Source organism: Echiichthys vipera (genome assembly GCF_963691815.1).
Source record: "Echiichthys vipera genome assembly, chromosome: 20".
NCBI classification, from domain to species: Eukaryota; Metazoa; Chordata; class Actinopteri; order Perciformes; family Trachinidae; genus Echiichthys; species Echiichthys vipera.
This window is the reverse complement of record NC_139845.1, coordinates 26,811,466-26,883,554: the sequence shown is the minus strand read 5'-3', so window position 1 is coordinate 26,883,554 and position 72,089 is coordinate 26,811,466. Positions and strand designations below refer to the sequence as shown.

The 72,089-nt window shown below is 42.2% G+C and overlaps 1 protein-coding gene across 2 annotated transcripts; it reads right to left on the bottom strand.

Moving 5' to 3' along the window:
* Positions 1-34,829: 34,829 nt before the first annotated feature.
* On the bottom strand, positions 34,830-68,443 carry recql (RecQ helicase-like). 2 transcript variants are annotated; one of them, XR_014593680.1, is made up of 17 exons: positions 68,336-68,443; positions 49,636-49,721; positions 47,870-48,103; positions 46,517-46,696; positions 44,451-44,557; positions 43,058-43,256; positions 42,788-42,954; positions 42,465-42,546; positions 41,759-41,907; positions 38,650-38,767; positions 38,410-38,548; positions 38,026-38,117; positions 37,695-37,911; positions 36,160-36,289; positions 35,523-35,652; positions 35,156-35,199; positions 34,830-34,995 (listed from the first exon to the last, which is right to left on the bottom strand). XR_014593680.1 is itself a non-coding variant. In XM_083935609.1 (15 exons), the coding sequence occupies exons 2-15, from the start codon at positions 49,658-49,660 to the stop codon at positions 35,557-35,559; spliced, it is 1,935 nt and encodes a 644-aa protein (XP_083791735.1). In that variant the 5' UTR covers positions 49,661-49,721; positions 68,336-68,443; the 3' UTR covers positions 35,421-35,556. The 2 variants fall into 2 exon arrangements, 1 of the variants encoding a protein (XP_083791735.1); XM_083935609.1 differs by lacking the exons at positions 34,830-34,995; positions 35,156-35,199 and having other exon boundaries at positions 35,421-35,652.
* Between the last annotated feature and the right edge of the window lie 3,646 nt (positions 68,444-72,089).

Here is a 72,089-nt window from a genome sequence, read left to right as displayed (position 1 = left end):
GAGCATTTGGCATACCACTTCCTTCTCACACTTAGTAAGGTGGTCTAAGGCTACTGGGGGATGCTATTTTTCTTGAAGAAGGGGTACTATGTGGGCGTCTTTGCTCCCATTTTCATGGTCAGCAGCAGCGAAACTTACTTGAGTTGAGCATAGGAGGGTAGCAACCGGCCTGGTTAGTTGGTTAGCAGTTGTTTTCTAGTGCTACACTCGCAACTGGTGTGAGAGCTTTCTCTAGACTTCTGGCTAAAGATGAGACTTGTACTGTCAGCTCAGGTATGGCAGCACGATTAGCTTTGACTTCCGCCTGCATCTGGACAGCATTCTGTTTGTCCCTGTCCTGCTGTGCCCCGTTTACACTGACTGCTTTTTGTTTGTGTGTCTGTCCTAAGCGGTTTTGTCTTTCTGTGTCCTCACTGACTCACCGTGTTATCATCTTTAGAATGAAGTCATCAGTGATACTCATATTTGAAAGGTGGGATTTGATACCTCATCTGATGTGCGAGCATTTCTCGTTCATCCCCTGGTAAAGTGAATGGAGGAACACTCCCTGCACTAGTTTACTGTCATACTGAAATCCCGCACTGTGTTTAGAAGCAAACAGTACACGTTGTTTTAAACCCATTAGCCTGTACATAAACTGTTGTGGGCTTTCTCTGTCATATTGTTTTGTGTTGCTCAGCTACTGAAACAATTCTGTACTGCTTTTGTCTCTGAGGTGTGCCCTGAGAAAACACTCAAGTTCGCTTACAGTTAGGCCATCTTTGGTAATGAGCATGTCTTTGAAGGTACCAGGCTTAATTATCTTGAGCACTGTTCTAATTATCTCAGCCTCTGTGAACCTTTCAGCTAGCCCTTCATCAATTTGTTTACACATATTGTTAAAACTCAAATCAGAATCTGAATCAGAAATTTGACCACCATGAATCTTGTATTCCCTACACGGCAATAATGCAGCAACATCTGTCAATTTTACCAAACCAGTTTCCTGATCAGCACCTACAGGTATAGGTTCTGTCATACTCATCACTGGTGCCACTACTACCGGTTCAGACTCTGGTGTCAGATCAGTGTCCTCCTCATCAGGGGCTTGATCATGTCCATCAGATGTCTGAGTTGCTTGCAGCTCATCAATGAGGTCACAAAAGGCAAGCAGGCGATCCATCCCTTGGTCCTCAAGACTCAGTTTTTCACTTCAACAATAAAGTCAAAGAGTTCCACATTGGTCGATTCCACGCCTGGCACCTTTTCTTCCCTCACCTTGGCATGCTATTGCGAGCATGTAGAGCATGTAGAGTAGGCCTGTGTTGGCAGAGCTGGTCAGCTGATGTAGTTGTTGCTAAATTTCCCATCGCAGTTCTCGTAGAGCGGCCATCTCTGGATACCTGAAGTCCGTCACTTAGTCTGCTGGCTCAGGAACAGGAGCTCAGGATCCTGCAGTTCTTCAATGATTAGGAAACCAGGAAAGACTGGATGGCAGCAGGGAACGACCGCACTGGGAGTGGGCGGCTAGTTACCCAACCCACTAGTCTCTCCTGAGAGACACCCAAACCTAACTACGAAGAAACACATGAGAAAACAACCCATGGGCCCTCCGAGATGCGGGATGAAAGATGGGCCCAATAGGACAGACGACACGGTGACGATGGTAATGGACACGGACAACAAGAATACCAGAACTCCAGTAAATGTTAAGAAGATCCTCCGAAGGTGTGCATGTGGATGGGAGAAATTCACCACGTTCAGAGGGTTACGGATCCACCAGGGGAAAAAAAGGTGTGGACAGAAGGGCCAAAAGCATCCTTGCACTGCGACAGCAGGTGAGACAAGAGGGATCAAAAGCCAGGGCAAAAATCACAGAGCCGAAGGACCCAATGTTGCTGAAGGCACGAGAGTCACAGAGGAAGGTCCCCTGGTGGAGAATGAGCCCCCACGTGAGCATGAGGACCCAGTGCCCACCACCTTAGACAGAAAAGAGCCAAACGCAGAGACCAAGGAACCAGCCAGAAGGAGCAAGATCAAGTGGCCGAAGGCAAATGAAGCAGAAGCATGGCGCACGCTGGACTCGGACCTGATCAAGACCCTGGAGGGATCACTGCGCGGAGGTGTTTGGACGAAGCTGAACCTGATTGGAGACATCATATACCAGACCTGCAAGGACCAGTTTGGTGAGATTGTCCCAAAACAGAGGACTGCCGGGAGAGCGAAGGGAAGGAGGGAAAGGGAAATCTGAAAGTCTGTGGGAGGAGGTCAGGAAAAGGCTAGCTGGGCTTCGCAGAGCCGAACGCATCCGCAAGCGCAACCAGCGAAAGCAAAAAGAGCGAGCCAGTTTCTTCAAGGATCCCCTCAAGCACGCCAGACAGCTGCTGGAGGAGAAGAAGAGCGGGAAGCTTGAGACCACCAGGGAGCAGCTAGAACTTCATGCCAAGGAGCAGTACAGTGATCCCCAAAGGAGCGTCCCCTTAGGAAGTCCAGGACACGTACCTCAGCCAGCAAAGCTGACAGCTCAGTTCAACACCATGCCCCCCAAGCTCAGCGAAGTCAGGCAAGACGTGGAGAAAGCAAGGTCTTCATCTGCACCAGGCCCCAACGGTGTCCCCTACAAGCTCTATGAGAAATGCCCCAAGGTACTAGAGCTGCTATGGTATCTGATGAGAACTGCCTAGAAAAAGCAACTCATTCCATCTGAGTGGCAAAGAGCGGTTGCAGTTTTCATACCCAAGGAAACAGACTCCAGAGACATTAGCCAATTCCGAAACATTGCCCTGCTGAACGTAGAAGGAAAGATCTTCTTCTCAGTGCTAGCAAGAAGGATAGCCACCTACCTGCTTGAGAACAGCTATCTTGACACCAACTGCCAGAAAGCAGGAGTCCCAGGCTTCCCAGGGTGTGTAGAGCACTCCACCATGATCTAAGACCAAATCCAGAAGGCCAAGCAGGAGAAGCTTGACCTGCATGTCATCTGTCTTGACCTCCCCAACGCGTATGGATCAGTCCCACATCAGCTGATCAACTATGCCATTGAATTCTTTTCCATGCCCAACTGCGTCAAGAGCTTGATAGCACAGTATTTTCATAACCTACAGATGTGCTTTTCCCTACATAACTTCACCACTGGCTGGCAGCGTCTTGAAGCAGGAATCGCGATGGGGTGTGCCATTTCTCCAATACTGTTTGTAGCAGCCTTTGAGATAATCCTCATTGGGGCAAGGCAAATGGTTGGGGGAATCAAACTGCCAACTGGTCAGAGGCTTCCCCCACTGAGGAGCTACATGGATGATGTCACCAGCCTCCTTCAGACAGCATCATGCACATCAAGACTGCTGAAGAGGATGGACGAATTGATGTCATGGGCTAGAATGAAGATCAAGCCCTCCAAGTCTCGGAGCTTATCACTCAGAAGAGGAGTCAGGAACGACAACAACATCTTCGTCGTTGGAGGGGAGAAAAAATCCCACTCCTATCAGAGCAACCTATCAAAAGCCTGGGGAGGCAGTATGCTGCAGATCTATCTGACAAACAGATCGGAACATCAGTCATGAAGCAGCTCTCTGATGGCCTGGCAAAGATTGATCAAAGCCAACTCCCTTGGAAGTAAAAGGTTTGGTGCTACCAGTTTACACTCTACAGGAGGGTAATGTGGCCCCTGAAAATGAGCGAGATCCCCTCATCAACTGCAAGTAAGATGGACGGAAAAGCCAACTCGTTCATCCGAAAGTTGTTGGGACTGCCACGGTGCCTATCTGAAACCCGTCTCTTTGGAAAGAACATGCTACAGCTGCCACTGCAATCTATACGATTGGGCTACATGCAAGAGAAGACCAGGTTGGTACTCGAGCTGAGGGAGTCCACAGACAAGTACGTATGGAATGCAAATGCCAAGGTTCCAACTGGCCGCAAGTGGAATGCCCAAACCGCCCAAACCGGTCGGCTTCAGCACCGGGAGATCATGGGCAGAGTACAGGCAGAAAGAGCCGGGCTAGGATGGGGAGAGGCACCATGCTTTTGGTCCAAGGCCAACCGCAAAGAGAGGAAGGAGATGGTGGTGGCAGAGGTGATAAGGACAGAGGAAGACCGCTACAAGATCAAGGCTGTGTCACAGGGTCGACAAGGAAGTTGGACAACCTGGGAGGGAATCGCGAACCGGAACATCAGATGGTCAGAAGTTTGGATGATCCCACAGGCAAGACTCAGCTTCCTCATTTGCTCAACCTACGACACGCTTCCCTGCCCTCCAAATCTTCACCAGTGGTTTGGTAGAGAAGAATCCTGTGCACTCTGCAATGCCCCCAATGCAAGCCTCCAGCACATCTTGTCAGGCTGCAAGATCGCTCTCTCACAGGGGCGCTACAGATGGCGCCACGACCAGGTCCTCAGAAAGCTAGCTGAAGTGCTAGAGGAGTGTCCACAGAGTAGCAAGCAACCACCATCAGCAGAGGACCCTACCATCTTTGTCTCGGAAGGAGGAGTAAGGAGAAGCCCCAGGCCAAGACAAACAGCAAGGCCCTTCTCCCTCGGCCAGGAGTAGAACATGAGGGTTGATCTACACAGGCAGCTCAAATTCCCCAAAGAGATAACCACCACATCCCTCAGGCCAGACATAGTTGTGTGGTCAACCAAGGCAAGATCTGTGCACTTCATCGAGCTGACAGTACCACTGGAGGAGGGGATTGAGGCCACGTTCGAACGGAAGAAGGCCAAGTACACAGAGCTTGCTGATGAGTGTCGGGAAGCTGGCTGGAAGACTGCCATCTACCCAGTGGAGGTTGGATGTCGAGGCCTCTTGGGCTTGTCAACCATGCACCTCTTGAGGGAAGCAGGAGTAACTGGAAGGAAGTTAAGGAGGGCAACAAAGGATCTGGCAGAGGAGGCTGAGAAAGGGAGCTTTTGGCTCTGGCTAAGGAGGAAGGATCTGTGTTGGGGGAAGAACATCTAACCCCAGATAACAGCCACAGGGGAGAACAGCCATCAGCTGCAGGGGGTGACAGGGAGACGTCCCTGTCACTGCTCCGCCACCAGGAGACGTTCTAGGATCAAAGGGGCGAAACACTGAAGAATTGTGGTTCCTGGCTGATGACCCTGCAGCTGATGACCCTGTGGCTAAACCCATGGACACTGGAGGAGGTGCGACAGGCAGCGATGCCCAGCAGGTGGTAACATCTTCCTGTGCAATTACAGCACTGTCCACCAGTAGGCGCTAATCCCGGACAAGCCCCCAAAATTGCTACCTCCCTTACATGGCGGTCAGGGAAAGCAGCAAGTTATTTTTCCTGTAGTGAAAATAACATACAACACAAGCTGGTGTTAGCTTCACAGCAGGGGGATTTATTCTTCCCCTGTGCGTGCCAGCAATGCTATTCTCTGCCCAAGCGCAATTTGGTTCTTTGGCTGACCAAGGTGTCAAGGATGGCATTCTTTAATTGGACTGCCCTTGCCAGGTCAAGTACCAACGACAGTTGTTGGTGGAAAGTTGGTTTCGACTTTGTTAGTGCTCTACTGGGTTATAACGACAGTCGTTGGAGTCACAGGAGGCTTTTGTGACCAGTTGTTCTTTGAGGTTAGATTGTTGAATCTTCTGGGCAGGGATGAAAGGGCAGCATTGTAAATTGGAGATAGGTGGTGTCTCAGACCTCCTCCTCTGTTTAGGGGATTGGTTTCTCTACTTCTACATAGACAGCTTCTTTTATTCCTCTTTCAAACCATATGTCCTCTCTGTCCAAGATGTGGACATTATCAGCTCTGTGCTGCAGGGTTCTGATAACTCCAAGCTTGTGTTCCAGGGGGTGGTCAGAGTTAAACTGGAGATCTTGATCTGTGTGAGTGGGTTTTCTGTATACCCCAATGTGGAGGGTCCTGTCATTCTCCATATGGACATCACAGTATAAGACAGGCAAACTATTGTCCATGACATCTTCTCTGGTGAACGTGATGTTTCTGTCTAATGAGTTTATATGTTCGGTAAACGTTTACACCTCTTTGGATTTGATTTATATCCATGTGCCGTCCACATATCTGGTTATTAAAGGCTCTATCCCCAGGACTCAATCCCCTGCTTATATGGACTCCCAAAAATCTATAAAGAAGGGGCAACGCTCAGGCCCATTGTCAGCAGCATAAACTTGGTAACTTACCACATTGCCAAGCATATAGCCAATATCCTGGCACCACTGTCGGGCAACAACCCACACCACATCCAAAACTCCATAGACTTTGTGAACAAAGTCAGAGACTTAAAAATGAATCAACAGGGCATTTGGACATTGGGGGATATCTCGGACCAAAACGCAATCTTGGATTTTCCCGATCTAATGTCCCATTTCGGCATCTCAAGAAAATCTTTTAGAGTAAGGTCAGCGCTTAATTCGCTCAAGGTTCCTCAGGGGGTTGATTTGGGGATTAACCCTTTAATACCTCGTTGTAATGTTGACTATTTAATGCAAGGTGTTTTCCCATTCCAAATGAACTTTTTAAGCTTAGAGTTAAGCTTCTGCCAAAAGCCCACTGCCGTTGATAAAGGGAGCATAGAACTTACAAAGTTTATGCGTGGGAGCACATTCATTTTGATTGTAGCTGGCACTGATGAAGGGAGTGCTGCCCATCTCTCAAGGTGATCCTCGATTTTTTTCAAAATGAAAGAATAATTATTTTTCGCTATGGACTGGATACAGGGACTGATTTCTATACCTAAATATACTATTTTTTATGCCACCGGTTGTCAGGATTGGATTTTTGATTTCCTCAAATCTGTGTTCAACAATAGTAGGGTAGATTTTGAGTAGTTAATCTCATAACCAGACAGTGTACCATCTATGATTGACATCACCTTCTATGATTTTCAGCACACTTCGGAGAGATTGTTGGAGAGTGATGTGGAGCCAATTTCAATTGGAGCGACTAATGTGCTTTGTAGCCCTGTCTAGAACCGCAACCCTAGGAGACCCACGGAGCCTCGGAGAGATGATGTGTTCTCTGAGCTCCCCCATATTAACCTTTATTTATGTCAAGGAGCCCAATCCACGCATATATATATATATGATGGATTGAGTGTCGTATAAGAGTGTAGATCGAAAGACGGTGAAAACGTGAGTTTTTATTCAATTTTGTTATGACTTTAAGACAAAACAAGATGCCGGATCTGAAAATAAAAAAAATAGACGTGAAAGCGTAGACTCAGAACGCTGAGATGTGTAAGCAAATAAGCATTTTTAAAGACAAAATGAAAACAGCCATTGAGTGTGCTAACGCTAGGGCTAACGCTCTGGAGCACCGCACCACTAGCTTGGAAGCTGCGGCAGTCAGTCACTCTGACACCATTACTGAACTGGAGCAACAGGTGTCCCAGCTGAGGAAAGAAGTGGTGAGTCTCACGGTAAAAACCAACCAAACCAAGATCACGGGGATGCAATTACGCATTTCCGGCATCAAAGAAAGACGTGAAGAGGGCACCCGCCCAACTATGTTTGTTGCTGGAATACTACAGAAAGCATTGAAACTGGATAAACCACTTGTCCTAAACAGAGCACACCGCACCCTCCAACAAGCTCCGGATGAAGGCCAGCAACCAAGAGCCTTCGTGATCAAGTGTCACTATAACCAGGGAAAAAAAGCGATCCTGCGTAATTCACTTGCGGCACAAAATCTCATCTCCGAACACGGCGACAGGATTCAGATTTTTTCTGATTACACACAGTCAGTGGCACGGCAATGAGCTGCATTCAAGCAGGTGGGACAACTTCTGCATCGTTGTGAGGGCGTAAAATACGGGATGTGGTACCCAGCCAAGCTGAGGATTATAACACAGGATGGAATACAGAGAAGCTTCATGGCTCCAGTCAAAGCTGAAGGGTTTGCAAATAACTGTCAACGGGCACATCATTTCTCCATAAATCAGACACTTCCGCCAATCTATGCTGAGAGGTAAAACGCAGGTATGGAAAGACATTGAAATTGTTTAGGAAATATTGTTGTTTTTGATTCCTCTTCTGCCGTCGAACTATTCAATAAGAAAATTTCCTTTACAGTGTTGTTCTAACCTGACAGTGAGTGAAGGTCTGGTTGTTAAGTAAAGCCTACTTTATTTGTGAAGTTGTGGATGGTAATGCACAAGCATTCACATATAAGCCCCTTATGCTGATAATTTTTTAATTTTTTCAGCAAACAGGGTTGCTGTTGGCTATATATATTTTTTGTTTGTTTGTTTGTTTGCTTAAATTCCACATAATTGACCCCAACTGGTATCTATGTCATACAGTGCAGTTCGCTTTATCCCTTGTACATGCCAAGGCATCAGTGACACTGAATTGTTTCATAAATACTGTTGCTGATATTGTTTTCTTGATTAATGATTGTTTGGGATCACTAGGGATGGATAACATTCTTTACAATATTGTTTTATGGAGTACTATGACATGGGGTCAACTTGCTAATAAGTGGCTAGTTTGTCAGCTTTGATACTGTAATATCTACGCACATTTTTATTTTATCTCAGTTGCAGACTCGGGCACATTTATACATCATCAACTTCGCTGGGCGCACACACACACACACACACACACACACACACACATATATTCATTGATACGAATACAGACATTAATGCACACACACTGACCAGGTCTCCTTGACTTGAAATGTTACAGCTGTAAAGCTAAATTGTTGGTACATGTGGCTCTTGTGGGGCCTCAGCCCCGATAGGTAAGATGTTGAATAGGTTCCTTTTTAATGGCTTAGGAGGGAGGAGCCTCTCAGTTGGGGAGAGGCCAGCAATTGGGGTTATGTATTATATTAGGGGTTCTTTATGTGTTTTGTATTATTGTTTTTTCTTTCTCTCGCTGTGCTCTTTGTCTTTCTCACTCTCTCCCACCCCAACTTCTTCCCAGGGCTAGAGATGTGGATATATTGTCGGGTGAATCTTACGGACATCAGTCAGTCCCCTTTTCCCATGGCCTCCCTAGATGGGTTGAGTAGAACATCAACAAAATTTGTAAGCTAGAATGTGAGGGGTCTCAATCACCCCGTAAAGCAAAGCAAAGCAAAGTTTTTTCCCACCTGAAAAACTAAAGGCAGAGGTAATATATTATATTATAATACAGGAAACACATCTACGCACGTCAGATATTCCCAGATTACAAAGAGGTTGTGTATCACAAGTCTTTCATTCCAAATTTAACTCCAACTGTCGAGGAACAGCTATCTTGATAGGGAAAAATGTGCAGTTTGTATCTTCAAAAGTATAGTGGCTGATATAAATGGGCGCTTTGTTATTGTTCAAGGCAGGTTGTTAATTTCCCAGTGGTTTTAGTCAATATCTATGCCCCTAATTGGGACAGCCCTGATTTCTATAAGCAACTGTTTAGCTGCATCCCAGAGTCAGGCACACACCACTTGATATTAGGAGGAGATTTCAAGACTTTCCTGCAACCCTCTCTTGACCGCTCTAAAATCCCAGCAGGCCCTCTCTCCAAATCTGCTCAAACTATGACGTTTTTCTAGTCCAGTGGTGTGGTAGATCATTGGAAATTTAAAGATCCAACACTGAAGGACTTTTCCTTTTTTTTTTCTACTGCACATCAGACGTATCTGTAAAAAAAAAGAAGAATTGAGCCAGATCCAGTTATCTCAGTATTCGGGGTTACCCTTAGCAACAGTGGGCTATCAAAACATCATTCAGACTTCATAGCATTCTCAACATAACTAGCCCGCTGACTTATCCTTTTTGGTTAGAAATCAACCACACCTCCATCCCATTCACGTTGGGTCCGTGAGGTGATGGTGTCACTTAAACTAGAAAAAATCAGATGCTCAATTCAGGGCTCTGGAAAAAAGGTTCAACAAAACTTTGTGCGATTTTTTAGAATACTTTACAAGTGAATTTGATGAAACCACCTTAGATCAGTAGCTCTCTAAAAGCCGGCGAACATTAACAGATGCTAACCGTCCTTTAAGGAAACCAGTTTGATCCGGGTTAACTAAAATTCTCTACAACTTTGTCCAGTCGCATATCAATAACTTTGGAGTAAATTTTGATATCTGTGTTAATTAGCGATATAGGGCGGTAACCTGCACAGTTCTGGGGATCCTTGCCAGGGTTATGAAGCACTGAGACAAGTGCTGTTTTAAGATATTTGTTGAAATAGCCCTTTCTTATAGTGGAGTTAATAGTGTCTCACCAAATCGGACGAATAATAATCCATAGTTCTAAATATAACTCAGCAGGGATCCCATCAATTCCTGGGGAGCGCCCTCTATTGGTTAATTTAACTGTTGTGTTTAGTTTATCTAAAGTTATTGTTTCATCCAGTCCCTTAGATTCATTGTCAGATAGCGTTGGTAAGTTCAGCTTGTAAGTCTGTCATCTGAGGAGTAAAGATTCTTGAAAAATGACTTAAACGTATTATTAATATCGGCTGTTTTGGTCATCCATGTCTTCACCGGGCACTTTATAGATGGGATGTTGAATTGGTTTTCTTGCCGTTTCAATGTTAAAGAAAGGAGACAACTAGGTTTACTACTATCAGTATAATATCTATCTTCGGTGGTGAGCATCATAAATTCAACCTGCTGGCTAAGTATATCATCTAGCTCTGCCCGCACTGACTTAAGCTTTGTTTCCATTTCATCCCTATAATTGTCCTTAAGCTCTCTCTCTAGATTACTGCAAGCCTCTTCTAATTGGGAAATCTTTTGCAATCTGCATTTTTTTAAGATAAAATGAGGAAACTGGACAGTCAGTGCAGTGTGGGTGGTATTGCAGTTGCTCTACGCACCGAAAAGAGAGCTGAACTGGAAGGTAAACCTCTCGACCTACCGTTCAATCTTCTTTCCTAACCTCACCTATGGTCATGAAAGCTGGGTCATGACAGAAAGAACGAGGTCGCGGGTACAAGCGGCCGAAATTAGTTTGCTAAGGAGGGTGGCTGGAGTCTCCCTTAGAGATAGGGTGAGAAGTTCAGCCATCCGTGAGGAACTCGGAGTAGAGCTGCTGCTCCTTTGTGTTGAAAGGAGCCAGTTGAGGTGGTTCGGGCATCAGTTAAGGATGCTCTCTGGGCACCTCCCTAGGGAAGTGTTCCAGGTACGTCCAGCTGGGAGGAGGCCTCGGGAAGACCCAGGACCAGGTAGAGAGATTATATCTCCACACTGGCCTGGGAATGCCTCAGGATCCCCCAGTTATAGCTGGTTAATGTGGCCCAGGAAAGGGAAGTTTGGGGTCCCCTGCTAGAGCTGCTGTCCCTGCGACCCGACCCCGGATAAGAGGTTGAAGAGGAGTGAGTGACGAGATGAAAGTGGGTGTTGATGGGTGGATGAGAAACCAATCACATTGTGGCGCAGAAAGCCCTTGATCGCTGACCATACAATTGCGTTATCCAAGACTGAATCTTTGTTATATTAATAAATTCTACCAATTTGGTTTTAACTTGTGAGAGATATTTTTCCTTTTTAAGAAGGGTCGTATGAAACCTCCGTTTGGAAGGGGTACCTTGTAGAAAAAACAGATTAAATTAAGTTATTATTGCATTATGATCAGAGGTATTACGAGGTAGCATCAGGTAAGATCAGGTTTGGTGTGGCCAGGATATACTCTATTCTTGAGAACATTTTATGATATGGGGATAAGTATGTGTACTCTCTAGCTGTAGGATTCTGAACCCTCCAGATATCCACCAAATGTATGTCATTAGCAAAGTTCTTTAGAGCGTTGGAGGATAAGGCTTGTGAATGTGTAATGGATGGATTAGATCTATCTAGACTACAATCAAAAAATGTATTCATGTCTGATCCTACAATAAGTGAGTAATTAGAGAGACACAGTAGCAGTAGTAAACCTAGGAAAATATGGTGGTTTACAGGTTGTTGGTGAGTATATACTCACGAAGGCTATTTTTTTCCCTTGGATAGAAACCCCCAAATAAGCCAATCTCCCTGAATATATTACAACTAATTTTTACCAATTGCCAGATTTAGTTTATGTTTCATTAGAATCATAACCCCTTTGGTCTTAGATCCATCCCCCAAGGATGCTACTACTCTGTAGTGCTTGTTTTGCATACAACATCAGACGGTTCTAGATGACTCTCAGATAGGAGAGCCACATCAACATTTTTCTTTCTCAATAGTTCTCGGACTTTTGAGCGCTGAGATGAATGAAATTAAATTTAATCCTGAAATGTGATAGTATAACATCCCTGTGTCCCCTCACCCCCCTAGCCATCTGCAATTTTCAAATAACTTTCTTGTAACCCTCAATGGGCTATCTACTTTACCTAGTAGAGCTAGAGTTTAAACTCTTAACATAGAACGCCAAAAACAATATACACTGAATGAGAAAGACAGAGACAAAAGTAAAATTGTATAATAATAACAGAATGAAACAATGTTGGAAATGGTATTTAAGAGTATCTTTTTTTTCATCTCAAATAGATTTTTTCCCTGTCACCTCTTATCTCAGTTATTTGGTCAAATATTATAGAGACATAGCGAAGCGGTAATGACCACTGACCCGTAGACAACAACTGTCTGTCTGAAGTTTTTATAAATTATAACTGGTCATCGTAAAAACGAAAGAAAAAGTAGCAATTCAGCCCGTTAGGGACAAGAGATTGAAGATGGATGGATGGATGAATGGATGGATGAAAAGCTGAGTTGCCAATAACATTTTAAACCGGAGTAATACTGTGTATTAAGTGCCTTTCCAAAATGGAGAAAAAAGGTGACAGAAGCAAACAAAAAACAAAAAATAATGTTATATGTTATATTGTTGTATAAAAAGTCTCCCCCCATTTTAATCAGTTCTGAGAATAAGGCACTTATTGTATTATCCATGTAAATAAAAAACTGGCAATAGAAAAATAAACATGAATTAAGTGTAATAAACTAAGAGCTGCCAATATTGTACAAAACCTGAATGGTCCTGCGCATTAACAGTGCCATACCGTAGGGAGGTCAGATCAAAGAGTAGGGCTCTTACAGTGTTCTGCTGCCATGGTAATCATACATTATGGAAGCGAGAAGAGGAGGCTGCTGACAAATTAAAGATTGCTGGGTGAAAGTCAATCCAAGATTGACTCCCTATGGATGAAAAGTTAGTCCATACCTTCAACGGTCAGAGCTAAATCGGGCTCCAACATCTGAGCCGAGGGGTTGGTTAAAAAAGGCCATTTTGTAAAGCTTTCTTCGTTCAACACTTTCACCAGAAGCTCGGACATAGATTTCAGGGGGCACTGGCCCTGCTCGCTGTCCTCGGCGACACAGAGGACCCTGAAGTTCATACGTCTCTGCCTGTTTTCATATCCATCCAATGTATCTTTTAGTCATTAATTTTCCTTAGCAAGGTCCTGCACAGGGGATTGCAGGTCCTATATGGATGTTTCCAGCGTGGTGATCACTGTCACTGTGGTCTGAAAGTGCATCCTCCGCCTTGGTAAAGTGAGCCTCAAATGATTCAACCTGGCGTTTTATGGCTTCCAGTGCTGTTTGAATCGTCAAGAGCGCTGTTGTTATTGCTTCCGTGATGTTGCTCCGGACTTTCTCAAGCTCAGTTTCCAACTTGGCTAACATTAGCTGCTGCTCCACAATCGCAGCTGCCTCTGCACTTTTCGTAGCCGGCTTCTCTTTTCTGTTTCCTTCAGACATCTCAAATTTAAACCTAACCTGACAAGGTCATTGCCGTAAAGTTATGGTCACTTTATAGGCTGATTGTTAAGCTAAAACGAAATATACTCAGGAGCTCCCGAACCACACGCCTCTCATATTTACTTTATTTTGACTTAGAAGAACCACTGATGAAAACTGATCACTGACAACAGGGCAGGAACTAAAGAAAATGTTGTGATTAAATGTTCAGTAATGTAGCGATTATAGTTGAAACAATAAAAAGTAAAAGAAAATTAAAACAATTTAGCTTCTGTGCTTTTGTTTTATACTATATATGATCCAGACTAACAGAGGGAAATACTTGCTGCAGGTATACATCTACACCATTGAAATACATTGGTTTTAAAGCCGAGGTCAGACCAATGATTCGCAACGCAACAAACAGGCTTTACAATGTTGCAGGTGAAAGTTGCAGCAAGTGAACTGACCCGTCTCGTCTGGACTCCAACTGTCTGATGTTGTCGCCTGAGACTCAGCTGGTCAAGTCTCCAGCATCTGGATTTAGAACGTAAGACACGTCTCCTGGTTAAACAGCCAATTAAGTCCACTGCAAGTCACTAACTGTCAGCTGGTAGAAAAGGCCTTTATGGACCGAGGCTCAACGAGTGTGTGTTAGAGAGATAGAGAGAGCGAGGTCGAGTGATCACTAACGAACAAGGAGAGTGAGCGCTGTAGTCAGTTCAGTTCAGTTTATTTTCAGACATTTCAGACAAAGACATTTCATGACAAACACAAAACTACAAAGCAGTGAATCAGGGAAATAAAACAGTATTTTCGCCATTTTATCACAACTAGTAATGCAGCTGTAGCAAGTATCTCACTATCTCTGTCCTCATTTATATTTTATAATGCAGCTATGAAAAAGAAGAAGAGAAGTTAGAATGGAAGTACATAGAGCGTTGCTATGGAGATTATACACCGTCTCCCCTTGTCTCACTGGTGTGAACTGGCAGGTTCCAGAATGTTTCAGACCTGCACGTTGCAAGTAGCTGGAAGTTTCAACTCCTCTCGATGCGAAACTTTGGTCTGAACTGTACGGTGGCCCTGAGGGGCAAATCACTACAGCAAATAGAAAACCACAACGACAAATCCGAAACGACAACAACAAATCCAAAACCACAACGACAAATCACACCAGCTAACAAGCTAACGCTATTGGTAGCCCGCATTAGCAGTTAGCATCGGATTTTATCAAACCTAACGTTACAGGTTAACCCGGCGAAATCTGTAACATCAGTTCGCTAATGTTAAAACCCGAAGTGTAGTTACAGAGCGTTAGTTTGAGACTATGTTGCACAGCTAATGTATTTATAATTTACGGTTGAAAGAACTGTTATTGCCTGGGCAGATTTTTGTCACTTATCACGTTCACAAAAAAAGTTCCATATAACTCATGATTGTCTATGTAATTTGATCAATACAAAATTAATATAAAAGTACATGAATAGTTTGTATATTTACGGATGTTGGTAAATAGTTTCAATTCTATATGCAGGCCTAACATTAATGCAGTAACTGATCTTAACTGCATAAAATGTTTTTATACAGTATGACTGAGTATTTTTGTAGATTGTCACCTAATCGGGACATTTCATAATCTAAAGTCCTTCTCCTTCTGGAATCTGTCTCTTGATGATGGACCTAGTGAAGGTAAGGGCTTTCTGTGCCGGCCACAGGCCGAGCAGACGACCTGCATCCTAGCTGTGTAATAATAGTGCGTGGTTATATGGACACAATATCTACAGTTAATGAGAGAAACATTTCAAAGGTAGATATAGGTAATGATGATCTCATACTTAAAAAATAGTACAGAAAATAACCCAGATTGTTTTAAAATGGTCTTAAATTTACTGTTTTATTTATAGGATACCCTTTTTAATATTACTATTCATCTATTTAGTCGTATTTGCAAGGTCAGAGATAAGTCAACATTTCATATAAAACATAAAATAATAAATGAGTTCCCTCTCTGTCCTCACTCTCCTGCTGTTCGTTACAGCCCCATACACGTAGTGTAGCAGTACATAATGAAAGTCACGTTTGAGAGAAGCAGGGTTGTACAGAAGAAAACTGTTCACATCCAGATGCAACACAGTCTCACTCCCAACGCGTCAAAAACTGACGATTGGTCAGGGGCCTTTGGCGTTAGTTACGGACTAAAAAGGTCTCCTTAAACGTACAAACCCGACGCAGAGGGCTTTCAACTAATTTCAATGTAAGCCCGTCCGCGGCAATATTTGAAGCTTAGGGCTTTCCTTAAACGTCCATATTTGAAGTTTTGAGCTCTCCTTAAACGTCCATATTTGATGCTCAGGGAAGTCCTTAAATGAGTTGAAAGCCCCCTGCGTCGGGTTTGAACGTAGGCAGGACGTATGCCTCTTTTCGCATGTGTCCATGGTGCATGGTGCATGGGTCTATTTGATTACATCTTTTTTCATCGTTTGACACACGGACTATTAAAGGTAAGTAGCTAGTAATAAATAGTGCTAAAAACGATTTGAGAACGATCAAATGTGTAAATCATTGCATTCTATGTCCTTTCGCCATCTATTAATGTAATAGAAACTAGATCATTATCGGCTGTATAATGTTTTAAGAGATCAGTTAACATTCATTTAACTAGGCAATAAAGCTAGTCAGCTAGCGCGGATAACCGCTAATGTAATATTTAACTTTGATGATGCTTTGTATAAATATCCGTTTTCACAATAGCTAATATTAATTGAAAGAGATCGCTCATCGTTATTGTTTTAGGTGTTTAACGTTATATGCGTTTACACGCTCCCAATTAGTCTTATGCTACATGAAAGGGTAAGCTAAAATGATATGTATTTTAGATTTAATCTTCTTTTAATCAGGCTGTCTAGTTGAGATTAAAATATATTTTTAGACACCCTAGATTACGTAAAGACACGTACAGGTGCAAAGCCAGGAATACATAAGACACGGTAGAGGACAGACAAAACAGGTGTACCGTCAAATATGTGACCCATTTACTATGTTTGTGACTATTTGTGCATGTTTTAAGGAAGAATGTATTTGTTAATATACCACCTAACGTATTTTGTTTTCAATAGACCTTTTCAACGGAATTCAATTGCTAGGCAACAGCCTTGTTCCTTGTTTACGTCCTGTCAGCTGATGTCATTCGCACACACTGCAACAGGAAATAAACTAGGACTGTTTTGGAATGTTTAAGTTTACATCTTTGAAAAGGTCTATAGGTATTTCTTAATTCATAACAAGCATTTATTGTTACCTTCTAGAGCCCTCAAGAAACTATCACATATACAGTTTTTATAAATTGACTTGGTAAAAAAACTAATTTGGGGACACAGGTCCTGAGTAGTATTATGCTGTAGCAGTTTTCTTTGAAGGCCAACATGTAAGAGCACTGTATTTATTATTCACTGGTAACACAGCATGCAGTGTTCTCATTTCTTATTTCTGTTTCTGTCTCCAGATGCCTACGCAAAAACAATGCATCACATGCAAGGAAACGATTGGTGTGGCCAGCAAGATGTGTAAGCAGTGCGGGGCCAAGCAGCCTTACAAAAAAAAATTAGAAAATCAAAAGAAGAAATTTGGCCATGATTGGAAACACACAAAACAAAACTGCAGCATCAACAAAATGTATGATGCAACAAATTTACTGGTAGGTTATTTTTTTTCTTTCAGACAGTTGTCATAAATAATAAGTAATTAATTGCTGATCTTTACATTTACATTGCTATATTTCTCTTACATTATTTGCTTTTGCAGCAATTTAACACTCATCTTTGTTTTATTGTGCAAGACAATCCTGAATTCTCGATTTACTGTACCACTCCCAATTGTCTTGTCATGTTGTCTTGTTTTCACTCTACCTAAGGGCGCACTCACACTGTCCTTCCGCACCGGGCCAAAACTGTTTTTTCGGCTAAAGCCTAGTGCGTTTGACCAGTTTGAGTACACCCGCTCCGGGTATAACTGCGGCCAGTGGGCCGTCCACAGCCCGCCTGAGAGAGGTGGGCTTTTGTAGAGCCCGTTTGCACATGTACGAGCCAAGCACGATGCCTACGGCGGTTCTGACGTCATTTATGTGCGCCTGTTCGGACATAGTAAATAGAAGGACGGACCATGCGCGGACATTTAACGACAACAACAATGGCGGCAAAAGGTTCACGGTGGTGTGATGCGGAGGTGGAGTGTTTACTGCAGATTTGGTCGATGAAAATATTCAAAAACAGTCGGACAAGACGCACAAAAACTCCGAGGTCTGTGGAAAGATTTGTAAACAAAGAGACGCATGGCGATGACGTCAATCAATGCGTGTGACGTGTTACGGTGTGATGACGTATAGGCAGCAAGACACATTTGTGCGAGGCCCAGGCAGTGTGAGCACAAACGGGCCTGGGGCGCGGGGGGAGAGGGAGGGGGGACAAGTACCCTAAAGCCTGAGGCGCGGTGCGGAAGGACAGTGTGAGTGCGCCCTAAGTCACTGGTGAACAGGGTTATGTACTACTAGATCAGAGCCTGCTGTTATTGCGTATATATAAACACATTGCTATCTATCAATTTTGGATAAAATATCCTGAAAATGAACATTTACATTGCAGGATTAGAATTCGGAAGTTCCTTAACGCATATCTGACGGTATTTGATATCTTATAGTGTGGTTTTGACCTGCTCTTTATGAAAAGTGTCCTGAGACTACTTCTGTTATGATTAGATACCATGAATAAAATTAAATTGGATAGTTTGTAGCGTTAGCTGTGTATTTAGATATTGAAGCATGTGATGCTTCCCTTGTCTCACACTGAATTGGAATAGCTGTGTTTGTTACCAAGGTTTTTTGTTTTTTACATTGCTACTAAAACAGTTTATAGTGACCTCACTCTGAGTCTCAATGTATAACTTATATGTATAGGTATCAAAGCATAAAATATATTTTTTTATGTATTATGACCTTCCATTTATGTATCCAATTTTCTGTCTTGTGATTTTGTGCCAATTTTGTTTCAGCTCCACAATCGACATCCCATCCTCCTTGCCAGCAGAACTCCAGATGGGTTTACAGCCGAGTGTGTCTATCCATGGGAAATGGACACTGAAGATGCCAGGAATGCCTTTATTACAATTAAGAGGATTTATGAAAGTCTTCTTAGCGGTAATGTACACAGTGCATGCTATATTTTCAAGACTCCTTTGAAATACTGCCTTTGCAACATATTTCTGCATATAGCAAAAAAAAGTCCTTTTCTCTTTGTTAACATGTGAACAACATGGCTTAGGATGAAAATGCAGACCTGGTTACCCATCAGTCTTTAACTGTGTCCTTCCACAATTTGATGCGGAATAATGAATCTTGATTGATTCCATAGTGGTATTATGTCTCTTTCATTTGGTACTGACATGTTCAGTTTGTACAGCAAACTGTTTTGTGCTCTAATCAAGTGTCACACACTTATTGTTCCTTATATCTTTCTTTCTTTTTTAAGGACCGTGCCGAGGTGTTGGTGCAGTGGCTGCCTTGCTCTGGATGGTGTGTATGTTCTTAAGTTTATTTTACTGTAGATGAGGAAAATCCACTAATAAAAATAGTAAAATGTCTTCAACTTTAACTGCAGTTTAATAAGGGACAGCAAAGTCTGAGGGTCAAGCAAGTCACATAGCAGTCAAATGTTTTGGGCAGTATTGTGCATTGGACTTGAAATAAATTCACAGTATATAACATAATCAAGAAACCCCCTGTGCAATATCACTATAATGTGAAATGATTCAAAATTGTATCACCTTATAAAAGTGAACGCCACAATTTTCTCAGTTTTGGCCTGGTGTCTAATGCAATCTAAGAAAAAAACATTCCTCATAAAACGGCACAAAACTGCAAGATTTAACTTGGCCAAAAACATGAAGAATAAAAGATTCATACTGGCAATACATTCTTTAGTCAAATTAAACCTAAATTTACAATTTTTTTTCCCCCCATACAAATTTCCCATTTACACAGACGTCGACTCTGTGCTGTTGCGTCTCTGTGACTACCTCCAATGCCAGCTCAGAGGTGTAACAGTTCCGTTGCCCCCATTCCTTCTCCATACCTTTCACACAGACTTTGGGGAGTTTTGTTATACACTGTTTAAATATGATATTGAAAAGCTCATTTTCAAAAAAGAATGCATGCATACCTGTATAATCCATATCTCATTGTAAATAGTACAGTGTCAGTTATATTCTCAAAAATTATGAACAATTTGACAGTAATACTTCTTGCTGTGTTTCTGTCTTACAGTGGGGACAAATGGAAAAACTCCTGGGAGCCGAAAGAAAATGTTTTGCAAAAATAAATGTTTTTAAAGTATTTTTTTCAACAAATCTCTTGATAAAGAGTCCCTAATAACTTCACAATACGATGGGTTAATGCAATGGCCATCGATTATAATTATTTCTTTCGGATCTGAGAAATATAGTTTTATTTTGTCAGTTTTGGATAACGGAAGGCTACGAGCTGTCCTCCGTGGATGGGCTGCATTCCAACTCAAATTGCCGCCGGTCAGCGTCACTAGCTCTGTTGATGAGACATTTTATAGCCAGTGATTGTAAAATATGAAGTGGCTCATTAATATAGTTTAATATTATATTTTTAAGAATATATGGCTGATTATATTTAAAATAAAATCGTATTTCGTATGTGTCTTCCTCAATTAATATTGAACCACATACGAATCAGAATGGGTTTTTATTATCATATTGTCATATTAAAAGGAAAAAGACCAAAAAATAATTAAAAGGTAAATACTTAATAATAGATAACAGGCTATAGACATTTGAATGTAATTCCCGTGCTAGGCAACAGCCTTGGTCCTTGTTAACTTCCCCAAATTTCAGTCCTGGAGGGCCACTGTCCTGCATGTTTAAGTTTCTCCCTGGTCCAACACACCTGATTCTAATGATGTGCTCGTTATCAAAGGCTATTTTATGGTGAAAGAATGCAATACGTATATAAGGATGCTAATTGGATAGAAAGGACATTGAGTTGTTTGCTGCAGTCATTTGATGTCAAAAACACTTAATGGTGATTTTTGTGAGTTGTCATGATGACAACACACGCCAGTGGGGCCGTCAAGTGTGCCACAGCTAGTTGGGAGGATGTTCTTCAGAGGAAGGTATGAGGAGAAGGGACTGTTAAACTCAGTAGCAGTGAGTCAGTGGACCATAAGCCCATTGTTCCGCTCATTTTTTGTAGCCAATGCAGCACAAAAACACAGTGATCCAGCAAGCCAGCAGCCAACCAGCATATGGCTCTGCCATGCCTCCACACCACACCAGTCACAGGACATGAGCCGAACAAAGTTGTCACTCCTTTAACCTGTGATGCCAGTATTCAAGCCCACAGAAAGTAACCATGAAATGACAAATGTGAACTTGCAGTAAAGACTTCTTACTTTGAAAAATCTTTTTGCCAGGGTCTTGTGCAGACTCTCTGTCTTCCTGTTGTTCCATCCCATGGCAAGCACAGTTATCATCTCTGCTCTGCCTGTAAAAAAAATATCCACACACACAAAACCCACCAGAAAATATCAAAATTCAGAAAAGCCTACCCTCAGTCAAGCCTACCCTTTTCTGACTACACACCAACCAGCATCAGCTGTTTTACATTGCTGACAGCAATGTGGAGTTACAGTCTCTGCGCCCAATTTCGATTTCAAGAGCTCTGGGATTGCAGCTCTGAATTCTTTTTCAGACATTAACTGTTTTCTTGTCCATGCTGACATTGTGGGTGTCTCCTCCACTTTAGTCTCTGAAGATGTTGATCTAAAATAATAAAACACAAAAATTGATGTAAAGGACAGTGTATTTAAAGACAGAAAAGTAATTTCCATAATGGCTTTGTTACTGCATGTGCATAAAAAAATCACGGCCACTACTTAAGTCAGTTGCCTGAATTTCACATTTTTAAATGGAAACATAAAGGTCGTCTTTAAGATATCAGATGTCAATATGCTACCAAGACTTAGGACATCTTGAGGAATGTCATCTGTCAGCAACTCCTCCACTTCTGGGGGCTTCCTAGCGCCACACGGTTTATCTATAAACACAAAACATAATGCAAGAAACATTACTGCTGACCAACTTGTGATTAACAGTAGAACTGTATTATATTTTACTGACCAGATCGATTCTTCCTAAAGTGTTGAGCTATAATGTTCCCATTCTTGTCCCTCTTCCTCAAGGTAACTCTGGAAACTTTAGTCCCTTTCTGTTTTCTTTTCTTTTCCAGATGCCATTTTAGATGAGAGAGAGAGAGAGAGAGAGAGAGAAAGAGAGAGAGAGAGAGAGAGAGAGAGAGAGAGGGAGAGAGAGAGAGAAGAAACTAACAAACAGAAAATTAAATTAGTGTAACAGGGAGAAGGATTAAGAAAATGGCTCTTAAAAGAACCGTTGGATTTGTGATATATGGAGAGAGTTTTTTTGATAGTAAAAAAAATGAAGCAGGATTAGTTGCACTTCCATAAATGTTACTTATTGCTACTAAAAATAAAAATTTAGCCAAATGTAGAGTAAATTATCAAAAGAATAAAAAGAGAAATAAAACGTGTGCCTACAAAAGTTATGAGTACATTAACACTATCAGGGCTCTGTATTTGAGAAATGATTAAGTATCAAAATGCGCTCTCTAAGTTCTTACAGTGCATTTTCACCTGTTTATTACCAAAATAAATAGTTAACAGATGTCCTAATACTGACGGAAATACACAAAATCACATAAGGTAGCATTTTTTTGTCCAGATAGCATAAATAAAAAGTGTGTTAGCATGTGCGCTAACCTTAGCGCCTTATTGATAGTTAACATACGACCTCCGTGGCATTCCTAACTGAGTTGTAACTTAAACGTCAAACTGAACTAACTTAGTTACACATGATTTGCAGACAATCACCGTGATAGCTCACGCACAGAACACAACATGAGCACATAAATTGAGTACACAAACGGACTTACCAATGCTACGACGTCCAGTGAAACGTGAATGCCACGCCTCCTTCTGGCGCATCACATTTTGATTGGTGCCAAAGGTTAAAGGGTAGGCGATGACGACATACCCAACACAACGTTTATTGTAGTTATGTACACGACCGCTAAACTCGAAACGTGCCTATGGGTCGTAATAAGCTCCTTGATCAAACAACCTATGTGGTCGTTTTTGGGTGGAGGACAGGCTGCTTACATTGGAATGAGTTGAAAGCCCCCTGCGTCGGGTTTGTACTTTTAAGGAGCGCTCTGATGAGCGCACCGAAGAGCGCACCGAAGAGCGCACCGAAGAGCGCACCGAAGAGCGCACCGAAGAGCGCCCCGAGGATCGCTCCTCGAGCTTCAAATAACGGCGCGGACGGGCTTACATTTGAATGAGTTAAAAGCCCCCTGCGTTGGGTTTATACGTTTAAGGACTGCCCTGAGCTTCAAATATGGACGTTTAAGGAGAGCCCAAAACTTCAAATATGGACGTTTAAGGAAAGCCCTAAGCTTCAAATATCGCCGCGGACGGGCTTACATTGAAATGAATTGAAAGCCCTCTGCGTCGGGTTTGTACGTTTAAGGAGACCTTTTTAGTCCGTAACTAACACCAAAGGCCCTGACCAATCGTCAGTTTTTGACGCGTTGGGAGTGAGACTGTGTTGCCAGATGAGGTGAGACCTTCCGTCCTCACGGAGCTGCATGGACCAGGGCATCTACTTGGCTATCTGCCGTTAGCAAAGGTTGCGTTTAACGCGCAGCTGGTGTTTTTGCTGAAGTACTTCCCACATAATCTAATATACTCATCCTGATGTTTAGATTGGTTGACAACATATCATCTGTCACGCCGTACGGATGCCCTGCATCAAAAATAATCCTTAATAATAGCAAAAGTATCTTCGGAAATACTCATGCTTTGAAAATAGGCTCTTTTCCGGGTTTTCCACCTCTCCTTCCTATTATACGACAGACAGTCCGTCTGTCCAATCAGGAGGGTCCATTGTCTGAGCAGAGAGACCTACCCTTTCCGGTTTAAGTTAATGTTGTTGTGATTTCCAATTTGTCGTTGTGTTTTTGGGATTTGTCGTTGTGGTTTTGGATTTGTCGTTGTGGTTTTGGATTTGTCGTTGTGGTTTTGGATTTGTCGTTGTGGTTTCAGATTTGTCGTTGTGGTTTCGGGGCTTAAAAGTCGTTCTGAGTGACACGGAAAAATTGGGAATTTGTATCCATGTACACCATTAAAATTTGACGACCATTTTGTGACTATTTCACGATCTGCTGTGAGACCGGGTTTGATATTTGCAAATCAAATAAGCCCCGCACGCGTACTCTGCTACTCTGTCTCAATCAGTGAAGTAGCAAAGGAGGAGCTTGTGTGTGCAGCATCAAAAAAAAAAGGAAAAAAGAACGGCTAACAACTGCGACTCGACTCCCGTCGTTCGTGTTCAATAGATTCGGTTTGTTCATGAAGTCACAACTCTCGTGACAATACAAATGAAAAAAAAGATCTTGACATCCTTTCACAAAATATTTAGAGAAATGTTCTCATTCATTATGGTAAGACATGAACTGTAAGACATGAACCTGTAAAAATATCCCATGATGGGTCTGACAATAGCCTTTAGATTGAATTGTTTCATTAGTTGTAGGCTCCTCTCTCTACTCAATGGAAAATTATGGAGTCCGACATATTCTTTTCATATGTACACACCGACTCCACATTAACTTTAGTGACCTCCGATTGACGTAACACTGTGTCATTACCGCTGGCGTGGACAACAATCTTACCAGTTACGTTTATCCTTAGCCAGCAGTTTCAAATAGGACTCAATGTCGCCCGCTCTGGCCCCTGTCATCTGTCTTGACCGGTTGGGGAGGAAGAATGGGAGCGAGAAAGAGAGAAAAGATGGAAAGATGGACAGAGAGAAACAAGGACAGACACGAAGACAGAGAGACAGACACACTATCAGAGATACAGAAACCAAAGAGTATCAGTATATCTATACTAATGTGATTATGACTTATATGTTATGGCAGTTAATACAGCAGAATAGTCAAAACAAGCACAGCTAAGGTGATATAATATGACAATGATAATAATTATAGTGGCAAACATGATGATACAGTGAGACATACCACTGATGGTGTTTTTCTGGCTAAAAATGTTATAGTCTATAAGACTATTGATAGTATATATGATTAATAGTTATAATAGTAGCAGGAAACGTCATGTAGGACCATGGCAGCAGGCACCACCACGATCAGCAGAGACCTGCTAGACGACAAAGCACAAACAACTCAGGGAAAGAAGTTGAATTAGTAACATGCATTGATAAGACATGAATGATACAGACAGAGAGGAGAGAAGCTCAGAGTATCAGGAAAAGTATTATCCCCCTGCAGACTAGGCCTATGGCAGCATCATTAAGCAAAAGAAAAATCATTTGAAAAATAAAAACATTGTTAAGAGCTTGTAAGCCCTAGCTTTATCAAAAAGGAAAGTTTTAAGTTTACTCGTAAATATGGGTACAGTGTCTGCCACCCAAATAACACTTGGGCGTTTGTTCCACAGGAGAGAAGCTTGGTAGCTGAAGGCTCTGCCTCCCATTCTACTTTTGGAGACTCTAGGAACGACAAGTAGCCCTGCATTCTCACAGCGCAGCGATCTAGTCGGGAAATACTGTGCTATGAGCTCTTTAAGATACGACGGAGCCTGACCAATAAGAGCTTTATAGGTAAGATTTTAAATTCTATTCTAGATTTTACAGGTAGCCAGTGCAAAGAAGCTAATACAGGACAAATATGTTCTCTTTGAGTTGTTTTAGTTAATACACGAGCTGCAGCATTTTGGACCAACTGGAGAGTCTTAACAGACTTATTGGAGCAGCCTGATAATAAGGAGTTGCAATAGTCCAGCCTAGAAGTAACAAATGCATGGACTAGTTTTTCTGCATCCTTCTGAGACACAATGTTCCGAATTTTCGCAATATTACGCAGGTGAAAATATGCAATCCTTGTTGTTAGTTTTATGTGAGAATCGAAGGACATATCCTGATCAAACATAACACCCAGATTCCTTACTGTGGTGCTGGAGGACAACATAACATCATCCAGAGTGACAATATCTTTAGCTATTGAGTTTCGGAAGCCTTTGGGGCCAAGTACAATAACTTCAGTTTTTATCTGAATTTAACATCAGATAGGTGCAGGTCATCCAGCATTTTATTTCCATAATACACATTTGAAATTTCGCTTACTGATCGGTTTCTACTGGTTTAATCGTCAACTACAATTGTGTATCATCAGCATAACAATGAAAATTTATGGAGTGATTCCTTATAATATTTCTATAGTTGGCTAGTACCTCAGGATCAAGACTGGGCTTTTTAAGAAGAGGTTTAATTACAGCTACTTTAAAATACTGTTGTACATAACCTGCTGATTGACATATTAATCATATATAATACAGGAGTGCTAACTAAAGGTAACACTTCTTTAAGTAACCTAGTTGGAATAGAATCTAGGAGACAAGTAGAAGGCTTTGATGCGGAAATAGTAGAGGTTAATTTGTTAAGGTCAACTGTAGAAAAGCAGTCCAGAAATATATCAGGTCGTACAGTTGTTTCTACGGTTCCTGGGTTTGAAGAAAACTATATATTTTTAGATTTCTTTACAAACTAAGCGAGATTCCTCCAATTTAGTGGAGCGCCATTTACTTTTGTGAGTTATACCATGGAGCTAACTTCCTCTGTGTCATTCTCTTCTTTTTAAAAGGAGCAACAGAATCGAGTGTTGTTCGTAGTGGGCCTTCAACACTGTCAACAAGGTCATCAACATTAGTACAGGAATCTAGAATATTAGGTTAAGGCATCAAATTAAATGCAGATGGAATCGCTTCCTTAAATTTAGTTAAAGCACAATCAGATGAACATCGGGTGTAGAAACTTTTGCCCACAGGTGAGTAGTCCGTTAATATGAATTCAAAAGTTAGTAAATAATGGTCTGATAAAATAGGATTCTGTGGAAAAACTATAAAGTCATTGAACGCCGGATGGCCGTCAATGGTACGGGGGGTTGGTGGGGCGATGGCAGGCGGGCACAACGTGCTGGTGGTAACAGGTTTTAACTGGGACACATGGAAGGTCGGGTGAATCCTGAGTGATGCCGGGAGCTTCAGACGGACAGAACTGGGATTAACAATGGCTTCAATCTCGAACGGACCAGTAAAACGGGGGGCGAGCTTCTTAGAAGGGACACTCAGGGGGATGTCACGAGAGTTAAGCTACACCCTTTGTCCGGGTCTGTATTTAGGCGCCGGGATGCGATGGCACGGGAGGTGAATTGAGGACCACGGTCTGAGACGATGTCCGCAGGTATCCCGTGGAGGCGAAAAACATGGTCCACAAGGATTTGCGCCGTCTCCATGACCGACGGCAGCGTAGAAAGTGGATCAAAATGTACCATTTTAGAGAACCGATCCACAATCGTAACAATGGTGTCTTTACCTTGGCATAAGGGAAGTCCGGTAACGAAATCCAAAGCGATATGAGACCATGGTCGTCCGGGGACCGGAAGAGGGCGGAGATGGCCTGCTGGAGGTCGATGAGAAGTCTTCCCTCGAGCGCAGATGGTGCAGGCCAGGACAACCTCCCTGGTATCAGGAGCCATGGTCTTCCACCAGAAGTGATGACGAAGAAGATCTAGGGTTCTGGTGATTCTGGGATGACAGGAAAGGCGAGAAGAGTGTCCCCACTGGAGTACCTGGGAGTGAACGCCGGCAGGAACAAACAGACGTCCCACCACCAGGGTCGGGATGAGAGCGCTGAGCCTGTCTGACAGTGGACTCGATTTCCCAGGTTAATGCTGCCATCACACAAGACGAGGGGACGATGTTCTCCACACCGGACTCCTCCTCCTCGACTGGTCCAAACTGCTGCGAAAGTGCGTCCGGTTTAATGTTTGACGGGAATTTGTTCTTGTGGTCAGTCCAGACCACAAATGGGACTTCTGCCCCCTCCAGCCAATGTCGCCACTCCTCCAACCCTAGCTTAACTGCTAGCAACTTGGGGTTGCAGACGTCGTAGTTCCTCTCCGCAGGCGACAGCTTCTTAGAGAAGAAAGCACACGGATGAACCTTATTGTCGGACATTGTTCGCTGGGAAAAAACTGCCCCTACTCCCAGATCCGAGGCGTCCACCTCAACGATGAACTGGAGACCAGTATCAGGTTGCACTAATACGGGAGCAGACGAGAAACGCTTCTTCAAAGTCAGAAAGGCGCTGTTGGCGGCAGAAGACCAGTCAAACGGAGTAGATGGGGATGTCAACCTGGTCATAGGAGTAACTACCTGGCTGTAGTTACGAATAAATCAGCGGTAGAAATTAGCAAAACCCAAAAATCTCTGAAGCTGCTTCCTGGAGGTGGGTGTTGGCCATTCGGTCACAGCAGTGACTTTGGCAGGGTCAGCCCTAACCTGTCCACTCTCCACAATATAGCCCAAAAATGCTACAGATGACACATGGAACTCGCATTTTTCAGCCTTAACAAATAGACGATTCTCCTGGAGACGCTGAAGAACCTAAGGAACGTGCACCACATGTTCATTCAAGTCCTTAGAGAAGATCAGGATGTCGTCTAGATAAACAGAAACAGAGCGATTGAGCATATCACGAAGCACGTCATTGACTAGAGCCTGAAAAACAGCTGGGGCATTAGTTAATCCGAAAGGCATGACCAGATACTCAAAATGTCCAAGTGTGTTGAAGGCTGTCTTCCACTCGTCCCCCTCCCTCACCCTCACGAGATGATATGCGTTGCGGAGATCGAGCTTAGAGAAGACGGTTGCGCCATGCAACAGCTCAAACGCGGAATTTATCAATTGGAGGGGGTACTTGTTTTTGATAGTAATATTGTTTAGTCCCCAGTAATCTATGCAGGGACGCAGTGATTTATCTTTCTTGGCCACAAAGAAAAAACCAGCTCCCAGTGGGGAAGATGAGGTGCAAATCGAGTCATTTATATATGACTCCATAGACTCTCGTTCGGGACCTGACAGATTATAGAGGCGACTAGTGGGAAATGTAGATCCGGGCAACAACTCAATGGGACAATCATAAGGACGGTGGGGAGGTAAGGATAGCGCTTTAGTCTTGCTAAATACCTCGGAGAGATCGTAATACACGGGAGGCACAGAAGACAAGTCAGGAGGATCAGGTACTGAGGAACTGGGAGCAGTAGGACATCTAGGAGGAGCTGAGCGGAGACAGGAAGAATGACAATTGCTACTCCAACTCACAACCCTACCCGTTAACCAGTCGATGACCGGGTTGTGTGTGATAAGCCAGGGAAGACCAAGAACTACTGGAGCATAGGTGAAAGGCATAACGTGAAAGGCAATTGACTTAGAGTTATTACCAGCCAGAGACATGGTTAAAGGTAAGGTCTCAGCGGAGATCTGAGTGAGTTCGCTCCCACTGAGACTGTTAACTTTTAAGGGAGTCTCCAGCTGGTTCACGGGAATGGCGTTAGCATTAACAAACTCAAAATCTATTATATTCGTGTCAGCCCCTGAGTCAATAAGTGCCTGAAGGGAAATTCCCTGCCCTCACAAGACAAAATAACATCCAGATTAATGCGTTGACGGGGACTATTTGGGACAACTGAACGACTCACCAGGACCCCGCCATTGACTGGTGAGCCTGACAGTTTAACCGCTTCCGACAATTAGCTATCTGATGATTTGGAGCTCCACAATAAATGCATAGCCGGTCTCGAAAGCGCCGCTCACGTTCAGCGGGAGTTAATTGGATACGACCTAGCTGCATGGGTTCCTCCCGGTCAGGAGCGGAGGACAGAGGAACCCGACTACTCACGGGTACACCAGGGATCTGCTCGGGGAACTAATAGGGCAACCAGGAGTCACGGGAAACACTGACCGTCTCTCGCGGCGTCTCTCACGCAGACGGTTGTCAATCTTTATAGCGAGACCAATGAGCTCCTGGAGGTAAGCAGTCTGTGTTGATAACACTGTACCCTCCATGACAGTACGGTGTTTTTCAAACAGCAAGCCCTGGAATAATCCTGACATAAAGGCCCTTTTTAAGGAGAAAAAGAAGGCCTTTAGGTCAGGAAACAAGGAGGAGCTGAAGGCTATGCAGAGGGAGCTGAGGAAGAAGATCAGAGAGGGGAAGAACAGATACAGGAGGAACATGGAAAACCAGCTGCAGCAGAGAAACGTCAGTGGAGTCTGGAAAAGCCTAAAAACTATCTCAGGGCAGAGGACACCAGGCTCCCAGGCTGCGGGGGATCAGACGTGGGTGAACAACATGAACCTGTTTTTCAACACCTCACATCCTGGATCCTGGATTACCTCACTAACCGGCCACAGTATGTGAGGACTCGGGACTACGTGTCGGACACAATAATCTGCAGTACGGGGGCCCCACAGGGAACGGTCCTGGCTCCTTTCCTGTTCACCCTGTACACCGCAGACTTCTACCACCAATCCCCTCACTGCCATCTACAAAAGTTCTCTGACGACTCTGCTATCGTCGGCCTCATCAGGGACGGTGACGACGGAGCCTACAGAGAACTTATTCAGGACTTTGTGGACTGGTGCCGGCGGAACCACCTCCAGCTCAAGCCGGGAAGACCAAAGAGCTGGTGGTGGATTTCCGCAGGCACAAACAACCCTGCACACAGGTGAACATCCGGGAAACGGACATTGAGATGGTGACATCTTACAAGTACCTGGGAGTTCACCTGAACAATAAACTGGACTGGTCTGACCACACTGCAGCAACATATAAGAAAGGTCAGAGCAGACTGTACCTTCTGAGGAAGATCAGGTCCTTTGGAGTGCAAGGGGCACTCCTGACCTCCTTCTATGACTCTGTGGTGGCATCAGCCATTTTCTATGGAGTAGTCTGCTGGAGCAGCAGCATATCAGCCGCAGACAGGAGGAGACTTGATAAACCTATCAAGAAGGCCGGCTTCATCCTGGGATGCCCTGTGGACTCAGTGCAGGTGGTGGGAGAGAGCAGGATGCTGGACAAGCTGTCATCCCTGCTGGTACAGGAGTCCCACCCACTGCAGGTCACTCTCACAGCACTGGGCAGCTCCTTCAGCAACAGACTGATTCACCCTAAGTGTGCAAAGGAGAGGTATTGCAGGTCCTTCCTTCCTGCTGCTGTCAGACTTTACAATCAGCACTGCTCCCAATAGACTATTGACCTCATCCTGTACCCTGTACCCTGCACTGTGCAATATTCCTGTACTATGGGCACTTCTGTTTTTTGCACTATTTGGACATATTTAATCATATTTATTCACTCCATATTACATTATTACAAACAAACAAAACAAGAACAACTGCACTATATCATGTGAATATGTATATATGTCTATTTCCATTTCTTCCCTTTTTAAATTTAACTTTATTGCTTATTTTTGCTATTTTTTATCTTATTTTGTCATATTCTGTTGCTGCTGTGACAAAAGAATTTCCCCATCTGCGGGACATTAAAGGTTTTCTGATTCTGATTCTGAGATCTACCCACTAAACTGTCTTTAACCTCCTCATTAAGTCCCTTAAAGAAAATGCTCTGAAGAGCCCGATCATCCCATCCTAATTCTACCACTAACGTGCGAAACTCAACAGAGTAATCCGCCGCATAAGCGGGACCCTGACGTAAATCCAGCAACCGATTGCTGGAATCACTATTAGAGACGGGATGATCGAACACAGACATAATTTCACTGGAGAACTGTTGAAACGTAGCCTGCCGAGTCAGGGGATTGTTCCAAAACGCAGCTCCCCAGACTCGAGCCCTACCGGACAACAGAACCAACACATAGGCTATTTCTGTGCTATCGTTAGCATAATTGAGGGGTTGCTGACCGAAAACCAGAGAGCATTGGAAAAGAAAAATTCTGCATTCACCCAACGTTCCACAAAAGCGCTCTGGTGCCGGAACATAGGGCTCACGAGGGAGAAGAGTACTCACGGTAATAGCGGGTGACTCAGCATTCACAGAAGCAGCAAGGAAAGGTCCCACCTGTCTTGTCTCCAACCAAGCTACGCAGGCAGTCAACTGACTGAGGTTATCCAGAATTCCTTGCAGCGTCTTTGAATGTTTACCGAGAAGTACTCCCTGGGAAGTGACCGCATGACAAACAGAAAAACCTGGGGGGTCGGTTTCCATGTCCGCGGGGTCCACGTTATGGCCGGATCGTTCTGTCATGGACGGTTCAGGGATAACACACAAAAGTGGTGGACCCAATGCAGACAAGACAAGACAAACATGAACACAAATACACAAGTAGGGATAGACAGACAGAGGGAGACAAACTCAAACAAAAAGGAAGGGAGGAGGGTACTGAGGGTGTGATTAAAACAGTGAGTAGGTTTATGTATACTCTGACTAAAACCAATCGAATCTAAGAGAGATAAACACAATACTAAGGCTATTATTAACAACGTCCACAATATAAAAATCTCCTACAATGATTACTCTATCAGATTTAAGGACTAAATTTGACAGAAACTCTGAGAATTCAGATAGAAACGGACCAGGAGCGGTCATAAAAAGCTGCAACGCCTGCTCCTCGGCCACTGCCTTGAGTAATGTGAGTATTAACATGACTGGGAGGAGTGGATTCATTTAGGCTAACATATTCTTCAGTCAGACAGAGTAAATCAATATGGTTATCTGATATAAGATTATTTACTAATACAGCTTTAGGTGGCAGAGATCTGATGTTTAAAAGTCCACATTTTATTTTATGATTTAGTGCATAATTGCAGATTTTGTGTTGATTTGTATCAAGTTTTTCTGTATAGCTCCTCTTCTGTTCATTTTTGATCTGGTTAATTTAAATGATCGTGGATCACACAGCATTTGTATAGGATACTGAGCTATAATGCGTAGAGAGGTGTGTAAGACTGCAACTCTGCTTCCTAGGCATCTGTGATAAGGGCAGCACAGAGAGGTGTTGTCAAGACCTGGTTCTGTCAATACCCTCCTCTCTTCCTTTTCGTTTGAGTTTGTCTCCCTCTGTCTGTCTATCCCTGCTTGTGTATGTGTGTTCATGTTTGTCTAGGTCCAATAGGCGTTCCCCCAAAGCTGCAGCCTGTTACGCTGATCACCTGTGCCACCATAAATACCTTGAGCTGACAGGCATGCAGCGCCGGACCGTTGTAGACCCTTTACAGGTAAAAATATTCCCCCCGGATTGGCACCCCCTTTCTCGTTTTGATTATGACGCTCCCTGTCGTAAATTTACTAATCCTGTTTGTTTTCTGTTTTCTCCGTAGTTTTCCGTGTTCCCGTTCGTCTTCTTGATCTTCCGACATCTTCTCGTTCCTGTTTTTTCCCGTGATCGTCTTATTTATATTACCTGTTTTCTCTGTAGTGTTTGCGTTTGTCTGTTAGTATTATTAAACGTTTTGTTTATACTTTTACTTCGTGTCCGTGTCTGCATTGGGTCCACCATTTTTGTGTTATTCCTGAACCGTTCATGACAGGTGTATTAAACTGCAACTCTGCATCCTGATCCCAACACTGGGTTGGCATGGTTTTAGACCGCTAACAACTGCTTCCAGGTTCTTAGATATGAGAGCGGCACCCTTCAAAGTAGAATGAATACCATCTCTCCTAATAAGACCAGGTTTTCCCCAGAAAGACTGCCAATTATCTACGAAGCCCACATTATTTACCAGGAACCATCCAGACAGCCAGTGACGGAATGATGACATGCATACATGTCATCGCAAGTCAAGTTGGGCAGGGGACCAGAGAAAATTACGGAGTCCAACATAGTTTTTGCATATGCACACACCGACTCCACATTAATTTTCTCTGATTGACGTAACCGGGTGTCATTACCGCCAACGTGAATAACAATCTTACCATATTTACGTTTATCCGGACTCACTGTCACCCGCTCTGGCCCCTGGGACGCATTTTACTATGGTCCCTGTTGTCGCTAAGTTCACGTTTCTCAGAATGGAGCTGCCAATAACCCGTGTTGTTTCCTCAGCAGGTGTGTCACTGAGTGGAAGAAACTTTTTTGAAAAGTAAACAGGTGGATGGTTAACCATGGGCTTCGATTTAGAACTATGCTTTCCTCTCACAGTCACCCAGGAGCACCCTGGCTCCTCAGGGATTGCCGGGGGAGGGCTATCAGAAGCTAACACAACACTATGTGGCTTCGCACTGGCTAAACTTATAGGTGGCTGGCTAGCTACCGGAGCATACAACTGAGCTTCCATGGTGCAGCATGTCGGTAGGGGTCGGCAGGATGCTAGCGTCCTCATTTGACATGGCTGGCTATGGTGTTGCGTGGCAAACACCTTGGCACTAGGCCTAACCAAACAACAGTTTAGTTGGCAGTACACTATGTGGTGATCTGGGACCAGAACTTACACTAATTGAGATGCAGGGCAGTCAGGCAGGGGAGAATAACTTTAAAGTTTAACTCAAGCTTAGACACGTGGCAGCAACACCTGGGTATGTACCTTTATTTCACAGGATGGGGGGCGGCAGTAGCTCCATAGGTGACTCGGCTGGGAACAGTAGGGTCGCTGGTTCGAGTCCCTGTGTGGACCACAAATGGAGCGTTGACTGGTGGCTTGAGAGGTGCCAGCTCATCTTCTGGGCACTGCCGAGGTGCTGTTGAGCAAGGTACCGAACCCCCAACTGCTCGGGGCGCTGGTCCACCGGCAGGCCCCTCACTCTAACGTCTCTCCATTAATTGCATGTATATAGGTCCTGTTTGTGCATGTGTGTGTATTTCGGGCCTGTGTGTGTGTAACATGAATAATAGAGTGAAAAGAAAATAGAATTTCCCGTTGCAGGATTAATAAAGTTATTCTTCTTCATAAAATCACACAATTATGAATAACTGTACTACTTTGAATAAGCATACCTGCTCTGTTGATAGTCTAAAATGAAGTTAGGATTATGACTACCAATTAACCTAATAATTACTATCAAAATCTGTCAATAGCAAGTCATTTGAAGGTTTTTAGGATATCTACCAAAAGAGGTTGGCATCATTCACATTTGTACATGACTAAATACACACAAAAATACAATACAAACACATTTGTCTGTTTTAATCTTTATAACATGTAATTAATGCCCAGTTGCAGTTAGTCATCAGGCCATGAAAGGAGAGAGGGAGAGTTGCTGTCCTGTTGCTTTTAAACGCTGGTCTGACACTCTTGAGGAGACTGGGCTGAAGAAAAAGGTCAGAAAGTCCCTTCTGTGCTGTGTTGCTGCTGCAGGACAGAGGAGGCCTTTTCCTGCCACACTTTTTCCTTTGAGGTGAATGGCAATGGTGTACCTCTGCTGCTGAAGGCATATAGGGGAAACACTGAGCATCAATAATTATCATCAAATTATAAAATCTCTTTTTTACTTTCTTATGTCTACAGATCAGCCACATACAGCTGCATCACCTTTCATCCATGAGCAAAGTGTATGAATAAGAAGCAAATTAGTTTCTTACATTTTCTTGCAAAGAGTGTCACCAGGAGGATGGATCAAATTAATCTAAAGAAAAAAAAAAGTTGTTGTGGCAATAATCATCTTTATTAATGAATTAATTTCATCGTTCAAGCCTACTGTTAAGGAACAATTAGATGATGTACAGTAACATTTAATTTCCTCTTGCGGAATTAATAAAGGTACCATTATGATTATTATTATAATTATTATTATATAATGCATACTATTTTACAACTTATAACAGCATTTTATTGTTTATTAGCGTTTTAGCACTTAGACGGTCTGATCCAAATGTGAAGCATGAAGTCAAGGTCTGAGTCATGCCAAGAGAAGCAGTAATGAACAGAATAAAAAATGATGGACTGTACTTTGTCGGCTTGTTTTCTGGAGAGGGTGGGGGGGTTAGAGGAGGTCTTTCTTGAATTTCTTGGACACAGGAGTGTCTACGCCACTTTGAACTCCCTCTTTGGCTTTGCGCCGGCCAATCACAGACTTTACCTGCAGGTAAACAGTAAAAAAGTCTTCCACAAACCTATAGTGACAGTATTTAAAGACATGTCTGATGAAGAGTTATGCAGCGTTTGCGTTTTCGCTTTTTCTTGTGGCCATGACTCCAAAGTTAAGCCTTTCGCCATAAAACAGAAAGTTATTGTTACTTCACCATACATTGTCCAATCTGCATCACATTTCTCATGCATGACAAGAAGCAGGGCCAGAAAATAATTATATCTCAATATTGACTCAGTTATAGCTCCCCCCACTCTCTTCCCATAAATTACATTTTTTTATTTTGCATTGATGAGGATATTAGATCGCTGATAATTTAATCTATGAAATGATTCAGATCGATTTATCTCTACAACATCCATGCTGAAAATCAAATTAAGAGATTTTCCAAAGTAAAAGTCTCAAGAAATTATTATGAAGTATTGTCATAATATTGAATCAGGAGTAAAGCATTTCCTAATGTTTTGTGATACATCACTGTGGGCAGCTTTTACTCACCACAGCAGATCCAGGCACTGTTGTCCTCATCTTCATGCTTAGTGTTTGACTCTTGTTTTTCAGTACAGGAGCTTTGCGGCCCAGCTTTAGGTAGAAGTAGGTGGTGTATGGAGTGAAGCTGAAATCCTCTCTAAAGTCAACATACAAAATAACATACTTACGTCAGACAGTCTAAACTGCCCCAAAATGGGTTCTTATCAACATCAGAATATTCTGTTGTGCCTGAAGTGGCACAGAATATGGCTCGACAGGCTTATTCTGTGGGCCTGAAGGCGCACTATATATAATTCGTTAGGGTTATATGTTCTTAAAAATCATTATTTTTCTTTGTAGTAGTAGAAGAATTTGCAGTAGTAGTAGGAAGGCTTGTTCTTCAAATCTGTGCTTAAAAACATTCCCACTTTTGTTCTTCGGATCTTTTTTTTTTTTGCCTCTTTTCAACTTTTTTTATACCTCAAAATCTTAAGCTTCATTTAAAGAAATTGAGAGTAGCTTCAAATCCTCAAACATATTGCATTGTGAAATGCTACTCCTTCCACAGATTTTCACCTACAGGCCTCATTTCAACTTTAACAAATAAGACTTTTCTGCTTTTTGATATATATATATATATATATATATATATATATATATATTTAAAGTTTTGGAATTATCACAGTTTAAATTTCAAAGTGTTGTCACAGTGGACAGCAAGAGAAAAATAAATCTCCTTCTTGCTATAACATCCACGATTTTCAAGATGTTTGCATGGAAATCAAGAGTTTACTTTGCCAAAGCAAATACATAAAACAATAAAATAAATGTACAAACCTATATTTCAAATATACAAATATAATTTCAAAAGAAGAAATGTTAACTAAACAACGAGGCTTCTTTTGTAGAGTGTGTGTGCTTGTATGTATGTGCAGTGTGTGTACTTGCGTGTATACATGCAGTGTGTGTGTGTTTCTGTGTGTGTGTGTGCAGTGTGTGCGTGTGTATGTGCAGTATGTGTGTGTATATTCAGTCTGTGTGTGTGTGTGTGTGTGTGTGTGTGTGTGTGTGTGTGTGCGTGCGTGCGTGCGTGCGTGCGTGCGTGCGTGCGTATGTGCTGTGTGTGTGTTGTCTGTGGATGTTTGTGTCTAGGTTTTTCCTTCATATTCTCTGTAGATTTTGTGTGTGTTGTATGTTTAAATTCAGTGTGTATGTGTGTAATTCAGTATTCCCTCCCTCTCTACATCTCCTTCTTGAAAAATATATATACCATTAAATAGTCCTGCGCCGACAAATTTAAGACCTTTGAGTTATGTATTTAAGACCAGCTTATAACATTTTTAATTCATTTAAGGAATTTTAAGGCCTTAATTTTAGATACGTGAATTTAAGACTTTTTAAGGATGTGCAGACACCCAGAACAAAGGATTAATCAATCTACTTTATCAAATCAGTGGTAAAAACAAAACATAGAACAATATGTCAAGCCAGAGTTATCCAGCTGTTAATCTGTGTAAAAATCTTGACAAAATTAATACAAACAACAGAACACGACAATTCACCTGAGGTATCCCTGCAGCAGCAGCTGCACAATCACAGCTTCAGCCTGCAGCCTAGACAGTGTGGTGGTCTGGATCATCTTCCTGCGCTTGGCTGGGCCTTTCCCCATCCACGCCTCCACCAGCTTCAGAGGAGTCAGCTTCTCATCCATTGACATTGCTATCTCCACAATTTGCACCACCTGCTTAGCATGCCCGGTAATGTCCACAGTGGTGTAGTCTGGAGGTAGGATTCAGATGATAACTAAGTCAAATTAAGAGATGGCTTTTCACAGCCCAAAAAAACATATGCTACCATATTTTATTAAAACACATCACATACACAGACACACACCTTTTGCATTGCGGCAAGTATCACACATCTGGTTGCATCCTTCGTCATCCCACACCTCATCAAAATGAACAGCCATGAGAGAGCGGCGACACCTTCACACAGTAAACATGCGACTTAATAGACATTTAAGATATGGCGCGTGGGCCGCACAGTAGCTCAACTGGTGGAGGCTGAATCCTCCCCGCAGCAGCCCAGGTTTGACATCGACCTGCTGCCCTTTGCTGCATGTCATTTCCTACCAATCTTCAACTGTACTTAAAATTAAAGGCATAAAAGCTGAAAAAAATCCTCATAAGAAATAGAAAAAACGAAATAAGTCATGGTGTGTAAGTCCTTATCTGACAAACGTTGTGAACTGTGTGTGTGCGCGTGTGTGCACACTACCTGTCAATATTCTGACAGTAGTCAACCATTTGCAGCAGCTTCTGCTGACCAACATTTTCCATCACCACCATGGTGCTGATCCTAAAGATATCAGAAAAGCCAAAGTAGATGATGCAATCTGCTTGATGGCAGTCTCGACCTGGAGATACACAGACAGAGGGATTTATGAGGTATATGTGTAGAAACACCAGAGCAGTATAGACTAGTATTCTGACCTGATAGAAGTAAAATGGTGTCTACCTGCACGCCCACTCTCTTGATAGTAGTTCTCGATGGACTTACTGATGGTGTGATGGATGACAAACCTGACGTCAGGCTTGTCAATGCCCATGCCAAATGCCACAGTGGCTACCACCACCTATAGGAAAACACAATGACACACTGTAACATGTTCAATTATAGGGTTGGGCATCTCTGGCATGAGGCCGATACGATACGCATCTCGATACACTGTCCCAAATCTGATACATTTAAGATACATATGGAGCACCTACCGATGCAATACGATACGATTCACAACTCAATCACGATGCACTGCGATTCAACAAAATCCGATTCAACAAAGTACGATTCGATGCGACACAATGCGACACGATTCACAACTCAATCATCATGCACTGCACAATTCAATGAGTTTGATTATTTATTAATCAAATAAAAGATCTCTCACAAACAAATTCTGTATAAACATTACAACATGTTCATTATTAACAAAAACAATTAAATGCAAGATGAAGCTCAGCTTAGATGTGCTTAGCACTCTTTATGCTGCAGGTCAGCAAACTCACCAGTGAGTAAAGTAAGTAAAGAAAAAAGAAAGAAAATAAATGGGGGATGCCGGGTTACTGGCGGAGGCCACGGTCACACCGTGCCGTCGTTTCAGGTGACTAATGAGGTTTGTGGTGCTCCCTGTGTGCACCGCACATTTTGCAAATTGCGTCTGACTCGACAAGTTCTCCTTTTTCTTTCTAAATTCCGTAGTATTGCCAAACTTTGGATTTATGGTTGACAGGTGAGGAGATTTTCTCGGCCTCCGCCATGTTTGTTTTGAATAGCATGCGCACGTCCATCAAAACGTCCCAGGCGCATAGTATAGTATACATCCGCGGTGCACGTTAACGTAACATAGATTCTGTTTAGTCAGAGTAAAAATGTCCAAAAATAACATCTTATTTGGTTTGTTACATGTACAAAAAAATGCAGAAACCACTCAATGATTAAAATATCGAATTTTACTGATGCAAACTTTTAATAATCGATGCATCTCGATTTTTTTTCCCAAAATTGCATCTATTCACAGCTGTTCTACCAATGCACTCGCATCTCACCTGCACGTGTCCGTGTATCGATGCGTATCGGTTAATCTCCCCATCCCTATTCAATTATGACACCAGTAAGTGTGTATTTTCAATACAAGGCAGTAGGGTTGGGCGATTGTTTCTATTTTCATATCGTCAACTTGTGGTTACTTGAGCAACAGGGCAGCGTGAATAGAAGGGGGTGGTAGAAGTGAGCAATGAAATGCCAGCATGTGTGTCCTAGTGTCAAAGAAAAATTAATGATTTTTTTTTTTTAATCCATCCATTTTCACGATTCAAGATTCAAGAAGCTTTATTTATCCCGAGGGAAATTATTCTGCAACAGTTTCAATACAAAGATGGGAAAGGGTCAGAGTAACAATAAGCTAACATAAATCAAATAAAAATAAAGCTAACATAAAATAAATCTAACAATTAACTAAATGTGACAGAGTGCAACAGACATTGTGGTTAAATGTAGGTATATACAATATACAACAATACACACCGTGCAGGTCAGCAGCATATTGAAATAAAATAAGTACAAACTAAATAAGTGATAAGGAGCGTTTGAATCCATCACCGTTGATGGAGATGGGTGTGGGGGCAGATTTCCTCCTGTGGAAATCCACCGCTAGCTCCTTAGTCTTGGTGGGGTTGAGAATCAGGTGATTAGCTGCACACCAGTCGAAAGGGTCCACAACACCCCTGCACTCCAACTCCTTCCCCTCACTGACACAGCCAACAATTGCAGAGTCATCAGCAAACTTCTGCAGGTGGCAGGACTCAGAGAGGAGCTGAAAGTCTGAGGTGTACAGGGTGAACAGAAAGGGGGAACAAACAGTTCCCTGTGGCGCCCCAGTGCTGCTGACCACAGTGTCAGACACTCCGTCCTGCAGTCTGACATACTATGGTCGACCCGTCAGGTAGTCCGTAATCCAGGTGAGGGACCACCTGTGTCGCCGTCAGCTTACTCCCCAGCAGAGCAGGCCGGATGGTATTGAACGCACTGGAGACGTCCATGAACAAGATTCTCACAGTGGTTCCCGGTCTGTCCACGTGGGCGCAGGCACGGTGGAGCAGGAAGATGATAGCGTCCTCCACACCTAGTCTCGGCTGGTAGGCAAACTGTAGAGGGTCCAGTGATGAGCTGACCAGGAGCCGGTTAAGTATGTTTTAGATTTCTAAGCATAAGATGTACTTGTTAAAGCTATGGTCTACCATTTGGAATATTGGTAATTGCAGAATTGAAATCATTTATACATAATATATAATTATAATAATATACATGATCCATGATTCCTGAGTCATTTTAGGGAGCCAGGTGATGGGTTAACAGTTGCTACTAATGTTAGCTTTGTGAGAGATCAACTTTAGACTGGCGTTCATTAAATTACATATTTTTGAAAAGTGTTTTCTTGCCGGTGCTGCCTCCATCTCCATCTTTCTGCGTTATTAGCCTTAACCATTACACTGCGTTTGAGAGGCTGGAGGATTTTTTATTTATTTCACAGAAAGAGCTGCTGACATTAAACATCTCTTTTTTTCAGAGTGTCCTGAGACAGACAGCAGCACGACTGACAACGTTTCTGACAAACAGAATGAGCAGCCAATACAAAATACATGAATAGAATAATATATATATATATATATATATATATATAAATATATAATCAAATAAGTGAAATTATTATTTTGTTGAGGACAGGACACAAAAGAACTGTTAAAAACATCGGAAAGGGAATTGAATATGGTAAAAAAAATAGTTCGTAGGAGCTCTGACCCAGCTGTTAAATCCCTCTGTTGGACTCTGAATTATTTTTGTCTATTGTAATTAAACCAAAATTCTTACAGTACACAAATGGATTTATTCACTCATTTCTCAAGGCAATGAGAATTGCCACAACAGTCCTAAGGTTGCTGAACCATTTACTGGGATAGTATCAGACCCTTTACTCTGATTATCCCTGTCACCATTAATCAAAGAACAGAGCAAATACTGGCCCAATGCTTCTAGAGCCCCCAGCATAATAAAATACCAGAAAAAATACCTGGATTCGGTTGGACATCCATTTGTGGTGAACGCGGGATTTATCGCTGGGGTCCATGTGAGCATGATAGGGATAGGCCAGGATGTCTCTCTTCTGGAGTTCAGATGACACTGATTCTGCATCCTTCTGAGAGAAAACATACACGATCCCTGTGGTACACAGATCAGGAAATATGTATGACTAATCTGTATGAATGTTCTCTATGTGAATATATACACTTCAAATGATCTATTTAGCCATATCTAAAATCACTTTCGAGATGTGAGCATATTAGGGCGCACTCACCCTTGGCCCAGATGATCCGTGCCCCGTGCTTTAGGGTTAAGACTATGAGTAGGAGTACAACTATACCGCGCTCAGGCACAGCACGCTTGCAGGCTGTGGCCTGGTTGAGAGAGGTGGGCTTTTGTAAAGCACAGAGCACAAGATCGCAACTGATGTCTATTTATATACGACAGACATTTAAAATGTGTTTGTGGTGGTCTGATGCAGAGGTGGAGTGTTTGCTGCAGATTTGGTCAGATAAAAATATTTAAAAACAGTCAGACAAAACAAAATCTCTGATGACATATAATCAAGAAGCATTCAAGATGCGGTCCGGATCATTTTATGTTATGTGAGTACAAATGCAAGTACCCTAAGTCCCAGGGCCTTAGGGTACGGACGGACAGTGTGAGTGCGCCCTTAGTCTTGTTTGTTGTAGTACCTGACAGATCCTTGTATCTGTTCTTGATCAGAGAGGCTATGTCAGTTATTGATGCAGGAGGGTTAGAATCTTTAATACGAACCTGAGAAACAAACACACTTTTAGTCTCACTACTCCATAGAAAATATAACAGTGACACTGAGTTGTTAAATTTGTCAAGTATGAGCAGTTTGTAAGCAAATGCAAGACAATGCAGGGGATTTTAAAAGGTCGGAGGTCGTGTGTTAGCAGGTGTGTGCTAAGCATGTGGTGGTGTTTTTTTGTGTCAGAAGCAAAAAGGTTTGTGTGTGTGTAAGAGAGAAAATAGCTGCCATGGTTACCACCTCATAGTAGAGATTGGTTCGGTTGAAGGATGCAGAGAGTGTGATTGGCTTGCTCACACACAGGATCTTCTCACAGTCCTTGAGGACACTGGTGGTTGCTGTGGCTGTGAGCCCAAGCAGTGGGACTTTAGGGAACTGCCTCTTCAGGATACCCAGCAGTTTATAATCTACACACACACAAAACCTAGAAATTTATCTGAAGGAGATTGGTTAGGTTGCCTTAGAAGAACTGTACTTCCACATCCCTCCATCCATATGAAGACCTCTCACCTGGTCTGAAGTCATGTCCCCACTGACTGCAGCAGTGTACCTCATCCACAGCAATGCGGCTCAGCAAGTTTGCATTATAGGCTTTCTCCAGGCGAGACATGAGTAGCTTGCTCTTGGCGATCTTCTCTGGAGTTACGTACACCAGCTTGAAAGGAGCATTAGGGTCCATTATTCCAGCCATGACGGTCTTTGAGTGCTCCTAAAAATGTTTCATAAATTTTGAAAAAAAAAAAAAAATTGTTTTATTAACAAACAAAACTTTTTGACAAACAAAAAAGAAAAACTTGGCAGGAAAAACCTCTACAGTCTCATCCCCAAAGCAATTTCAATCAAAAGCGACTTGGTTATTTGTCTAGGAAGTAGTTTCACCTCTCATCCAAGAGGCTTTATCAGTTCATGTACACATCTGACCAGACTGGGACTGGTCCAATTATCTGGTGTGGAGACCCAGGTATTTAACCTCTCACAAGACTGATGATGTCACTGGAACCTTTTGTGCTCCAACCGTCGTTAGATTGACAGTCGTTGGTGGGAAGTTGGTTTCCACTTTGTTTGTGCTCTATTGAGTCTTAACGACAGTCGTTGGAGTCACAGGAGGACATTTGTGAACAGTTGTTCTTTGAGGTTAGATTATTGAATCTCCTGAAGGGATGAAAGGGCAGCATTGTAAAATGGAGATAAGTGGTGTCTCAGACCTCCTCTGTTTAGTAATGGTTTCTCTACTTTTGCATAGATGGCTTCTTTTACTCCTCTTTCAAACCATCTGTCCTCTCTGTCCAGGATGTGGAATTGTTGTCCTCATAAGAGTGGGCTTTCTCCTTGAGATGTAAGTGGACAGCAGAGTCCAGGCCTGAGGAGTTAGCTCTCCTGTGTTGGGCCATGCGTTTATGCAGTGTTTGTTTTGTTTCTCCAATGTAGAGATCTTGGCATTCCTCTTTGCATTGGACAGCATAAACCAGATTGATTTTGTGGGTGTGTGGTGTTCTGTCCTTGGGATGTACTAGTCTCTGTCTGAGTCTATTACAGGGTTTGAAATACACAGGGATGCAGTGTTTGTTGAAGATTGTTGTGGAAATGGATAGATAGAACGAGCTTAGCCTTGGTTAGGTGATGTCTTTAGACCAAACAAAACATGCCTTAGACATTCCAATTCTGAACATTCTGAACTGCTCTCATCACAAACAAGCTATGTACTAGTCATATGATAAGGTTAAACAGAGGTGACACTGAACTGCGTCTGAATTGACAAAACTATGATTATGAATAACAAATATCAAAAATTCCAACAACAAGATCCTCCTGAGTGATACCCCAGCCAAAATAATGAATGCAACAAGGAATGCAAGTGGAATGCAAGTGAAACAAATGAGTGAATATGGGTGCCGATTATTACCTTGCTCGAGGACGCATTCAACATGACTGCTGACACATTGATGGAATTCAGGTACATGATCTGGTCCTCCATCAGGGACACAAGGGGAGTGACAACCAATGTAAAACCTGGCACAGACACGTAGATGTGATAACAACAGGACAGACTGAGTCAGTAAGTTCACTGTTTCCAATACATAGACCAATGTGTGACTCTGTGCCACAGAATCAACACTGAGCGCCACAAATTGATTGTTTTTTTTTCAACGTGATTTTGAGACGTAATATCATTCTGTTTATAGAGAGGGAGGGAGTGAGTGAGTGAGTGAGTGAGTGAGTGAGTGAGTGAGTGAGTGAGTGAGTGAGTGAGTGAGTGAGTGAGTGAGTGAGTGAGTGAGTGAGTGAGAGAGAGAGAGAGAGAGAGAGAGAGAGAGAGCTGCAGCCTGTGTGTGCGCACAGTTTCAGTGGTTGGTGCTGAAATCTGAGCTAGTGATGTAACGATGCTATTCACCATGTGTACGGGGAATACGAATAACCTGAGATGATCATAAGCCTCATAAACTGGATATTCATGTCCATGTAAACGCACTCATTTGTGAATGTGCAGAGATCTCAGCTTCTGAAAATATAGATGTGCTTATATTACTTAAAAAAACATGTCAACTCTAAACTACAAAAAAATACAAATTACACTGTCAGCATAAATTTGTTGATGACTGGAACGGTGAACTTCCATGGGTGCAGCATAAACAGAAGATGGTGGTGTCCTGTGCAAATACAGTATACAGTGTGCAGTACATGTTGGTTTGATGTGGTCAGGGTGTGACTAGTAAGTGAGTGTTTGCATTGAAGAGACATCACTAAAAGGTGTAATTAAATTGAGAAAATTATTTTTTTACAGGCTTTTGTTCTTATTCGGGCAAGTGAACATGACATTCAGGCAAGTAGATGATGACCTGGACTTGCCCTATGGGTAAGTGCTTTTGAAACCTTAGTGTCAATCCCTGCTTTAAAGAATAAAATTGAGCTGAATAATTACAAACAACGCTGGTTTCCCTTCCCTGCAGAACTGTAAATTTCGGAACATTTTGGCTGAATTTCATCGTGCCATCTATCATCGTCTGTTGTCAGAGTCTGTACAGGGGAGAGCAGGGCTTTAAACTCACTTTTTGGCTCATTTGGTCAATTTTTTTTAACTGGTCAAGTAATAAATTCCCTCTTTTTGTTGCATATCCATCTGTTTCAGTACTTTTCATTGAGATAACAGCATTATATAGCAATACATGCTTAGAAAAGAGTCCAAAGTATGATTTAGAAATACATTTTCACACATAATTGAATTTCAAAACATTGCAAATTGAAAACTTTAAGAGTGCAAAACTTTGCCAAAGGAAACACTCATTAATGACTCATCAGAACTACAGATGGGGCCGATCCGATCAGAACTCATCACTGTCTTCAGCACACACCCTCTGAACCCCCATCCATCCAGTCAGAAACAGGCATTTCTAACTGAGTTCTCAGTCCACAGTATCACAGCTGTGCTCAGATCACAGTCACTGCACCAAACTTTTAAAGAGCGGTGTACGTGTACGCTACATTGCTTCTGAGGGCAACTATTTTCTACAGCGGTGACGTCAGGGGAGCTACTTCAGTGCGACACACAAGAAATCACCGGTTTAGCGCTAACGTTTGCTTCTGTGATTGATTATTTTATAGCGACTACAATGTTTTGCTATATCATGCATAATTTACTGCACAAGCACGACCATCAGGACAAACATTTACCCGCCCCGTGGCATAGCCTCCTTTAAAATGAAGTCGCCAGGACAATATTCTAGTTGCATTTGGCGAGTGGCGATCGCTAGTTTACAGCCCTTGGGGAGAAGTCAGAGCCTCTGCTACTCAAAAGGTCTCTGTATGGCCCTGCACCACACATTGCAACCTGGTCTGTTGGAAACATTGAAGTTTGTATGCACTTATAGGACAAACAGAATTATGATATAAACTGCAAAAGAGGTGTGTGAGCATAAGCAGTGTAAGAACAGGTGATTAGATCCAACACTGTGTATATGTGTGTCAGTGTACCCTTGGAGCAGACTGCAGGCAGCTGATAGCAGAGACTTTTTCCTCTTCCTGTGGGCATCACCAGGTATAGATCTTTGCCTGACAAAGTCAGGTTGATGGCCCTCAGTTGTAGTGGTCTGAATGTGGTGAGATGGAATGAGTCCTTTAGGTGCTGTTCCACTTCTTTGGACCATGGAAAATCTACCAAAGATCAAAAGATGTTAACACACAAACGTACTGACTTTAATTCAGGGCTATTCAATTAATGTGGATTTGAGGACGGTTGACAGAAATTATTCAAAATGAGGGGCTGGAAAAATATGAGCATCACATTAATGGATATTGTAAAACTCTACAGGGACATAGGATTGCATATATTGTCTTTATTTTATCAATGTAAATAGTATAGGCCTCAAAGTTCAACAACTTTTTAAAAAAACATCTTTAATGAACATCCCTGTTAACCAGAGGTTTTCACTCAATTATTGGACAAAAGTACAAGTTTGAGGCTCTTGTCATTTACTTAAGTATTTTATTTACATGCTACTTTATACTTATACTCCACTACAAATCAGTGGAAATATTCTACTTTTTACTCCACTGCATTTATCTGATTACTTCAGTAACTAGTTACTTTACTTTTTCGGCTTACAAGCACGTATGAAACATTAGTTTATACATCAAAACCTGGACTGACAAAAAATGAACGAAAATGTATTTTTTACAGTTCAGTGGGAAAGTGGTGTTGAAGTTAGCGTGATTTTTCTTAAAATGCCTTCTCAACTTATCTTCTTTACACACGGTATGGCTCAGAGTAAACACAGGCTTCACAGTGACAGAAAACGTCTCTGTCTATTCTCTGGTGAACTGACAGTTTTCTGTGACAGCCTTTCTTTTGTTCAGAGTAGAAAGAGACATTGTGATGGTGATTTAACCACGAATTTATCCAGACTGAAACGATTGAGAACAACAGAGCGGAGCTTAGCGAGCTGTTTCCAAGAGGATTCAGAAACCTAAGAAGAAGAGCGTAGCGGGAGCATGCCAAGCATTGTGGCTGCACGCTGTGAGAGTTGCTCCACGTAAGCAAGGGTGCGTGGCCAGGTGCGTGGCCACAACGCTCGCAAGCTCCCGCTATGCTCTTCTTAGTGGGTTTCTGAACCCGCTAAGCTCCGCTCTAATGTTTTCAATCGTTTCAGTCTGGTTAAATCCGTGGTGGGGATTTAATAAGAGGAGAGAGGACAGCGCCCATGGATCACTGTTTCACAGAGGCTTCTGCTCAAAGGGCCAGTAAATATTCTCTTGTGTGCCGGATTCGGCCCGGGGCTGACAATTGAATCGCCCTGCTCTAATTATGTAGTCATGTGTGTAGAGTACCTGTTCCATCATAGAGCTCCATCTCCTGCAGGTTCATTACACGATCAGCTCCAGATGACTTTGAGGAACACAAGGATGAAGATGATGGCTGTGCAGCATCACAGGCATCTTCCAGCTGCTGCAGCAGTGCATTTTTACGAGTAGTCAGCTCAGTTTGCTTCTGCAGGAGCTCCGTGATCTGCAGCTCCAATGACTCCAGCTCTGCCTCCACTGAGTCAAGGTCAGCCTGCACATCTGGATAGGAACCAACACACCAGGAACACTGCTAAGATGACTCCTTAACTTGTTTTATCATATTTTTCATATTTGGGATTTGAGAACGGAATCTATGCTCGCGTTTGTGAAAAGTAATTGGTTATTGTGATTTTTTGTAATTATACAGTTGTATAATCTTACAGATGCAGCCACCTAGACTTTGGGTTCTCCAAACTGGAGGCCTTTTGGCTGTCAGCCATTTGCCTCCCTTTTGGGTGCGTGTTGGTGTGTAAGCTTGTCGTTTTAAATGTGTCTTTGAAAGGTCTAGTCTATTCTTTTTTAAGATTTGATGTTAAATTATTTTTTTCTGCACTTTGATTGGGATTGTTCTGTACTGGTACAATGACAATAAAGACAATTCATTCAACTGCTGTGTTGTCATTGGAGGATTGCTGGGATACATAGCATCCAATGACAAGGACCAGTTAAGGCAACAATATTAACCAATCACAGCACACTAGGCCATGACTAGGTAGAGCAAGGGTGGGAAAAAATACATTTGCCATTGCCAAGTGAGGGTAGATGACACAGGAAATATAAATCCTTCTTTACAAATATTGTTAAGGTTGTTCGGCTGTGATCCTCTCTCCGGGAAGTTTCTTTCTGTTTTTTCTTATTCTAAAAATCTATATCTGTAAGTTTCCTAGAAGCATTTGTAAATTGAAGTAAAAAAGTTCAACTGCTGGTTAAATACCATGAAGGCACATCTGATCAGACAAACCATATGCATAGTGGTGTTTGCCAAGTTTATTTGTGGCTCGTACAAAAGGGACATAATTGATTTGGTTGCTGTTTTTAATGTACCAACCAATGTAAGCCTGCCTCCAACCTGCAGCCCTTTGCTGCATGTCATTCCCTCTCTCTTTTTTCCCCATTTCCTGTCATCGGTCCATCCCCTATATGTTACCCTTTTAAATCCATACACAAGCCTGACTCAGAAGGTAGAAGTTCAAGATTTTCTAAATAAAGTTGAACGCAGCATAACCGACAGTGACAAGCTCCACCAGCAGACCAACCACAGCAGCACATTTGCATTTAGAGAGGGAATGTCTCCACAGACACGGATATTGGAATACTCAGCAAAAAGGCAAGAAGTGCATTCATTGTGTCACATGATCAATCAACATTGTTTTAACTCACTCTGTGATGGATAGGAACTTCAAATAAAAATGACGAGATGAAAATAATACAGATTATATGTTTAAAAGACAATAACATGAGGCAACGCACAAGTTGACCTTCATGGGCATTAGTTCTTTGAAGTGGGCCTGGTGTGTCCATGCTTTTAGAGCTGAGGCAGGACATTGTCATCAGTTCCAATGAGATCAACCTCCTTTAATGTAACAACTGAAGAATTATCAGAGAGGGACTGTATGATTGTTTGTCTAAGCACTGATGCACTGTTTTGTCTATAATAAGGTTTGGGCATTTTTAATGCAAATAAAAAGTACATAGTCCAGTTACTAAATACCTCAACTGTTTGTTTCTTTTCTTGGGAAGAACAGACCTACCATTGGTTGTGCCACCACCATCCATATTTCTCTGACGGATTTGCTCAGAAAGAAGTCAATCTTGTCAGAGTTGTTGATATGATTCCCTGTAAGACAGAAAGGTATGTTCAGTGACATATAAGTACTGTTTCCTTTAAAAAAAAAGATCACCTTCAAATCAATGCATTGTCACTGTGTTGAAGAATTATCTTGTACCCCTTACTTATTTTGTTATATGTAAAGAGGTTACATACTCTGTCTGGCCCAGATGCTGTCTGTGGGTGGACACTGAGGTACTATGCCAACCAGCTCAGTGAAGGTTTCTCTACACTCTTTCAAATTTGTGTCAATCACTGTCAGCTTCCTTCAATTTGGAAAAGCTCAACAATAATTCCAGTTCCCAAAACAAAAAATCCTGAGCAAGTAACTGAGTTTAGGCCTGTTGCTCTTACATCACTTATTATGAAAATCTTTGAGAAAATCATGAAACATTTGATTGTCTCTTTAGTGCAGGGGTATCCAACTAAAACACAGAGAGGTCCAGCCAGAGAAAATTTATTCAAGTAAAGGTCCGGAACATCATGTCTAATATGCGTTAGTGTGTTATATGTTGAAGAAGTCGTATCAGCGTCTGCATGTTAATAACATAAAATAAACATATTATAAAACATTAACATTTTGACAATATTTGTCACTTAGTATTGAAGTGCACAGATACACAATCCCTCTCAAGAAATGCTGCATTTTAAAAAAAGAGAGAAAATAAATACAATAGCTCCTTGCCAAGGATTTTCCAGAGATTCCTGTCAAATTCATATACCGTAATAATAAATGGATTATAGATCCGGGTCCGTACAGGATTGCCTCTGAGTCCGGACTCGGACCGCAGTCCACCAGTTAGTGAACTATGCTTTAGTGTATAGCAAATTAGACTAACTGGAAAAGGGGTGGAGGATGCTAAACTCTTTATCCTTGACAAACTCTATAAGCACTTCAAATTTGAATGGTCGTGAATCATTCCCTCATTATCCCCTGAGATGGGAGAGAACTATATCAACACTTCCTGCTTTAAATTATCGTCATTTTGCATTCACCAGCCAGGCTCTGGCGAAACTAAAAGTGCTAGATCACCATTTTTCAAACCTGCAATACAGGTGTTTCTCCTTTCATTTGCCCTGAGCTCTGTTTCAAATGCTGTAGCGTCATTAAGGGGAGTCAAACATGATTTATTTATCCGTCTGAAAAATAGTTAAGAGTCTACAGTTGGTCCAAAATGCTGCAGCTTGTGTACTAACTAAAACAAATCCAAGAGAACATATTTCTCCTGTATTAGCCTCTTTGCACTGGCTACCTGTAAAATCTAGAATAAAATTTAAAATCCTTCTCCTTACCTACAAAGCTCTTATTGGTCAGGCTGCATCGTATCTTAAAGAGCTCATAGTACCATATTACCCGACTAGATCACTGCGCTCTGAGAATGCAGGGCTACTTGTCGTTCCTAGAGTCTCCAAAAGTAGAATGGGAGGCAGAGCATTCAGCTATCAAGCTCCTCTCCTGTGTAACCAACTCCCAAGTGTTATTCGGGAGGCAGACACTGTCCCCGTATTTAAGAGTAAACTTAAAACTTTCCTTTTTGATAAAGCTTACAGCTAGGGCTTACGAGCCCTTAGCTTTGTTGTTATTTTTAAGCTGGTTTTGTCATGCTTAATGATGCTGCTATAAAGCCTAGTCTGCCAGGGGATAATCCTGTTGCGATAATCTGATCTTTTATCCTGTCTGTATGTATCATTCATATCTCATCAATGCAAGTTACTAATTCAACTTCATATGTTCCATCATAATTATTATCATTGTCATGTTCTGTCACCCTGGCTGTGTCTGTTTCTTGCTGTTCTGTTGTATTAACTGCCATAACTTGTAAGAATTATTTACATTGCTTTAGCTATCACTATAGTCACTGTTACTTTGTGGTTGCTTGCATCTCTGGAAGTGTGTTTGTTTGTCGGTCTTGTCCCCCCTCCCTCTCCCCCCGCGCCCCAGGCCCGTTTGTACTCACACTGCCTGGGCCTCGCGCAAATGCTTCTCGCTGTCCATACGTCATCACGCTGTAACACGTCACACGTCATCGCAATGCATCTCTTTGTTTACAAATCTTTCCATAGACCTTGGAGTTTTTGTGCGTCTTGTCCGACTGTTTTTGAATATTTTCATCCGACCAAATCTGCAGTAAACACTCCACCTCCGCATCACACCAACGTGAACCTTTCGCCGCCATTGTTGTTGTTGTTAAATGTCCGCACATGGTCCGTCCTTCTAATTTCTATGTTCGAACAGGCGCACATAAATTAAGTCAGAACCGCCGTAGGCATCGTGCTCGTGCTTGTACACGTGCGCGCGCTCGTACATGTGCAAACACGCTCTACAAAAGCCCACCTCTCTCAGGCGGGCCGTGGACGGCCCGCTGGTCGCAGTTATGCGCGGAGCGGGTGCACTCACACTGGTCAAACGCACTAGGCCTTAGCTGAAAAAACAGTTTTGGCCCGGTGCGGAAGGACAGTGTGAGTGCGCCCTTAGAATGTTTTTAGCCCTACTAAGACAGCGAGAGCTGTACAGTTCTTCCAATGATCTTTTGGGCTGTGTCAACAACCCTTTGGGGGGCTTTCCGGTCAGCCACTTTGCAGCTGGCAAACCACACACACATGCAGTTTCTATGGAGCAACGATAGAATGACACCAAATGTTTCTGAGTCAGATTGTTATTCCTGAGAACTCTCAGGAAGTACAGTCTATGTTGTGCTTTCTTGATGGTGGTTGGGGTGTTAATGTTCCAAGTTAAGTCTTCCTGTATGTGCACACCGAGAAACCGGAAATCCGTTACTCTTTCCACCTGTTTCCCTCCCAATGAATAGGGGTTGAGTGTCAGTTTTAACTTTCCTCCTCAAGTCTATGACCAGCTCCATGGTCTTGTTCAGGACAAGCTTATTTTCTGAACACCACATTAGTAGCTGCTCCACCTCGTCCCAGTAAGCCGACTCATCTCCCCCAGAAATGAGCCCCACAACTGTGGTATCATGAGCAAACTTGATGATGGCGTTGCTGGCGTGTGCGGGGGTGCAGTCATGCATGTAGAGGGTGTAGAGTAGGGAGCTCAGCACACAGCCCTGAGGCGAGCCGATGTTTAGGCTAAGGGCTGTGGAGATGTGGGGGCCTACCTTCAGCCTCTGGGAGCGGTCTGACAGGAAGTCCTTGATCCAAAAGCAGACGGAGTTGGATATTCCAAATTCTAAAAGTTTGGTCATGTAATGGTAAATTTGAATATTCCTTTTTCCTTGAGAAGCCTTTCAGACAGGCAGAACAGAAGGTTTTCCCCCCCAAGATATCAGATCTCTTTTTCTTTTCTACCCATTTGTGTATTTTTAATGTCTAGACCTTGTAATTGCATTTCAAGTTTCAGAGACAGTTAACCGCTCACTGTCTCATGATGTATTCAACCCTTGTGTATTCTGAACTGTGTTGATCAGACCTGTTAATTATACGGCAGGATATCTGGGCTGGTCAACCCCACAGTAAGACAAAGGATGTAATACACATTCAAGGGGTGGGCTTTCCCTCAGGTTATTAATGTTCAAGGTTTCTTTTGCTCACTTGTCTTTCCTCATTCGAACCGCTCGCATGTCGATTGACCTTTTCTTTGCAAAGAAAATAAACTTTGTCGGCCGGCAAGAATTCGTTATTTCATTCTTCACCAAGAGCAGAAAATTTCCACGACAATTTGGTGTCAGAAGTGGGATTCCTCAGGTGATCGTCTGGGGCGGAATGCGGACAGGGATAGGCCATCCTGGAAAAGAAAAAGCTTTTCAGCCTCTAACCTCAAAATCTCTTCTGAGGGAGGACTGACCGCAGACGGCCCAGATTGTCCCTGCTGGAATCCTGCGAACAATAAGTCAGCGAAATTTATCTGGTGAGCATTGAAATATTGACATTCTAACTTCTTGTCTTTTAAAATTTGGGATTTAATTTTACATAATATTTCTAGTTTTCGTTTTATCCACAATTGCTACTGAGTCTCTGACTCAGGGATCAAAGTTTAAATACTTTGGGTTACGCTTTTATCACTTGTGCGGGTTATATAGATATTTTATTATATTGGTATAAGAAAACGAAGTGGTCCTTGCAGAGACGTCTGTTTTGTAAGTTGTCGTGCACGACCTCCGCAGCTGGAATGGGGAGTAAAGGCTCTGTTGATGCAGGACCTCCGGAGGGGCAATTGTGGATGTAATGAGAAAGAAACATGGGGATAAAACTCTAAAATATTTAAATGTCTGGACAGCTGAGTTTGGATTCCCAATAGGGGGATCTCTCAGTTTAAAAACTATATTACTATAAGAGGAAAAACTAAAGAAAAAAGAACTAAACATGAGAAGGTAAAAGAAATTATCTGTAAAAAAATTGCAAACTATAGAAAATCAAAGGGAATGTTTACAGATTTGGAAAGCGGAAGCAAAAGCAAGAAATAGGAGAATAATGCAGAAACAACTTCCTTTTTCAAACGAAATAACTGAAACAAATGAAAAACAAGATTTAAACACAAAAAGAACATCAGACCCGCAGGTTTCTTCCTTTTTGTTTCCACAGTTGGCGGCTTTGAAGCCGGACCCATGCCTCTACTGCAGCCACCGAACCACCCTTCAGCTCCACCACCATACAACGCTACAACAGCTGACGAGAGAAGAAGAACAGATCCCTTCAGCATGACACAACAAACAAGTTCGGGAGCAGCCCATCTAGATGCGTCTGTTCAAACAAAAAATTCTTCGGACAAACGAAAGAAGAAACATCTCAATAAGAACTTCACATGGCAGCAATGACCATGTATAACACAGCCCGAGACTACAGACAGCCACAGCGTGAACACAGACAAAGAATACACAGCCAAGACAACAACTGGAAAAACAATGCTAACGGATCTGCAAGAAGACGTCCTGATGACATCTGTTACCGCTGTGGCCAATCTGGACATTGGAGACGTGAATGTCTCACACCAAAATCTTCAGTTCCACAGACATCAGACTGAGGGTGGTCGGGGGTTGTTGGTGAGAGATGTGGACTCCTGCTGACAGGCCCAACCAACATGTGAAACCAGAAGGAGGTACTGCACCACACTCACACACACATGATTGAGCAGATTGACACACAATCCATTGAGAGCTCAGACACAATTGCTTTAACATATGTTCAATACACATCTGATCATTTCAAAAGGTTTCCCAAACATACATTGACTATTGCTGAACAAGATGTTGTATTCTTAGTTGATTCAGGAGCCACATATTCTGTGACAAGAGCTCTAGAACTCACTACAAAACCAAGACTGAGGGGAAAACATGTATACTCTGTTGGTTCATCAGGTCAAACAATCAGAGGGTTTGAAAGTTCACAGACTATCTGATTTGGAACCAAGTCTTTCACACTCCTTTGTTCACCCAAATTTTAATTTGCTCTATGCATATCAATGGAAATTACAGGAAATAACAGTCTCTTCTGAACTAGTCACAGAAGCTAAAAAGACAGTTTTAACAACGGCAACTGATTTCATGACACCGGAGGATCTGTATTGTACATCTCATGTACATCTCATGTGTCACCAGAACCTGATGAGCCATTTGAGGAAAGCTGGATGAAAGAGAGATTTGTCAAGCTTAAACTATCACACATATATTGGACACAACACAGATGTGCTAATCAATCTCTCTCACATCAGCTCAATCGAACATGTACACCATAACTGATTCCGTCACAAATAACACTTTCAAGACACACATCAGATAACTGGGAAGATTTGGGCCCATTCATAAAATCATGTCAGCGCGCAGCCGATTGGCAAAAGACATGTGATCGATCAATTTTTTATTTTTTATTTATTTTTTGTTTTTATTTTTATTTTATTTATTTTTTTTCACCAACACTGAAGTGCTATTGTAAAGGTTTAACATCTGTTGTGCACACTACAAAAACAATCCAGCTGGTACCCGAAAGCACTTCTAAATCTTTTTCTTTTTTGTCTGAAGAACAAGCTGAAGCTATCACCGCCCTACAGGAAGTCCCTAAGACACTGTGGGCTATTAATAAGTATGATGTTGGCCTCATCAAAAACTGTGAACCTGTTGTCATAACTCCAAAATCTGACTTTAGACCTTGCAAGCCTCAATATCCACTCAAACAAGAAGCCATCGATGGCATAACGCCAGTTTTTGAGTCTCTTAAAGCAGCAGGAGTAAGTATCCCCTGTGATGACTCTCCAGTGCGCACCCCTTTGTTCCCTGTGAAAAAAATCAGAGATAAAAATCAACCAACAGAATGGCGTTTTGTTCAAGATCTGCAAGCAGTTAATGCAGCAGTCCGACCCAGAGCTCCAAATGTTCCAAATCCTTACACAATCTTGTCTCAAGTTCCCCCAACTGTGAAATTCTTTTCAGTGGTGGATCTTTCTAATGCTTTCTTCAGTGTTCCAGTCCATCCAGAAAGTCAATTTTGGTTTGCTTTCAACTTCAATGGAAGAGGCTACACTTTCACTCGCTTGTGTCAAGGATATTGTGAGAGTCCCACCATCTACAATGAAGCTCTCAAACAAAGTCTTGAATCTCTTCTTCTCTCTCCAGGTAGTGCTTTACTACAGTATGTTGACGACCTTTTGATCTGCAGTCAAACCAAGGAACAATGCGAAGCCAACACAGTCAAACTCTTAAAACATTTGGCTAAAAGTGGTCACAAAGCCAGCTTGTCGAAATTACAATTTGTCCAGGAACAAGTTCTTTTCTTAGGTCATGTCATCACTTCTGAGGGAAAAACTCTGTCACCAAAAAGAGTAGAATCAATTCAGAATCTTCCAAGACCTCTCACGAAAAAACAAATGATGTAATTTCTTGGAACGTGCTCTTATTGTCGACAGTTCATTTTAAACTATGCCATTCTTGAGGCTCCACTCGCCTCCCTCATTCATGGCAATAGTTTGCAATCACGAGGTAAGATCACATGGACTCCTGAAGCAGAACAATCTTTCACCAAACTAAAACTTGCCTTACAGACCACTCCAACTTTGGGACTACCTGACCCCACCAGGTCATTTACTCAAACAGTAGATGAGAAAAATGGATACATGACTTCTGTTTTGTTACAGGATCACGGAAATAAACTACGTCCCGTAGCCTATTTTTCTTCCAAACTGGATCCTGTGGCTGCAGGCCTCCCAAGATGTCTCAAAGCTGTTGCTGCAGCAGAAAAAGCAGTTATGGCCTCCAGAGACATTGTGGGTTACTCTGATGTAACCCTCCTGGTCCCACATGCTGTGTCCATGATTTTACTTGAAAAAAAAAACAACTTCTCACCTCTCCACAGCAAGATGGCTCAGATATAACACTGTGCTTTTAGAAATGTCTAACATCACTGTCAAAAGATGCAATGTTTTAAACCCTGCCACTCTCCTCTACGCCTGACGACGGACAGGAACATACTTGTGTTGCTGTCCTCCAACAGGTCTGCTCTCCAAGACCAGATCTACAAGAAAACCCATTAACTAACCCTGATTTGGTTGTTTTTGTAGATGGATCTGCCTCACGTGACCCCCAAAGCGGTCACAACAGAGTGGGATTTGCTGTTGTCACTAACCATGAAACTCTTGTCTCAGACTCACTCCCTTCCCAATACTCTGCACAAGCAGCAGAACTGATAGCATTGACAGAGGCATGCAAACTGGCAAGAAACAAAGCCGTAACTATTTAAACTGACTCCAGATATGCATTTGGTGTTGTACACGATTTCGGCACTCTGTGGAAACACAGACAATTCTTAAAATCTGACGGAAAACCCATTCTCACAAAGTTGCAGCTCTTCTAGATCCATTTTGCTCCCAACCTCAATTGCTGTTTGTTAATGTCTTGCTCATACTAACAACTCTGACCCTATCTCCCTAGGGAACGCAAGAGCTGATACTGCTGCAAAAAGAGCAGCACTCCAACCCATTATCCTTAATTCTTTGTTTGTTTCAACTCCAGCCTCCATACCCAGCTCCCTCGAAGCATTACAGACCTTTGCCACACCAGAGGAAAAGACGCTGTGAAAACGATACGGTGGCCCACAGAAAGACGCAGTGTGGCAAGGGCCTGATAACAAACCATGTCTACCTAAACATTTCTTTCCTCACTTTGCAAAGTTGACACATGGATTGGACCATGTGTCAAAAGGGAGAATGTTGGATGCCATAACCCGCTTTTGGTTCACCAAAGGTTTTTCAGCTTATGCGCAGAAGTCTTGTCAATCATGTATGATTTGTGCAACACATAACACAGGTGAAGTCAGCCCTTCCACTGCCAGCTTCCACATCGCTCCATGACTTCCAGCCTGGTGACTGGGTGGTGATAAAGGACCTGAGAAGGAAACATTGGAATTCCAAACGCTGGCGAGGTCCATTCCAAGTACTCCTGATAACACATACCGGTGTGAAGATTGCTGAAAGAACAACGTGGATACACACCAGCCACTGCAGGAAGGTTCCCGAACCAACAGAGGGACTCAGCTGTCAACCTGGACAACGCAAGAACGAACAACGAGAGGACAACATGAGGGATAACTCCGTGAATTCAACAAACACCAATTAGAGGCACAGAACCATTTTCTTTCAACTGCATCATGCACCACCTGATGCTGTTCCTTTCATGGTCAGCGATTCTGACAGAAGCTTACACCTCCAAACCCACCAAGACTGTCACTCTGAACAAAGGACAAAATGCAACATTCATGCACTGTTTATCCTGAAATTTGGCGATCAGGACAAGTTCATGCATATTATGCCAATTATGACAAGTATCTATGCACAGACTTGTGTTTGTTCAGTATCACCATCCGGCCCTTATCTAGGTCAGTCAAGTTGTCTAACTAAAATATTTGTAAACACTACAGCATCAAATAATTGTTTTTGGTTTTTTTTCCCCCTTACTTTTTACTCCTATATTTTATATTTTAAATTCTCAACTTACTTTTCTAAACCACTGCCATGATGATACATTTTAAAATCTACGTGAATTAATGTTCAGATTATTAAGTTGTAGTAGAATTTTAAAGTTGCATTTTATGTTTATTTTATTCCATTTTTATTTTTATTTTTTGTTTTACTTCTTTATCATTATTTCATTTAATCTATTCTGATTTTGCAAATATTATTTTTATTTCTTGTTTATGCTTTATTCTCTTCAGTTGTGATTAATGAATAATAAAAAGGGGGAAATGTAATGGTAAATTTGAATATTCCTTTTTCCTTGAGAAGCCTTTCAGACAGGCAGAACAGAAGGTTTTCCCCCCCAAGATATCAGATCTCTTTTTCTTTTCTACCCATTTGTGTATTTTAATGTCTAGACCTTGTAATTGCATTTCAAGTTTCAGAGACAGTTAACCACTCACTGTCTCATGATGTATTCAACCCTTGTGTATTCTGAACTGTGTTGATCAGACCTGTTAATTATACGGCAGGATGTCTGGGCTGGTCAACCCCACAGTAAGACAAAGGATGTAATACACATTCAAGGGGTGGGCTTTCCCTCAGGTTATAAATGTTCAAGGTTTCTTTTGCTCACTTGTCTTTCCTCATTCGAACCGCTCGCATGTCGATTGACCTTTTCTTTGCAAAGAAAATAAACTTTGTCAGCCGGCAAAAATTCGTTATTTCATTCTTCACCAAGAGCAGAAAATTTCCACGACAGTCATTAGTCTGTCGGGGAGTATGGTGTTAAATGCTGAGATGAAGTCCACAAATAGGAGCCGGGCATAGCTCCCTTGCCGCTCCAGATTTGGCACTAAAAATTGAATTGATTATAAAACTGTAACCCTTGCGTATGCCAATAGATTATAGAGTAAACTAGATACAATTATAAGTGACTCCCAATCTGGATTTATGAAAGATAGATCCCTTCACAACAACATCCCTTTGGTGATCCATCTCCAAAATTATAAACATTTAATAGAGGATTATGGCTTTATTTTATTTTTTAATAAAGCCTTTGACTCTAATCGAACACCCCTTTATTTTTTACTGTTTAAAACTTTTGGGCTTTGGGAAAGAATCTCGAGCCACCATAGAGTCTCTTTGTGATAATGCAAATAGCTCCATTTCATTACCAGGAGGTACATCAGCAAGATTTGCTATCAAACGTGGGGTCAAGCAAAGCTGCCCTATCTCTTCATTTCTTTTTATAATTGCCACAGAATTGCTTTCTATTCTTAATAAAATTTCAGAGACTGTTCCTTTAAATGTTATGGGACTACCTGTTGTCATTAGCCAGCTTGCAGATGATACTACCATCTTTATGTAACACCAAACTGAGACCCCTAAGATAATACAAGCCGCAGGGCTTAAACTTAATTTAAACAAATGTGAGTCGAGGCCAATTCATCAAAGTGATTTTACATAAGCAACATTCCTATAAGATCAGTTGTCAAATATTTAGGAATGCACATATCTAAAAACCCAACTGAAAGAGAAAGTATGAATGTGTGGAGATTAATTACTGAATGTCAAACTAAACTTAACTCCTGGTTATTGAGAGACATCAGTTTACGTCTTTCTTACTAAGATGGAAAGCATATTGAGATGTATCTATCCAGCATATTCTCTTGCCATTCCGAACAGAGCCATCAATAAGGTCAACCAAATTCATTTTGATTATATTTGGAGGAAAAAAATGCACTATATTAAGCGAACAGAGATGACCAAAGAATACAAAGAAGGGGGGCTATGGATTTTGATTTCATCAATGGAACACTGAAACTTAACTGGTTGAAATCTTTCCTTAACAATAAGAGCTTTTGGTATCATATCCCCAGAGAATCTTCAAGAAGCTTTGACGCATTGATTTCCTGTCAGAGACTTCTGCTCAAATTATCCCCGTTTCATCAGCGAGGCCTTTTATATTGGAAACTTTTGTATAATCATAATTTCACCCCGCACAACACACCGATATGGAACAATAAAAACATTACAGTTAAAAACAAGTCGTCGTATAAAAAGGACTGGATGGATAAAAGGTATTTGGTCCTTAATTAATTTGACTGACGAAAATAGGCGTGTGATGACATAAGAACATTTTTGTCTTAAAAATGATCTAGCAGTTGATCGTAATTCCTTTGCTTCCATAATGAAAGCCATCCCAATTCCTACTTTAAATTTAATTCAAGGGATCATTTCGAACTTGACTCATATTTCACCTAATCTTCCACACCTCCGAGTTGGAAACTGTGATTTCAAAAGTATTAAAATTCCTAACTAAACAACTAGAAAGATGCTTGATTACATCACACTATCTTTATTGTCTTTTCAAAACTCCATTTAATAGTTCCTCCCCAAAGATGTTTTATATTCTTTACGCTCTAAATATTTAGAATTCCCCATAAATCCATAAGCTAAATAAGTCCATTTTAAAATGTTAAATGGTGTGTACCCATCTGGTGAACTGTAACCACAGAGATTTGGTTTTAACGACAATAACGAAAGGGAATTTTTGGTAAACAACATACTCATCCTGGGAAAGTTTCACATACACAAATGTAAATGGATGAAAGTGAAACCTTGGTTCCATGTGTTTCATTATGAGGTTCTCTCTTTCACCAAAGCCCTTAACATAATGAAAAGTAAATATGCAATAAAACTTTTTTGTTTATTTGAAAAATATGCTCTGCAAGAAAAGCCCTAGCTTACCTATGTTTTTATTTTATTTTATGAGTATTTTATGCTCTTATGTAGAATCTCTAGTCTGCATTCCTCTTTGCACCTGCTCCTTTTGAATGTAAAAATGATGTATGCCATGTTGTTTGTACATGATTTTGTTAATAAAGTTGAAAAAAAAACCTATAATTTCCTCATGTTTTACCTTTGCAAACCTGCATCTCCACACCAGTTAGTTGGACCAGTCCCAGTTAGTTGGACCAGTCTCAGCCTGGTCAGATGCGTACATGAACTGATGAAGCCTCTTGGATGAGAGGTGAAATGTCTTCCTAGACAAATAACCAAGTCCAGTTGCTTTCGACTGAAATTGCTTTGGGGATAACGATGACCTAGACAAATGAGAATATTCACAGGCTAACCTTTGTACAGGGTATAAAAACTGCTTTCAACGTTACCATTTTGGTAACTTCGGGCACCCGTACCGTAGGTTCAGGAATAGATGTGCAACAGATTTAAAGTTCAGCTGGCTTGACCACAGCAGTCTCTTGCCGGTATCCTAGAGGTAAAACTCACCAACCTGGCAACCCTGGGCTCCCTGAGAGCTGTCAATCAAAGTCCAGTGGCTCCGCCCCCAAAGTGTCAAAATCTTTCTCCGCAGGGCAGAAAGCACTCAACGAGCGAGCACAAAGCACTCCACAAGGGAGCTCAAAGCATTCCACGAGCGAGCGGAAGCTGCCTCTCTGGCGAGTGTATAATGTGACCACGAGCACAGGAATAACCCTAGAGCAGCAAAACTGGTTCTCCCGAGTGAGAGCAGATCCTGTTGAGCTCAAGGGATTCCAATCTGCTCGCGATGGTTAATATCTGTGTGTGTGAAATCAAATACATTGCTCGTGAGTCATTGTTTTGTGCGCTGGGATTTTGAAGCAATTTAAGCTCCATACAACAAACCCCATAGTACCGAGTGTCACATAAAAGATCTCACACACACACACACACACACACACATCAATAAAAAAATGTGATACCAGGTAAAAACAGAGATAAAAATACATACAAATAACGCCAGGTAGACTGCTCCGGGTCGCACACTGAGAAGCCAGAGCGGATATTCTTTCAAATTCTGAAAAGATTTCTAAAAAAACAAAAAGTGACCCTGTAGTGCTAACTGATGTACCTTGATTACCAAAGTGCAACTGAACGCTGTATTTCCAGATGTCAAAATGTTCCAGTGTAGTATGATGAGGTCAGAGCGTCAAGGTCCTGAGACTTTCAAATTCAATTTCCCCGTTGTGGGATAAATAAAGTAATTCTTCTTCTTCTTCTTCTTCTTTAACACAGACAACACCCAAAAACAAGTCACGGCTATTTTATGTCTACAGTGCCGTAAATACACATACAACTATGTTTACACACATCCTGACTGACAGATGGCCGTGCAGCCCCGCCCTAAAGCATCCGCTGCTTTATGGTCTATTTTACTCTAAATGGGAATTTACTAAATGAACGGCATTCTGTGTTGAAGAACACTTGAAACTAGAGACAAAGACCATAAACTCTATGAATGAGGGTTTAGGCGCACACTCAGACATGGAAGCACGTCTGTCCACTTATTTTATTATACGTCTATGGTCATAACACATAACATGTCCAATATGACATTAAGTCAAAGTCAGCTTTATCGTCAATTTTTCATATGAACAAGACATACAAGTAATCGAAATTGTGTTTCTCAATATCCCATGCGTAGACTAGACAAGACAAAGACAAGACACAATTAGTAAAGTAAAGTGGCAAGACACAATGCTAATGAGTTAATTATCTAACTGCTATAGTAACAACAAAACAATACAATAGTAATAATCATAATTAAAATTATAAAAGTACAGATGGTGGCATAACACTCTTACAGGTCTTGAAAGAATAATATATATATGATGATGATGATATGATATGGATGTTTTTTGTTTGTTTTTTAGTGCAAAACTATTGATAGCAGCAGGTCCATATGTGCAATTTGCATAGTAATTTCCGTGTGCTTTTAATGAGTTTAGGATGTCTCTCGGGTGGCAGATTTTTATCTTCCTGACGCCCTGCTGGGTCGGGCTGAGGGTAGAGAGGGGAGAGAGTTCAGCAGCCTAACAGCATGGTGGACAAAGCTGTTATTGAGCCTAGAGGGCAGGACGCCAACAGTTTGTGTGTGGGATAGCTTGGATCACTCACTATTGTGACCGCTTTCCGAGTGAGGCGGGTGGTGTACAAGTCTTTGAGGGATGGGAGTGGGGCACCAATGATTTTCCCCGCTGTATTCACTGTGCACTGCAGGGCTCTTCTGTCGTACTCAGTGCAGCTCCCGCCCCATACAGTAATACAGCTGGAAATTATGCTCTTAATGGTGCCACTGTAGAATGTCCTCAGGTGGTGGAACACTTGCCCTTTCGAGTTTCCGCAGGAAGTAGAGGTGCTGTTGTGCCTTCTTTGCCAGTGATGTAGTGTTTGCAGTCCATGACAGGTTCTCACTGATGTGCACCCCCAGGAATTTGGTGCTACTCACTCTCTCCACAGCAGCACTGTCGATGGAAGTGGGAGGTGGTCAGTGTGGCCTTTCTGGAAATTTACAGCAAGCCCGTTGCAGAGTGAAGTGCTGAGGCCCAGCTTGTCCAGTTTACAGATGAGCTGTTGTGGTGTTATGGTATTGAATGCTGAACTGAAGTCTATGAACAGCATTCTCACATATGAGTCTTTCTGTTCCATGTGGGAGAGGGCCGAGCAAATTGCATCCTCTGTGGATCGTTTCGCCCTGTATGCAAACTGGAAGGAGTCCAAGGTGGGGGGAGGATGGATTTGATGAGTTACTGGACTAGCCATTCAAAGCTCTTCATGATGATGGGTGTCAGTGCCACAGAAATAGCCGTAGCAGGATGGGGATGATGTCTTTGGCACAGGTAAAATGGTGGCGGCTTTGAAGTATGATGGGACAATGGCTTGCTTCAAGGAGGTGTTAAAGATGTCAGTAAAGACATCCTTCAGTTCCTCTGCACAGTCTTTCGGCACCCTAACAGGAGGCCTGTTGCTTTCCGGGCGTTGATGGTAGAGAATGTCCTCTTTAACTGGCGGCAGACAGGCACAGAGTCTGGTCAGGAGGAAGTGTTGGGGTTTTCTGTGGGCGAGTATTGTTTTGTGCATCGAAGCATGCAAAGAAGCTGTTCAGGTTGTTGAGCAGAGAGGTGTCACTCTCGCAGCTCTTTGGTGTGGGCTTGTAGTCTGTGATAGCTTGAATGCCTTGCCATAGGCTCCGTGCATCTTTGCTGTCGTGGAAGTGGGATGTTATTCTGTGAGTGTGATCCTGTTTTGCTTTTCTGATCCCCCGGGAAAGATTGGCTCTTGCTGTTCTCAAGCCAGATTCGTCTCCAGCTCTGAATGCCTTGTCTCAACAGCCAAGGGACGTCCCCCATCAACCATGGCTTCTGTGACAATGGTGTGGGTCACATCATCAGTGCACTTGGCTATGTAGGAGGTCACAGTGTTTGTGTACTCCTCAATGTCTGTGTGAACATCTCCCAGTCTGTGGTGTCAATGCAGTCTTGAAGAGCTGAGGAGGCTCCCTCTGGCAACACTCTAATCTGCTTCAGAATCGGTTTGGTGGCTTTCACTGTTTGTCTGTATGCTGGCATTAGCATAACAGTGAGGTGGTCATATAGGCCAATGTGGGGGAGGGGGTGGCTTTGTACGCTCCTCTGTGTGTGGTGTAAACCAGATCCAAGGTGTTAACTCCCCTTGTTGGAAAGTTAACGTGCTGGTGAAATTTCAGCAGTACAGTCTTGAGATCAGCATGGTTAAAATGTCCTGCGAAGATAGTGAAACCATCTGGATGTGCTGGTAAAGTTCATTAAGTGCAGCGCTCCTATCACTGTTGTTGTTAGTGGGAGGGATGTAGACTGCAGCTAGTAGAATCACAGTCATCTCTCTGGGCAGATAGAAAGGACAACACTTTATGATCATAAACTCCACCACTGGAGAACGGTGTTTGCATACCACCATTGCGTCCCAGCACCACGCATCTTGGATGTAAACACAGAACCCTCAGATCTTCCCTCCTTCTACGAGGGCTCTGTCCGATCAGTAGCATGCTAGCTGCTCCAGTTGTTGGGAGTTGGGAGAATTGGACTAGCATCTAGCCTGGCTCAGATACCTCCACGCTTGCCCCTCTTCATTGTCCTCGCACACCGCTTTTGATGCCTCCTTTCTGGGAGAGGGGTAGCAGGCGAGTCCAGTGTGAGAGCAGGCCGACGGAGCAGTTCGAGCTCTTTTAGCGTCTCTGTTGTTGGTTGCAAAACTTTGCAAATCTTGATTTTTTTGGATGCCTAATAAAGCATGTCGACTGTACTTGTATTCCGACGTAGACTGACAAGAAAAATGTTCAGACAAACATTCTTTAAACGAACAAAACATTGCATGATCAGGAGAGCGAGAGGTCGCTGCGTCTACACGCGGCACCATCTTCCTAGAATATCAACATTACAAGACACTCTCCAGAAGTGTTTTCATCTTGTTTCTCCGATTGCCGTGCCGTGCTATGGTACAGACCATAGACTAGCAGCTACTGCTGCCAGTAAAATAAACAGGGGGAAAAAAAAATCACATTTGACCCCCCTTAATTACGCCACAGCATTCATGTAGAGCTCAGGTCAAATGAAAGGAGGAACATCTGTATTGCAGGTTTGAACCATACAAAGCTTAAAGGTTGAATATATAGAATCTTTATTAAAAGCTATATATTTAATTTGTATATAATATACCCATGGGGCTGTTTGAGGGGTACAGCGAGAAAGTATTGTTTTTCCATTAAAAAAAAAAAATGTATCAGGGCAGGAAATTGGTACCCGCCCACACGCCAAATCGGGTAACTTTTGTGATTGGCAGGTGAAACTGTCAATCTACCTGCCAATAGCGTGTAGCCAATGAGTTGTGTGTTGTTGACCAATCAGGTAGTCTATTGTTGCTAAGCAAGCCCCGCTGTTTTCTTGGACTTTCAAAATAAAAAACGAGAAGAAGAAGAAAAATAAAAAATGTGGCTGCATATTGCTGGCTGCAACAGAAAAAAAAAAGAGGATGAGGAGGAGGATTTAAAAAAAAAAAAAAAAAACGTTTCAATACAAAGTGGAAAGGGATGGCAAGGTTCACGACGCCATAACAGAGGAGATGCACTGTCGGGATTGCAGTATGTATGGAGAGAGGAGGAAGCAGAGGGGAGTGTCTGCTGCTACTCCTCTTTTGAGGACTCAGAGCCTCAGGACGCACTCACACTGTCCATCCGTACCGTGCCCCAGGACGTTTCACAGCTAAAGTCTAGTTTGTTTGACCAGTGTGACTGCAACCATACGGCGGCTTGCCGTCCACGGCCCGTTTGGGAGAGGCAGGCATTTGTAAACCACGTTTGCACATGGACAAGCACGAGCATGCGCACGTGTACGAGCACGAGGCCTACGACGGTTCTGACATCATTTTATGTGCGCCTGTCCGGACATAGAAAAAAAGTACCCTAAAGCACTGTGCAGCTCTGTGAAAGGGTTTTTCAATAAATTGTCTGACCTCCACATTACAGTGTAATGTAGTTTGGTTTCTGTTATTTATTATGATTGTTATGGTTGCAGTTTGAGATGTTATTCAGATGTCTTATCTTGAAAAGCAACCTAAACTTATAAGTCATTTGTAATAAATGTAATGTTTAGTGATAATCTAAAATAAAAAAAATGTTGAACCTGGGTATCTAATGACACTACAGTGACAAAGAAACAGTGATTTCAGTTGGGTGTTAACTAAATACATGAGCCTATCAGTGAGATGATTGACTGTTTTTATTTCTGTTACTTTCTATTCTAAATGCTGCCACACCAGGTCAGACACAGCTGTAAGTCATTCTCGTCATTAATGAGATTAAGTTGGTTAATAACTCAACAGTACTTTAATGTGGATTCTGTACAAGTTCAAGAATCACCTTTATTTAGGCACAAAAATAAATCTGGCTGGTAAAAAAAACACTGTGGCTGGTAGATTTCAAAACAATGGCTGGTGGCCCAAAAAGTTAACTTCAGGCCCTGGATGAAACTATGGTGCGTTGTTGTGACTATGATCATGAGACACTAGATGGTGGTGTTCTGCTCATTCTCCATATTCAACCTTTAATGGGAATGGGTGAAGTATTCCTTCAAATCAGGGGTATCAAACTGATCCAGTAAAGGGCCGCTGTGGCTGCAGGTTTTCATTACAACCAAGAAAGAACACACCTGACTTGACTTACTCAATCACCTGAATTGTCTTCACACAGTTGATTTGTTGGATCAGGTGTGTTCTTGCTTGGTTGGAATCAAAACCTACAGCCACTTGATCAGTTTGACACATGCTTTAAACAAAACCAACACTCTGGCCAATTGTGAAATTTGTGAAAATCTGAAATTTCCCTGATTGGGATCAATAAAGTCTATCTAGATAGATAGATAGATAGATAGATAGATATCATTGGCAAAGTAGGTATAATCTCCCTGATGAATTTCCCTTTTTTTGCCTTAGCCATAAAAAAGTGGCTGAGTGTCTTTGTGTGCGTGACACTGAAGCAGGCTTTAAATACGAACAGGTGTATTTGAAAATGTATTAGACATAGACATTCTCAGAAAGAGCGACTTGCTCTCTAACAACCAACATTCCAAACGCGACTGACATCTCCTCAAACAAACCTTAAAAAAAGTATCAGGTATGTAACGTTATATTTTAACATCGCAATGACAAATTAAACAAAGAGGCATTCATGAGGACAGCTAAACATTCCTGTTTCCAACATCTACACTCACAACCACTCAGCTCACAGTCGCGATTTTCTCCAGTTAACGTTAACTAGCCTAAGATTCGCTAAGTTACTTGAAAAAATGTCCCTCACTGTTGTGGGCAAAATGAGATAACGTTAACACGTCTGGGACAACTTTGCAAAGAAAAGCAAAAAATACAAATGATTTACCATTCAGCACCTCCGTCCAAGTCCCTCTCTTTTTGTTGAATCCATAGACTGTATAAGAAAAAGGTTGAATCCCAGAATATTCTTCTTCTTCTTCTTCTTCTTCTTCTTCTTCTTCTTCTTCTTCTTCTTCTTCTTCGGGGTTTGCCGGCAGTTTGCATCCATTATGTTGCATTACTGCCTCCCTCCGTACTTACATTGACATTACCACCTCACAGTTCGAGCACACATCCTCACCTACGCTCTATTGGGGTGTTAAGATTAACGTTATTTTTGTCCTGGGTCGACCTGGTGCGGCACTTAAACATTATCTACAACTGTGTGTTTTTTTCACTCTATATTTAATACATAACCCAGGAGGCCTGATTTAAAGCATAAAGTATGTTGTTAACTCAAGTCCACATCCGCGCTGCCCGAGAGAGTAAACATAGAGCAAGTATATCTCACACCTACGTTTGGTATATATATATATATATATATATATATATATATATATATATATATATATATATATATATATATATATATATATATATATATATATATATGTGTAAATATACAAATGTGAATACTTGACACACAAATAAATCAACTCATTTGTATAAATAAAAGTGTATTTGTAAAAATATTTTCGAGATTTGAAAATAAATATGCTTGACTGCGTTTGGATTCTGCATTTGTGGATCGCTTTTGGGCTTTTCTCTCGATTACATTCTTACCGCACATCAAGATCATACAGTCTATGATCAAGATCCACAAATAATAGCCAAAGTCTCTAACGCTGGTCTGCCATACTTTTTATTCGTGTTTTTTTTTTTGTTAACTGTTTTTCACAATTTTTTTCAAATATTTTTATCTTTATTTCATTGGCAATCAACTATTCCCACTAGTAGTGAAATCATCACAGATCCATTGATTTTGTTTGGATTTTTATAATTTCTTCTTTTGAATGAGTATGCTGTTGAATGGCATATTGACTGAAGTCATAACTGGGGAAGCGCTGAGTTTACCCCGGTGGACGAGAGGGTGGCCTCCTTACGCCTGTGGGTGGTAGGGAGGAAAACTCTGACTGTTGTTTGTGCAGATGCACCGAACAGCAGTTCGAAGTATTCAGCCTTCTTGGAGACCCTAAATGGAGTCATGCATGGAGCTCCAGTACAGCAGTGATTCCTAACCATGGGGCTGGGCTGCCAGCGCCACCTAGTGGGCCGTGAAAAACTTTCAGTTCTGCACCTGTGGGCTGCAATGTAGTTTCCTACCATCTTGGGCAGTAAGGCGTCAGCCAGTTGTTTAACTCGCTCCAATAAGCACTGCAGCAACTGCAGAAGAAGCCAACTGCAAACTCACCTGAAGACCTTAATAGAAGTTTTTAAAAAGAAAAAATGAGCATGAAAATGATGGCAACCCCTCCTCAAAGCCTAAGTTTGTGCTCAAGTACAACCCTGACTATATTAAGTTTGGCTTCGTTAACGGAGGTAGCGAGGCCAGTGTGTTGATTGTGGACTAATGCTAGCCACCGAAGCACTGAAGCTTTCAAAATTAAGGCGGCATCTTGAAACCAGACATCCAAAGCTAGTTGGAAAGCCAGTAGATTTTTTTAAGAGAAAGGAAAATGAACTACAGATACAGAAAAATCCATTGTTTCACTGACTGGAAACGCTAAATGTGCATTGAAAGCCAGCTACCTGATAGCTAGATGTGTGGCGCAGAGTAAAAAAGCGTACATTGCAGAGGATTTGGTTCTGTCTGCCGCTGTGGACATGTGCCGTGCGATGTTCAGGGAGACTGCTGCAAAGAAGCTCATGACCATCCCACTATCAAACGACGCTGTGAGTCACCGTATTGCTGACATGGCCTCAGATATACAGCATCAGCTGGTGGAGAGAATAAAAAAAGGTAGATTTTTCTCCTATCTTAGTGAGGAGGTGTGGTTGACCCCATTGCTAGGTATGAGTCATCATTTCAAAAGCTGTGATTGGTTGATCCTAAAAGCTAGATAAAAAATATACTTTTGGTGATAATGGGCAAAGGATGGACCCTCAAATCGATAATCTTAATTATAGAATCTAATCTTATGAAGACTGTGTAATTGTAAATAATATTTCACATAAAAGAAAATATCAGTTAAATGAATAGTAAGCTATACTTTAAAATAATCCCACAAAATGTGTGAAAATTTAGGCCCACTTGCACAGTATTCACATAGTGATAGTTATATTTTTTTGCTTATATTAACTGCCATGCTGGTAATTTTTGCACTTTCAACATTTCAACTCAATTTGGTATTAACGAGGGTAAAATGGCTCAGCTTTCATCAATGTCTGTGATTGCTGACCGACCTATAAGAAGCAGTATTGGTTGGCTTTCAAATCTACCACAAACCAGTGACCAGCAATGGAGAAGAAAAGAACAAGGAAACCCAACTGGACAGAGGAACAGTGTTTGCTTCTGGCTCAATTGGTCAATGAGCATAAAAGTGTTTTGAGAGGTAAATTTGGCCCCAGTGTCACAGTACAAGCCATGAAGCAAGCATGGGAAACTATAGAACAACAGATAAATGCCTCTTTTCCGCTGGTTATGCGGACAAGTGAGGATTGTGAAAAGCGGTGGTATGTGTTGCAGTGCGCATACATACTCATACAGCTGCAATGGAGGAACCTGAGATGGTGGCATCTGTACTATCAACTGTCTGTAAGTGACTTTACTTCATCCTCTGCACAGTGTCCTGAACTTACCCTCTTACATGCTCAGACTAAAAAAGGGCTGGCCCAAATGCAAAAAAGACCTAGATCCCACTCTGACACCATACTTCCTGATACGTCATGAACTCTCTGCATCTGACACAGTAGTATGAGGGGTGAGCATCGTTTCCTTGTTTCTCTACGTGCAACAGTGGTTCACTTGGCGCATGACACACATCAAGGAGTAGTGCGCACCAAACAGAGACTAAGTGAATTGTACTGGTGGCCTCAGATGGACAAGCTGTTGGAACACATGCTTCACCTGCCAGCTTAATAATCTGCCAAGACAGCCCCTGCTCCACTTCAGACCATTCAACTGCGAAATATGCCTCGGTAGAATAGAATAGAATAGAATTACTTTAATGATCCAAGACTGGGAAATTATTTTGTAACAGCAGTAGTGGGTCGGCAAATAAAAACTTCGTACATAACATAAATAGAATCCAATATATACATATGTCTGTATATATACAGTGCACAGTGTGCTATAAACAATAAACAATAATAATATATACAACAAAATATGCTAAATATACTATAACAATAATAATATATAGAAAACAAAAAAAACAGTAGAGATGGCAGAGTTCTCTGTCAGGCAGAGATGAGAGAGTTATTATAAAAAGTGATGGATTATGGCAGGAAAGAGTTCCTGAATCTGTCGCTACGCCAGCGAAGCTGAAGCAGCCTTTTGGAGAAGGTGCTCCGCTGTCTGACCAGTGTGAGTTGGAGAGGATGGAGAGGATTATCCATGATAGATAACAGTTTTTTCAGTGTCCTCTCCACCACAGCCTCCAGAGTGTCCTGTCTGCAGCCAATCACAGAGCCAGCCTTCCTGATCAGTTTGTTGAGTCTGTTGGTGTTGCTGGCACCAATGCTGCTTCCCCAACAAACCACAGCAAAGAAAAGTACACTGGCCACCACAGACTGATAAAAGATCTCCAACATCTTGCTGCGCACGTTGAAGGATCTCAGCTTCCTCAGAAAGTAAAGTCTGCTCATCCCCTTCTTGTAAA

What these genes read in the sequence shown, in the direction of transcription:
- recql (XM_083935609.1), bottom strand. Translation starts at nt 49,660, where the DNA reads ATGGATGGTGGTGGCACAACCAATG. An exon ending in GGAGCTCTATGATGGAACAG is followed by an intron (nt 46,697 to 47,869) that starts GTACTCTACACA and finishes GATCTTTGGTAG; the next exon opens with ATTTTCCATGGTCCAAAGAA. An exon ending in CTGCTGCAGGGATACCTCAG is followed by an intron (nt 36,290 to 37,694) that starts GTGAATTGTCGT and finishes TGTTGACTTTAG; the next exon opens with AGAGGATTTCAGCTTCACTC.